Genomic DNA, 55,482 nt, shown 5'->3' on the forward strand with positions numbered 1-55,482 from the left:
ACTGCCATTAAACCAACCACTGAGCTCCCGTTCTTGGTTTCCGTCTAATCTCCCTGTCTGTTTCGTCTTTTTTTCTGGAAAAAAAACTGCAAAATGGCCTTCGATCGGGCGCTTTCCTGAGCCCGGAAACAAAAAGGAGAAAGACAACTAGAATCACGTCCACCTTCCCGAGGGAACACGGCCGGCCATTTCTTTTCCCGGCCGGCCAGAGCGCCTGCAAACCCCGACGCGGAAGGCGGCCTTTCGTTCATGCTCCTGCCCGGTTTCCCCGTCAAAACGCTCTGCCGCAAGAGGCGGATTCGTGGCCCAATACACGGTTAAATACAGCTAAAATAGCACATAAAGGAAGTACCAGTGCACCATTGCATGTCTTGTGACCAGTTGCGAATTACGGACCTATTTAACTAATTAATTTTTTTCTTTTTTCTTTTCCTTTTCACTTTCTTTTATCATTTTACTATTATTTGTTTGAATATCTTGTTCGCGGAACTATTCATTTACTTCTTTTAATTTCTTTTCCTTCTTATTTCCTATTCTTGAACTTTATTATTTTATTTCCTCTCATTTTTCTTTTCTTGTTTCTTTCCTTTATTGTTTCGTTTTCTCGTCAGCTATTTTATCTCAAGTTCATCTCAAGTTCGTAGTACTTTTTGTTTTCTTTTTTTTAATTTTTACCTATTTTTCCTTGTAGATACTTCCATCTTCAATGATGATTAACCTATTAATTAATACTATAATTTTTCTTTTTTCCCTTTCATTTTTTTCTTTCTAGTTTTTATTTCAATATATTTTCGTAATCTTTTTTAAAATTCTTTTTATTTTATGTTTTTCTCTTATTTATTTATTTATTATATTTATATTTACTTTGTTTTAGTTTTCATCCTTATATTTATTGTTTATTTATATTTATATTTTCCTTTTATATTTCACTTTTATTTTTTATTATTGTATCAAAAATAATTTATTTGTACTGGGACATATTTGTTCTTCATATAAAATTATTTATTCATGTGTGTATGCATTTTGTTAACATGTATAAACTTATTTGTTCCTAATGTTATAATATTTGTTCATTTTATATACTGAATTGTTCAACAATAAAAAAAATTGTTCGTGATGTTCAATTATTCATGTAATAATTTGTTCGGTGCATACAATTATTTTGTTTTGTAATTTAATATAATTTATTTCATCTCTCAAATTTTGATAATTTATTCTACTATTGTATGTTGTTGTTATATAAGTTGTACAATTTGTTCGATATGTATAGTTGTTTTGGTGCATGAGTTCATATAATTTGTTCAACAATGTGTACATATTTGTTCGTGATATTCAGTTTCTCTTGTTTCGTACAAATTGTTCGTGACTTCAAATATTTTTGTTCGGAATGTATTATTATTTTGTTCGGAATGTATTATTTTTTTGTTTGGAATGTATTATTATTTTGTTCGACATGTTTAGTTATTTATTTGCAAAAAATAATCATTTGTTTATGATGTTCAATTATCTGTTTGCAATAGCCGAAATTAATTATTTTGTATTAAAAAATATTTTTGAAAATGATCTTCGAAAGATAGTTAAGTGGGGTCTTGTTTTGCAGATCTTGTTATAAGAAATATATTGGTGGAATCAGAATAATTTAGATGCACGGTTTAAGACCTATATATTTTTTTAGATTGAAACTTTTTTCATGTGAGTTGATGTTATCAATTTCGTCCTCTATTGCATGTGTGTACTTATTATCTTTTCTCAACGTTCAACCTAAAAGCGGTTCAATCACCGCATGTTGCTACAACATGTACGATCCAAGCGCGAATCTATCGCTACATATAACGGCACAGCTGCCGCACGCGCTTATCCCCCACGGCAGCCGCGCGTAGGGGTCGAACTGTTTGTCAACCGGCACGCAGTGGGCAGCTAGAGCCTATCGGTATCGGGCGTGGTTTGCTCTGTACCCTCGTGTTCGCTAAAGCGGGAGACAGGAGGACGATCGAGCTCCCGAAGGTTCGCCCAGGTTCGTGACCATTTTGGTCTGCCTCGCCTCCAAGTCTTCCCCGTTCCATGCACTTAGAAAATTTGAGAGCACTTTCAGCGTTAGTGCTCACCAGTCATGATTACTTTAACGGATAGATGTAGATTAGCGTTAAGCAACGATCTGCTGCCCAAGGAGAAGGGAATTGGAAGGAATCTCTTCGCCTCTAACTCCTTCGAAGAAACAAAAAAACATAAAAACTAATGTGCGCATTCCTTTTCCAAGACACAATTATACACAGGCAAACCGATAAACAGAAAAACTACGGTGGGTCAATTATAGACTAAAAACACAAAAAGAATTGCTCTTTTTGCGGAGAGATACTGTCAAGTTCTTGGACACATTGGGTTTGGCTGCTGCCACGCTGAGCGATGGACACACAGAATCCTACTCTAGCACGATAAGTGGACTAATAAAATTTGTTGACGATCAAAATTGGTAAAATTCTAAAGCTTTTCCATGGTCCCTTCTCTTTCTCAAAAAGGAGGATATTGCTGTCAAAGAAATGGTTGACTTCGAGCATTTGCAGATGCATTGTCACCTAAGCTTTTTGGCAGTCCAGGCATTTATGCGATTCCAAGAGCTTCGAAGCATCCTTAATTTAATGCCATTAATTTTACAGATGCAAGAGATACAGTTGGAGAAATGGATCATTCACTTCCGCAAAGGCCTACAGATCCTTAATTGGACAATGGCCAACACCACCAGTCTTATCGCCAGAAGAAGCACAAGGTCTTCATCTTCTCCGAGACCATCGGTTGAATTTCAAGGGAATACGTACACCTGTCATCTACGCATTTGGCAACACGAAGAGATACCTTTCCCTGAGGTGTAACTTCGCAGTGGTTTGCTGGGCAACAATTGGAATCAACCTAGCTACCTTTAATAATCTTAGACTGTTACATAAAGATGATGCAATTATATTAAGACCCATTTCAACTTTTGCACACACAGCCTGTAAAATTTGAAAGAAACAGAAGAAACAAACATGATAACATATATCATGCCAACGCCTGAATTGTGGGGAAAGTCTCTCCACAATCAACATCTCGAACAAAAAATAGACCATAGATTTGCACTCTATAAAAGCAAACTTTACGAACTCCAAACAATGCCTAAAAACTCTTATCTAGGATCGTGATCTTAAGACATTAGGATTCTACTTGGGTTTTGGTTCGTTTCAGCTCGGTGAAACCGTAGGATTCTGATATCATTGTCCTCTCTAAATAAAGAAAGGTTTTTCGGTTCCTATGGCTAAAACCAAGAGTGAAGAATAAAGTCTGTGATCAATCTCTCCTTTACACTAGTTGTTACTTGTATGTACCGCGCACATTAGTACGAAAATCGCTCACCCAATTTCGCATCTAAGAAAAGTTAAAGAGGAAAAAAGAGATCAATCAGAAACCTTTGCCGCCCAGAAGCATTTGGCGGCAATGCATGCATCTCGCTGGATCCTGAAACGCCATTGGCCGACAGTAAGTGGGGCGAATTATTTGTCGGCAGTAGAGATCCTCGGTTCGTTGAAGTTAACCGATGGGCGAGATGGCTTTGAACAGACAGCAGTGTCCGCGAGTCTTTTGACTGTTTCCCTGCTCGCTCCTCTCGCACGATATGCCGGGGCTAGGGGGTGTTTGATCCTCGAGCTAAATTTTAGTCCCTGTCACATCGAATGTTTAGATGCTAATTAGAGTATTAAATATAGATTATTTACAAAACCCATTGCATAGATGGAGGCTAAATGGCAAGACGAATCTATTAAGCCTAATTAGTCCATAATTTAACTATGTGCTGCTACAGTTTTTATTTGCTAATGATGGATTAATTAGGCTTAATAGATTCATCTTGCCGTTTAGCCTCCGCCTGTGTAATTAATTTTATAATTAACTTATATTTAATTCTTCTAATTAGCGTCCGAATATTCGATGTGACACAGACTAAACTTTAGTTGAGGATCAAACACCCCTAAACGCATCCGCGGATGGCTGTCCATCAGCGTTGAAAATCAGCAGCATCCGCGTCATTCAATCAAATCAGCTCGATTTGCTTTAACCCATCAATTAGCCCCACACGGCCACACACGCACCGGCCGGATTCATCCAGCAGCTAATTGCCTTTTAGGAAACGGCACGCCCGTGGGGATTTGCCCAGGACGACGAAGATTTGTCCTTTGTCTCGCGCGTTAGTGGATGTACATGTACTCCTTGAGCGCAGGCCTGTAGGCCCTGCCCGCCTGTGTCGCAGCTCCGGGCCGAAGGCCGAAGCGGCCAAGGGCCTGTCCGCCTGTAGTACGTGTTGTCTGCTGCTTCTTCAGTTGGCCTAGCAGGGGTCGTCAAGGTCTCAAGGACCAGCCGGCCCCTTGCTTGCTTCATGCTTCCTTGCTGGTGGCTGGTGCTGGTACTTGATCGCCTGCCAGTCAATAACTGCTACTGTACCCGTGTTGAGCTGAGGAACAGTCAGAGTCAGGTACTACAAAGCTCCTGTAGCACAGATTCCCTTCCAATTGGCAATTGCAAATAGGACGGTTGGTGGTTACGCTACTGTTGAGCGAAGGGCAGCATTGTGCTTTTCTTGCTTCAATTTTTTCCTACAACTGCATGTTCCGAGACGGTGCCGCTCTCCACTCCTGTTCCCTTCCGCTGCGCACATCGTCTTCCGCGGAGGCGCGCGGGGGCAAAGAGAGGCACAGGGCCCGGCCGGCTGCACCGCCGTCCCTCTCCGCAACACGAGTTTGTGGACTGTGGTACAGCGTCACCGGTCACCTGGTGGTGCGTGGGTGTGGGTCTGTTCGCCGGCCAGAAAACACGCGGGCCATGGCCATCCGCGCTTGTCTTGTCGGCGGCATGGTAGCGCACGCGGCGTCCGGCGACATGGGTGGCCTTCGTCGGCATGTGTGGGAGCCGCGGATAAATATAGGTTTGGTGAAGGGCTACAGGCCTGTTTGGATGGGCCGGAATTTTGGTTCAAAACCCTGTAGGCCGCTTTGTATGTACTCTTCAGTGTTACTGGGCCTATATATTGCAGCCCGCTTTCTTTCTGGTCCAATTTAGCCCGTTCCCCGCGAGACCCCTTGGTTTAATGCAAGGTGGCCCACTGAGCACTACAGTACACCGGCTTTCTCTGCTCCTCTCATCTTCCTTTTTTTTTTGTCCGTCTTCTTTGCTGTGAGACGTCCTTTGAAGTTCGAACCTTTGCTATGTACTACAGTAACCTACAAAGTTACACCTGACAACACGGCATCCACCCCCTGAATTAACATTAACACGTCGCACTGGCAAACTCATTACTCATCCTTCTTCGCGAAGGTAGGTATTATTTGCCGGAAGCCCATGACAGGACAGGGCATCCACCTCCCTGAATCAGCATAGCTAGCTAGCTTAGAGGGTTTCTCCCAAAATAGCTTTATTGGTGAAGCTCCGGTGAAAAATAGTGGCTTCATCCGACTTCTAGCTCGACTTACAAAACGATTTTGTGCTATAGTACCTCGTTTTGCGCAAAACAGGTGAATCTGAAGCCAATATAAGCCCTACCAAACAGGGCATAAATGTTCTTTTTAGTACCGGTGAGGAAAGGTTTATCAAATACACTAACCTGGAGATGTTTCCCAATACAAAACGTTTGATCCACACACCATCTCAAACACATTGTATGAAGTGATAGAATAGCATGATGATGTGGCTCAATGTTTGCTTGCGAAAACCAACCTACCTTTGGTGTCCAAAATCTTGCGTTGTGGTTGCTACCCATTATGATTTAATGGTGTGTTTATATCATGTTTTGGTGATTAAATGAGCTTGTTTGAGTGCATTGAGATGTAATCTCATGGAGTTAGGAAGACCTAGCAATGCTAAAAGGAAAAACCGTACAAAGAAAGAAAATAAAGATATATGAACGGGATAAAATGGATGCTTTATCTTGGAATCATAAAGAAAAAAACTTTTCCATGTGCAAACTCAAGGGTGAACAAAAACATATTCTATGAAAGTTTGAAAAAAGGAAACCAAAAGGCACTATTGACCTCTTTAACTTAAGATTGAGGACAACTGAAAATAATTATTTAACGGTTGCTTCATGGCCATAAATTCAACAATATCGTCATAAGATAGATAGGCACCCTGAAAAATTGGAGGAAATGTTAGAATCTACAAAGTACTACGTTAGTTTCAAGGATTTCGCATATGTTTGTACAGGATTCAAGACCTACAAGATTCAAAATGAAATCACATGTTTCAGACTAACACACCACGGTCAATGTATGGTCCATCTCTCTCTCATGTCTGTGTAGACGTCTTCTGTTGCTCTATCCATTTCGTGCAGATCGCTTGATCGCTATACAATTCCTCCACTTCAAATCCAACTCATAAAAAAGTACCGTCCTGCAAAGCGGTGTCGATTTCGAGAACCAACCGCCCAACCCCCTGCTCCACAGCGCGCGGCACAGAAGCCAAATCCTCCCCCGATCCCGCGACGATCACCAGATCGAACCCGCGCAATGGCTTCTCCGGCAGAGGCAGCGGAGATGGTGGCATCCGCGGCTGCCGCGTCGGAGGCGAAGGGGAAGGAGGAGAAGGAGAAGAGGGATGGGCCCGGGATACTGGGGAGGATTTGGCGGGCGCTGTTCGGCGGGCGGGGCGAGGACTACGAGAAGCGGCTGCAGAACCTGTCCAAGGAGGAGGCCGCGTTGCTCGCCCGCATGCGCCGCCGGACGCAGTTCTCCCGCCGCGGCGTCCGCAACCTCATCGCCCTCTCCGTCCTCGGCGAGGTCCCGCAGTTTGCTTCTCTCTTCGCGTTATTTACTTCTGTAAAATCTGATACGCGGATGCGTCTGCTTGGGATACGTTGTTTCGACTTGCTTACTAGTGCCGGCCTGTTTGTTGCCTGCGTTTCGATTTGCATGCGCCTTGGCTTATGTTTCCTTTCGAGTGATCAATTTTTTTTTTTTTGAGGTAACGAGTGATCAATTTTTCTTTATCTGTAGCTTCGAATCTTAAGGATCAGACTGAGATCATGGCCTGAAGATTGTTTATGATGTCTGAACTGACACGTGAATGCATAGTAAATACTATCGTGGTAGCAATTTGGGGATTAAACTATCAACAAAAGTGCTACCAGGGAAGAGTGACTAACTGTTGCAGGTTCATTTGTAGACTGATGATCGAGAAGTTTGGTTAGGGCCAATGGTCATACATCTTGGTTAAATCACATTACTGTTATCATGAACTGAATAGATTCATTTGCATTTGTTTCGTCAGTGACTAGTTGCTGGTTTCGTGTAAATCCAGAATTGTGACGAACAGTTACTGGATTTAATCTCAGTGACTAATTGCTGGTTGCGAGTACTATTAGCACTAGAGGATCCTGAGCCCTTTAGAGTCCTCAACTCTAGCCGGTGCTAGTTTGTTCATGAAATAGTAGTTCATGTTCAAAATAGGGTGGCCAGTAGCTCTCGACATTTTTGCATTCTTACCATCAGTTTTAAGTAGGATCAACAGCTTGGAGAATTATGTTGTGCGACGAAGTGTATGTAGTCCCGTTTTGGATTATTTTCAATTGGTATTGTTTTGGAAGCTCAAAACCAATGAAATGGAGCAACAGCTTTCTATTTATTCTTTAATTTTCAACTTTTGAGCAAGTTTGACTGAAAATAAGGGCATGTCGTTCGTCTTTTATATTTAATAGATTGTTCATACATGCCAGTTATTTAAAGCATGATTATTTAAAGCATCAGAAGCATGAACATCTATAACAGGAATTTCAGCTAAATCTGTCATTGCCAGTTATCACGTTTGATGAATAACTTAATTTAAGTATGGAGCATTTGATTAATCTAAGTTGTGAATTCATGAATGTATAATCAGATGAGCTACTTAGTACATAATTATTCAGTCAAACTAGACGTGAGTCCTTCATCTCTGCCATGAAAATTAATCGGCTTCAAAATAGCGTTTGAATGTGTGCTTTATATCATCATGCAGCTTAAATTCTTTTTAATTTATTATCATTTTGTAGCAGTTAAAGGTTCATTATTGCCTTATAGAAGATGCGTAGAAACAAACCATATGTTTGAAGGATACTGGAGTCCTATCTTTGCCATTGTCATGAAATAGGCTACATAATTTACTAACTTGTAAATGGTTGTAGCTATCTCCTATTGAATCATCTTCTCTACTGAATGAGTGTCTGCGTGTCTTCGTATACTAACTACTCATATTTATCTAATGGGCGTGTCTCTATGTTTTGGCTCATTCATTTGTAATAGACTGATTATATTGTGATATGTTCTTAAACAGAGTCAGTTTCTTTCTTTTAAGCATTGCAACAACATCTTCTGACTGTTGCATAATCAATGGTTTCTCAGGTTGGAGCTGTAGTTTACGCAATCATCATGACAAAATCAGAGGATCTAGATTGGCAGATGAGAGCTATTAGAGTGCTGCCTATGTTTCTTTTGCCTGCTTTATCGTCAATGATATATTCGATACTCGTAAGCTTCACAAGGATGTGTAAATATCTCAGAACTCTTGTCGGAACTTTTCATATTTATCCAGAACTATTTCAGATTTGTTATTCTCAGTCTTTGAACTGCAATACATTTGATGACTTCCATTTACATAAAGTTGTTAGGAATTGAGAACAGTACACCAAGCCTTTTTCAGTTACTTTGGTCACTAGTCCTACTGTTTGCTTTTTAAAAAATTAATGGGCTTTGTTGTTCTTGTATTAGCTGCAGCTGAAAGCCTGAAACTCATGAACCATTCTGATTGTTTGGTCTCTAACCAATGAAAGGATCTTTTTAGTTATGTTCAGGAATCAGGACAGTCATAATCTAATTAGATGTCTGGCTAATCAAATTTCCTAATGATTGATTAATTTGAAATTATATATTCTTTTCTGGAGCATGGACTATGATTTTTTGTGAACAAAAGACTTCTCTGCAACTAGCAGTTCTTTTTTAGTGTTATAATAGAATGATAAGAAAAGAACTATAAAAACATTGAAATGATGTCAAGCATAGTGCCCTGAAACACCACCGTATAGATTTTGGATACAAGTTTAAAATATAAACTAAAACTTAGTTTCGATCTATCAAACAATAAAGTATAATGACAGTCCTTTTTATTTCCCTGTGGCCTGTGTACAGTGGAGCGGAAGGATAAGGATACACTTGAAAGATTGAGAGCTGAGAGGAAAGCAAAGATCGATGAGCTAAAGGATAGAACAAACTATTACCTGACCCAGGAGCTTATTCAGGTAAGCAGCAGTTAATACCTCTGTACACGAACTCTGATGTGCATGTACTTGACATTTAAGTTTTGTTGTGTTCCTTGCCACAACTTGAAAACAAATTCACACAATGTTTAAGTGTCGATCAACCTGACAATGTGCAGAAATACGACCTTGATCCTGCAGCAAAGGCAGCAGCAGCTTCAGTTCTGGCCTCTAAAATGGGTGCAGAAACCGGCCTTAAGTTACATATGGGAGATGAAGCAAAGTCTGGTTCAACACAAGCTAGAAGCAACGAGGTTGAGGTAGTTCCCAAAGATGGTCTGCGAAACAGGAGGGAAACAAAGGCAAAAGGCAGCAGCTACAGCAGCACCGCAGCTGCTCATACAGGTGGTGGCATGGAAGCTATGCCACCTTCAAAAGTCGTGGGGCATTATGAAGGCTCAGGAACAAGTGATGGTGGCTGGATTGCGAAGATTGCTGCTCTGCTTGTTGGGGAGGACCCATCGCAGTCATATGCGCTGATATGTGGCAATTGTCATATGCATAATGGTACGTATATCACCAAATGTCCTCATGGAAACTGTAAATGCTCTTTTTCATTTTTTTCCCGCACATTTTGAACCTACAGAATTGGATACATTGCATCATACGTGAACTTGCAGGATTGGCCAGGAAAGAAGATTTTCCTCATGTAACCTACTACTGCCCGCACTGCCACGCACTCAACGTGTCCAATCAGTCTATAGGGCAATGCTCCGGCTCGGACTCAGGCCAGTTGAGCCCAGTTGCTCCTGCTGATGGGGTTTCCACTACACATCCTATCACAGAGACTGAACTGAGCAGCAAAAGTGAGGTGCAAGAGCTACCAGAGGAGACAAATGCCCAGCAACTAATGGAGCAGGCAAACTGAGGCTCATCGCTCGCGAAAGTACGTCGCTCTGCCCGCCGCCTCCCCCCCCCCCCCCCCCCCCCCCCCCCCACACACACACACACACCCACACCCACACACCCACACCCACACCCAAACGGAATTATGATCGTTCCCTGCTGCGCAAACAACAAGTGCATGAACTTGTCCTGTGAAGGCAAAACACTTGTTTTAGGCGTGTGTATATCCTGCACCTACTTTTGTTCAGAGGGCTGTGGTGTAGCGCCCTGCGAAATTGCAAATGCCTACGGCATGTGATCGATTGCGCTGTAATGTGGCTGACTGGCTAGTGCGCAGTATAGAGAACTGCTGTTTGCCGTTTCGAATGCACGGGAAACGCCTTTACCGTGAGATGAAGGTCGTACTCGTACAGAATGCTGTAAGATGAAGGTATTTGGTTCAGCATTCTGCGTGGTACTCTGCGTTGTAGAGACCTGTTCTGTTTATGCTTGCCGGCTGGAGGCCATGGCCATCGTCAGCAATGCATATTGTTCAGCATGAAAGCAGTCAGAGCTTGGGTTATTTCGTCCAACTCCAGGCACATCAGGTTGATGATGGTTAATTGGCTCTGGTCAGTAATTACCAGGTAGATGATGCGCGCGTTGATCGTCAAGTCGTCCACCATCATCATTGACTTGCTAGTCCGAATTGCATGTTCCCATTGAGCCCAAACTTAGCTGCTTCTGCTGCGGCAGATTCAGCGTCGCTATACAATGCAACAAGCAGAAAAAAGAAATAAGGCCTGACGAGAGAACGAATTTGCTGTGTCCATGCCCCAGGAAGATGGACAGATCGTTTCTGCTTATCCAAAGAGAGAGGTCGCCGTCAACGTCATCTTCGGTGCAGCCAACATCCGGGCGTCCTGGCCATGTGAACTAGTCGCCAGATGTCAGCAGTATATCCGTGGTCAGCACCATCTACGCTCTACGGGCCAGTAGATGCGCCTATCACCTCGAGTCTGAAAGCGAACTCAGTGCTTTCTCCCCTATGCTGCCTAAGGAAATAAATAAAGGCTCTACAGACCAGTAGATGCGTCTATCACCTCGTGAAAAAAAAAAAGAGGCTAATTTGTCGAATTTAACACTAATTTTTGTTGATGTTACGCTTTATGCACTCTGTGCCTCGATCATACATAGACGGTAGCCAAGACTACGTTTTTCTTCCCTTTACACTTGCTTAGTTGCTTGTAAGATTGTTTCCGCCCCCCCGGCCCTGGTGAAGGTTGATAATTTGTTTAATTACAACAAGCAAGCGCAACATTCTGGGACCACACGTTCTCGACGAAATAGGCAGCTATGGTTGTGAGGGGTGTTGGATACGGCAAGTTATGAAACGTCTGCACCCACCATGTTCAGTTCAAGAACCACCCCCTTCTCAAGAAAGTAAACGAAGTCGAAACTCCCTTGTCCCTTCAACAAGAGCACTCCTGCATACATGCTATAATTAAATACTAAACTGTCACATCGGATATTCGAATGCTAATTAGAAGGACTAAATATGAGTTAATTATAAAACTAATTGCAGAATCCCTATACTAATTCGCGAGACGAATCTAGTGAGCCTAATTAATCCATGATTAGCACATATTTATTGTAGCAGCACATTATCAAATCATGGACTAATTAGGCTTAATAGATTCGTCTCGCGAATTAGACTCCATCTATGCAATAAGTTTTTGTAAATAATCTATATTTAATACTTCTAATTAATATCCAAACATCCGATGTGACAGGTACTAAACTTTAGGAGGTATATGCAAGCACCCCCTAAGATGATAGATCAAGCTACACCTCCAAGATGGCGTGCAATCAGAAGCTGCTACTACTCGATGGCCTTGTCAGTTGTCAACGTGTGACCCAGCTTAGCCTGCTAGAGCATCTCCAAGAGAATGGTTATTCCACTCTTAAGTCAAAATTTAGCAAGTCAACTAGAAAAATATGCTCCAACAGAGTTGCTATCTGAGTGGCTATCCTATCCGGCTTGCTAAATACTCACCCACACTCTCCAAACTCGACAAGCGAGTTTGGCTTCCCAAATGTGGGTCCCACGCCCAAAAGGAGAGTGCAAAATGGAGAGTATGTTGTAGTACGAAATGGAGAGACGTTGAAATGGATGGAGAGTGTAGGTTTTTAGAGAGGAACTTAACTATTGGAATTTGAAGAGTGGAAATGAATAGTCTGTTGGAAAGAGTAACTCAATATGAAGAGGAATTTTTCTACCAACTTGGTTAGAAAGTTAAATGGAGAGTAAAAATAGATAGTTTGTTGGAGTTGCTCTTAGCCAAGCTCCGAACGGCGCAGGGTCACCATCATTAGAGACTGGGGTCATTAGCACAGTTACAGAACAAAGCACTAATCTCACTCTGCTTTTTTGGCAAATCATCGGGGGTCAGCTGACCCAACAAGGTACCCTGCCTCCGCCCCTAGAGGAGAGCGAGCAGTAATTATAATTAGCACCTGACTTGGTCGCTATTCGCCAAAGCGACGACGTTTTGGTATCACTGAGCCGAAATCTCCTTCCAACAAAAGCACACTAGCACAAGGACTTAAATTACATGCTGTTTACGGTTTTACACCGCCAAATGAATGTATGAACAATCGTCCGGAGAAGAAGAAAAAAAAAACAAAATAACTGCCACGCCCACGCCGCCACGCATGTTTCCTAGTTCCATCCGACGTGGTGCGATCCCACGCGGATGCAGAAATCCTTTATTATATCAATCATCAGTACAGAAGATGGATCGCGTCCAGTTAAGCAAGGAGTCAACCAAAAGCAGCCCGTTAAACCAGCGGCTCAGAGAGATCCTCGCCCGGCGACGACTCCTACTCCTACTCCTACTCCTACTCCGGCTCCAGCCGCGGCGCAGGTGGGGAGGACCCCACCCGCAGCGGCGCAGGGAGGGCCCACGCACGATCAGCGCGGGGCGTGATCTACCCGATCTCTGTGCCCCCCACGCCCCAGCGTCTATATAACGACGGCACACCCCGGACATGGACGGCTACGCCGGGTAGCAGGACAGGAGGAGAGGGGGGTTCTGTGAATCGTCGTCGTATCCTTTCCTCTGTTCCGTAGGCGAGCGAGTGAAAAAAAAAAAAGGGAATCCGGCCCCCATCTCCGCTTTTACGGGCGCTGTCACACACGCACCACTGCGCAGGAGGTGGTGAACTGGTGGCGACTGGGCGAGAGGTACGGACGCCAGCCCTGCTCTGTTCCTCCCTCCTGCTTCCGCTTATCTCTTTTGTCCTCCGTGGTTAGCTACTACTCGCCAGTTTATTACTGGGAGTGTTAGCTTCGCTTAAGTTTGGATCGCAACCGCGGCCGGGCTCGGAGATCGTTAGGGTAAAAGGCCAGGCCGCCGAGAAGCGTGGGCAGGAACAGAACCTGGTACTGTTCGTTTTCTTGGGTTCTTAAACTAGTGAGCTGCTTCGGATGCATCGATCGGGTTTTCAATTTCAAACCAAAAGAAAAAAGTTTTTTTTTTCTTTTGGGGGGCTGGAGCGTCTCGTCTCTGGGAAGAAGAACAAGAGTGAAGTTATCTCATCTCATCGCCATCGTCGGTTAAATTCCCTTCCCCTCCTTTTGTTTTGGGGAGGGGGAGACGAGAGGGAGCATCGGATTTGAGTTGGGGCGGAGCTACCTGGGACTGGTAATGCAGGGGGGGAATCCGGGATTGCTCTGTTTTCTATCCCCCACCCACCATTTTCTATCTCTTCTTGATTCGTGAGTTGGGAGCGGTGGTTCGGATCGCATGCCTTTGGTGTTGATCGACGTTACATCTTCGAAAATGTTTCTCGTTGCCTTTTCTCTCCAGTTTGTTTCGCAAATCTTGCTCCGATTGTTTGATTCCGCCCGAAGCACAATGCGCGACTGCTTCATCTTCCTCTGTTCTTTTCTGTCCTGAAGAAAACCCCATCGCTGAAAAAGTCCCGTCCTTTTATGCTAAGGCCCGCACAGTTCTGGGATTGAAATATTCTTCACGAGGAAGAAAAGAGGGCCCCAAATGGGTTCTTTTCTCCGTGAATAAATTATCCCGGACGGATCGTTTAATTGCTCTTAAATTCCTCCTCGGATCAGCAGGTTTCTTTTTGTCTCTGCAAGTTGATGGGAGGAAACACCTGTCCTCCTTTCTTCACTTGTCCGGATTCTCTTGTTCCATTCCTAACCCAAACACCCTCAGTCCACAATGCCATCACTTTTTTCGGCAACCCCCTACTGAACATGATAACCCATATTTCCTGTAGATTCAACGAGGGGCTTGTTCAGTGCCTCCATTCGGTGATCTTAATTCTTACACGGCAACTTCACAAAGCTTTCTCTCTTTCGGTTTAGAGATTCGCCAGTGAAATCTTTGTAGGTGTGATGTGTGAAGTCCATGTGTGTAGGGCTGTAGGCAAAGGGGGAAACAGAGAAGAAGAGGACCATATATTTTTTTCTGAAACGAGTCTATTTTTGAAACGAGCCAGCAGGAGAGCTGTTGATATATTAAAAAAAAAAAGTCTGGCAGGTTAAGTAAAAAATACTGTACACCCTCATTAAAAGAATGCCACTAGAACTCCGTAAGGTAGACTACAAGTGTTGCGCCGCGTAAACGAAAGACGACCATATTTGGGATTGGGCCCTGAGCCCCCTCCTGCTATTCCTTGTTTCCGGAAGCTGTTGCAATCAGCTGCTATCCTTGTCTGCCCCCATCCTCCCACTATTCTCCAAACTGGAACAGCGACCCAGGAAAATCGAATTAAAATGGAAAGTAGGCCCCACATCTCAGCTACTCAATGAACATGCATGTCTTAGAATTTTCTTGAAAGGCACGAGGAAGTGGATAGGAAGCAAAACAAAGCTTGAGTTGGTCATTGATGGCGTTGAGCCAATTTTGAGGTCAAAATAGAGGCAGGTATCACCAGTGTTTTGTTTGGCATAATTTCTTGGGCTTTCAGAGATCAGAAACATGGTTTTCAACTGAGAAAGCTGAAAGCTTTGACATCCCACCTTGTAGGAATAGCAGTGGAGATAGCCTATCCAGAATGTCCGTGCACATGCTGGGATATCTCATAGAAGTTTCATATTGGAGCTTACTAGAAACATTTCGAGAGATGGGGCTTGAGTTTATCTAAGAAGCCTCTATATAGCATGGCGTCTGGGAGAGTTTATCTTATGCTAATTTTAAACTTTAGACCTCTGAAGTCTGAAACAGAAGTACTGCACTTCGTTTGATTAGGAAAGGAAAAGTTTAAGTAGCATAGTTATTTACATATTGAAATTCTCACTAACTATAGCTTTCAGGAATAAAAATGGTCTCTGTATAATGCATTGGTTCATATATTGATAGATTCATACGCAAAGTTTATGGGGTTGTGGGGTAATTCCTCCACTCCTGAGATCGTGACCTCTGAATTCCTATGGTTGCAACTTTCTAGTATAGGACCACCTCACAAAATTGTCCTCTGAGCAGTTTCTTCCTTCCTCCTCCTTTCCTTTTTTTTTTTTGCAAGTACCTGAGCGGTTTTTCCATTGATTTCTTTCTTGATCTCCAAGCCCAAACGTATCTCCCTTTTTATTTTTCTGTGTTTCAAGAGCGTCATCGCTGACCAATCTGTGCCTTTTCATTGACCACTTTGCCCCTTGATACGTGGCTTCCTTTTCCTCATGCACTTGGTGATATCTGTTGCTTCTAAACATGGTCCAAGCATCGGGCTTTCTTTTCACTTTGCTTCTCCGCTGTGCCCTCATCCTATAATTACATGTGACAGGTCTTGATCTTCCCCATACAAAAAGCGGGATAGAGCCATGGATCATGAGATGGAGCTCAAGGGGTGTTTTCGCCGGATCAAGAACTGCGCTGTTGAACTCTTCTCGACAATGGAGGAGGACCTGGAGATCGACGACGAGGACTCATGGGACCTTGTGGGGAGGGACATCCGGCTGAAGGCCACCTTCCTGTACATTGACCTCAGCCGTGTGATCGCCTGCTGCGAGGGCGAAGAGCACAAGAAGGCACTCAACGTCCTCGCCAACCGGTTCTTCTACTCCATGGATGAGGTGAGGATCCCCTTCCCCCTGTTTGGCATAGTTCTTGGCAAATTCAGATTACAACTTGTGTATATACCAATTGACACTTGAGTTTATGGATGGATGCCTCGATTTGTTGAGTTTAAATGCTATATATGGTACTGTAAAGGCAATTAGGTACTTGCAGCAGTTTATATTGACTATTTGGGTCATCCTGATATTTGACGACATCTTCATGATATTTCAATTCCTTTGCCACCTTAAGCAAGTCGTCTATGTCTTTCCTTTTCGTTTTTGTCTTGTTGTTCCCGTGGAAGCTGTAGTGGTTACTGACTGGGCCTTAGCCAATAGAATGCCTGTTCTCTTTTGGAATGTACAGTTTTTTGGTCAACCTTATCAAATCAATGTTTGGTGTTCTTTATACATGTACTCAGTAGCAATCTGACGAGTAGGCAATCAGCACACGCTTGGTTTTGTTGATAAATGTTGGGTGCCTTTGTGATTAACGAGATTCCCTTGCACAAAATGGGCAGCTGGGCGACGCGGTGGAGAGCAGGAGCCTCCCCCTGACGCAGGTGCGCTACAGCGACACGGCCGACGCGCTCCGCGAGGTGGTCGCCGTCCTCGCGCCGTCCCTGCAGCTCGGCCCCTGCGGCGATCCGGAGGAATAGAGAAACCATGTCAGGTGCGAACGCGTTGCCGCGTCGTGACGCGGGCGAGGCGCTGGATCAGCGGATCTTCATTCCAATGATAGGATAGCTTGGCATCTTCTCTAGAACGAAAGGAAGGATGGGATGAGAGCCAGCCAGGAGCCCAGTGCGGCTTTGATATGTGGCATGCGATCACCTGTGTGGCTGTGTACATATCTTTGGATTGGGCTGTTAGCGTCTTCTCGCTTCCGTTTCGCGTGCTGCTGATGCTCTCTTCTCTGATCCCTGCGTGAGCGTGCAACGCGCTCTAGACAGGCAGCCAATTAGGGATGTCCTGAATCCTGATGCTGCTGCTGATTAGATCAGAAGGCGCCACATTAACCCTGCTAGTGGGGGGTGTACCCGCCCCTCACCCACCCCTAACCGCAACAGCTAAGGATACTCACCCGCCCCAACCCCATCCAAAAAATAAATTAATCACCCCGCCCCACCCGCCCCATAAAAATGGGTACCCATGGCAGCTGCATGCCATTAATTTATTTTTCCAGAGCTACAGCTAAAAAAACAAGTGTCTTAAGCCAAGTGTCTTAAGCTACAGTTAAAAAAATAAAACAAGGCTCTTGATCTACATAATAGACACTTCAGAAGCCCTGTCTTCTAGCTGCTCGTCCTGGTTTCTTTAACTTCTTCCCAATGGTCTCTTGATAATCAAAATGGTAAACAGCTTGCCCGACCAAACTAAAATGGGCCATGCACTCATTTACTCATTTTTTTTCTATCAATTCTCACTGTCTGTGTGTCAAGGAGATGTAGGTCACTAAAACATGTAGAATGAGACCCCCCATCAAATATCAGAAGATATCGCTCTGCAAAGCAAGCAGCAGCATGCTCTGATCTTGGAGAAGGGGGAGTGCCTCTGAAGAGCAACAACATAGTTTTAAAACAGTCAGATATTGATCCTGCACATCAAAGCAAAGCAAGTATAATACAAGTTTCATCGCATGTCCTAGACCAAGTGTAATTACCAACTGCAAGCTAAATATGCATCATTCTCATGTCACATTCAAGTTTGGATCTCCACAGTTATATAAGAAACCAGTTCAACATTAACAGGAAGGAGGACCATTCCTATCCAGTAGGGACCCAGACCCAGAACATAAAAATACAATCATTTGTACCAAAAAAATTACTAATGTCAGTTAGCCAACTGAACAAATTTTCTTCATAGAACTTACGTGGTCTCAAATTCATCCCAAGTCATGGTCTCAAGATCAAGAATGTGCAGATCATTCAGAAGTGATCTCCCATGACCTTCCCCGCCAAACACAACCAAAGTGTCGCCAACAAGAGTCACTGATTGACCACCACGTGAGCTCTAAAGTAAATAGAAAAATGTCAGCACAGATTTGGAAAATAAATCAAGCAAATTTCAGGTAAGGTAAAATGTGTAAATACTGTAGAAGCTTTTCTGATGATAAAATACAAACAGAATAATCATACCGGTGAACTTCCATAAGTACGCAGGGAAGACCAAGTGCAGGTTTATGGATCAAACTCTTTAACTGTCACAAATACATTGCATAAGCAATATTGAAATAGGAACTTTTACACTGAGAAATGAGTAGTTAGAAAAGAAACATATTATCCTAACCACTGAGACTTTCTGTAGGTTCCCTGCTATGTCCTGCAAGACATAAGATCTTATTTCCCCATGGAATCTGGAAGATAGCAAAGCCAGATGCAAATACACTATACAGTTATAAGCTAACCAATAGGGAAAAAATGGCCAATTTCACTCAATTCACGTGTAAAGAGCATTTGGTGGTTACCAGTGAATGACCAGCACATGCAGCAAATGAGACTGCTTCAGCTGATTCTGATTTAGCTTCCAGCATTGACCATGACAAACTTTTCAAATCCAGAACCTATGATCATACAAGGGTTCCAGTATGAAGACCAATGCCGTTGTAAGTAAGATTGATACCAATGACATTGTTTGGGTACCTTTAAGATTCATTTGAGCTTCTTCGAACTCAAAGAGGCATCATTATCTCAGGTGGTTGCAGATACAAAGAGGCATACTAGAGACATCAGTACATGTATATGCAGTAACAAGTTGCAAAGATATAACTATCTTAGTAACATACTAATATGCAGTAAAAATTACCTTCATTGGTGGGATACTTGTACAGCCAATCTTTGCAACAGACCAAAGCTTCAAGAGTTTCTGGTGTCATTGAGCTTCGATTGTCACTAAGAATCCGACCACTCAAGCTGAATGCTGATTCAGAAGAAACGGTGCTGAGTGGAATTGCTAAGAAATCGCGTGCCATCGCTGACAGCACAGGGTACTTGTTGGAGTTTGTCTTCCACCAAGTCAGAATTTCAAAATTTTCATCTGTTCTCACTGGTGGTTCATCTAGATATGCATCAAGTTCTGATTTTTCAATCCAAGTCCCTCTCCTCTGATGCCTATATTCAGCAAATTCTTGTTCTAGTCTTCTTTTTCCAAGAACTAGCACTGGAGAACGGTTCACCATGCTCCTGGACGCACCAGTTTGTGATACTACATTTGTATCATTTTGTCTAATAACCTCTTCATACTTCCTAAAATATAGGCAAAGCCACTCTTTAGCCTGATTTTTGCTCAAGTCAATGTCAATAAAGTTCCTGCACACCTTCTCATAAAAGAAGTCTAAGAAGTCAACTTTTGTTCTTGGATCAAGTATGCTGCAAATAACAAGGACCATATTGTAATTTCCATTCCAATACTTATCAAATTTCCTCTCCATTGCTTTTGCCAAATCTGCGATAACCTCATCCTTGTACCATTCTGGACTATTTAGAGTTTGATGGATACAAAGCACATTATCCAGGAACATGTGGGAAGTAGCGTATCTATCAGCTGAGAACGCCCTGGTAGTTTCTTCAAAAACTCCAAGAAACTCACCAATATACTCAACTTTGCTAAACTCATCTTCAGTTGGAAATGGTTGCTGATTTGCTTGGGCATATCGCTTCAAGACGATCTTGTACTTTACTGCCTCCATAATCATGGCATGGGTTGAGTTCCAACGGTTGGGAACATCAAGGACTAAACCAGCCTTTGCAGCAAGATATTCCCTTTGAGCTATCTCATTGAAATCCTGGATACGCGATGGTGATGAGTTAATGTGCCTAATCAGGTCTCTTATCAACTCTATCATAGCACTAACAATGTTCATACCATCTTGGACAAGAATGTTGAGTATATGAGCACAACATCTAACAAGAAGATGCTCACCACCAAATAACATGTCAGACTTTCCGCTTTCTTGCAAAAGATCACAAACTGCCTTGTTATTTGCTGCATTATCGAGTGTGATGGTAAACATCTTCTCTTTGATACCATAATCTGTTAGAACAGTTGTAATGGCTTCCTCAATAGCTACACCCGTATGTGGATACTTCAGATCCTTAAATGCAATTATCTTTTTCTTCAAAACAAAATCAGGGCCAATATAGTGAGCTGTCACACAAATATATCCCAACTTTTGGTTTGATGTCCAAAGATCAGATGTGAAGCAAATGCGAGAGTTAAGACTCTGAAGTTCACTTCGCAATTCTATCTTTGCTCTCTCAAACTTAGCAACACATTCATTACGAATCATTTGTCGCCCTATGCATCTAAATGCAGGTTGCAATGATTCCATCCAAGGCTCAAACCCTTCATCATCAAAATTATTGAATGCTACATCAGCTCTAACACACCATGCAATCATCAAGTCACGACTTCTCTGTTGATTAAAGGTGAATGAACTATCTACAGGCTTTTTCTTCATTGTAGCGACAAATTTGTTCCTATCATCACTAGGGATTGTGGGGCAATGCTCTGCAATGTGAGTTCGAAGGCTGTTTGTACCTGATTTTCTGTTCGCAGTCAACTTTGTTCCACAGTACTTGCAAATTGCTTTTAGGACACCATCTATCTCGACCAAATCCGGCTCATAATATTCCCAGACTGGTGCCCTTCTGTTTGGTGTTTGCGAGGAATTGTTGTTGGTGCTCTCACTAGTACCAGAGGCCTCTAACCGATAAGAAGACATCTGTTTCAAAAAATATAAAGTATAAAGTAGAAGCAACGTTGTGTAAAAGTAGAGTGACATCTGCCAAATTAACAAACTGATAAGATTTCGTAATGAAACAGATGAACTGATAATAGCACAAAGTAGAAGCAACGCTCTCTATTTAACAAACTGACAAGGTTTCAGCTTAACTAGTAGCACTAGCAGAGAAGCACCAAAGGCCCTCCATGTAGTTTCTGTAGCACTAGCTGGGCTCATTCATGGTGTGAAAATAAAGGTAGAGTAGCAGAGAAGCTTAGACGAACCAATAAACTTTTGTCCTAGACCTTTTCTTTATTGCTATACATACTGACATCATTGGTCGTTGCTTATTTGTTAATCAAAGAGTTAAAAATCACTTTGTTATACCGGTACAATAGAGTGGTATAAACCATTTCCCCTTTGGATGCAGAGCAATTGGATGCAGAGCATTTCCCCTTTTTACTAGTCAAACACATAAAGTTGTGAAAAAATTGTACTGCCTAATTTTCCCTGTACAATAGATGTTTGTAACCCTTCATAAAACTGTCAAACTGACCCAGGTCGTGAACTAACTAACAATAATCGAAATGGAAGAATCAATTTGGTCGGTTAACTATGCATTCCTCCCAATCATGTCGCTTGTGCAGAGGTTCTTTGCTGGACAAAGATAGCGCACCTGTGTGTGGGTACTGTGGCTGGCGATTTAGCCTAACCTGCTAATGGGAGGAGGACGGCGCGAGGGGCCTGGATCTAGCGCCTCCCTGCAGATCAAGCAAGAAGAAGGGTTGAAGGCCGACAGCTCCGTCTCCTCGGTACCACCCCTGCAGATCGGGATGAGTTGATGAGGAGAAGAAGGGGAGGGGTAATCTGGAGGGGATGGAAGGTGGGAGGTGCAAGAAGAGTACCTGGATCTGCCGCCGTTGTTGGAGGAGAGCGGCGGGAGCGGGGGTTGCGGCAGACGGTGCTGGCACCGGCGGCGTCGCCGGAGCAAAGGCACAAGGGGCTCCGGACTCGGCGGTAGATGGAAGAGCGGCGGATCCACGGACTTGGTGGCGTATCCAGAGAGGGCAATCGGCAGGGACGCAGGGTGGGGCGGCTCGCGACTCGGCGACTCGCGTGCGGGGTGCTGGCCGCATGATGTGGGAGGCCAACCCGCCCCCGACCCGCATTTCAGTACACCCAACCCACCCCAACCCATTAACCTCTGGTACCCATTCCTACCCATCCTAACAAAACCCGCGCGTGGACCCGCCCCACTAGCAGGGATACGCCACATGGATTTGACAGGTCTTAATGACGAGCCCATGCTGCGTTTCGCCTTTCGGCACCCATCACCAGCAGATGAAGCTCCCGGGTTTTCTTTTGAAGCGGTTGTTGGTAGAGCCAGGGCTTTAGGCTTTGCCGAGCCGGGAGCGATCGCAGCAGGTGCGTCGTCCCCGCGCAAGCAAGCAGTCAAAGTGAGGCGTCCCATCATCGGGCGCGTTAGCTGGCGGTGTGTGCTAGCCTGAAACCTGTGCTAATGTAAAGCCCGGACCGGACACGTATCGGGAGCAGAGTAGCCTGAATGCCTCTGATCCGGGGGCGCTTGTTTGTGTGGAAGTCACGAAACCATGTAGCGAGACGACAACGTTGCCTGGTGCTGCTACGGTGCCAGCGTATCATGTGCGTGTCTGTCTGTTCCAACATCCAATTCCAAGTGGACGTCACGGCCACCCCCCACGTCAAAAGCGAACCGCGCTGCCACGCTGGTGCGCAGGCGCCCCGCGCCCAGCGGGCGGGCGGCGGGCGCTGGCCGCTGGGCGCCGCCGGCCGGGGGGAGCCGAGCCGTTTCCTTCCCCCGTTGTGCCGCGAAACATGGGGCCTCGCGGGCCGAGGGCCTGGGAGGGCACGACGACGACGAGCCTGCTGGACTGGATTGGGCTTTCAAAATTCAAATGCAGCCGGTCTAGTGACTGACTGTGCATCTAACGGGCTGATCCGCCGCGGGGCCCTGCCGGTCCGGCCTTGTCCAGCAAAGGTCCAATTTTGATCCACGAACATTCTTTGAACATTCCCTCTTCGAGTCCTGAATGCGGCTGACAAAGCTCTGCGGGGGATCACGCGTGCGACCGTAAGCAGTCTAGTCGTAGAAATCACTTCCGGCGACGGGGGCTCTCCCCGCCTTGCCCTTTGGCCATCGGTGTCGCCAGAGTACCCGCCACCGCCAGTCCGCCTCAGCCAGTCGAAGGCGCGATAAGTCGTTAACTCCGTCGTTGCAGGCCGGGGCTCCCCCGTCGTACCCCTGATCCGCCTGTGTGTTTTTTTGGCGCAGTTGTCTTACCGGCGCTGTAAAATCGCATGCTAATCTAGCACAACATCGCACAATACTGGCAATTACCTGTATTTGGGTCCTTCTAAAAGACAATACCTGTATCTGCGGGGATACGAAAACTCGCTAGAGTATCCAGTGAGTTTTGGTCATCCTCATGATGGAAGGAAGTAAGAAAACTTTCTGCCCCGCGGTCTGATCATTCCCTCGAACAAGCTACGTAGTTCTAAAGAAGCTGTCGAATTTTAAAGCGAAAGACCATCTAGGTAGAGGAATATCGTAACGGCGATATAGGTAGAGTAGAGGGCCGACCCAGCCGAATCTCCTTTTTCTTCCATCACACAAGGTGTCAGCAACATCAATCAGAAAAGGTCTATCAAGTAATCTTTCAGAACCACCGCGTCTGATGTGGTGCAGAGCAACTGGTAACGTTCAGGCAGGAACATCACCATGTCGACCATTACACTTGTCCGCTGCGTTATCCGAAATACCTGGCCGAGCACACCTTACCCCGTCGAGAACCCAAAGCAGGGCTACGCTGCACCACGGTCCCGAGCACGGCAATGGCATCGCGGCTCGCCGTCCGGGCGCCCTCCGCGACCCTGTCACGGGCCGAAAACACGTCCCCGGGCCCCAAGCCACCGAGCAACAGCGGGCAGAAGCACAAGAGATCAGCCACCACCAGCCGGAGGCTTGCAACGACGGCGGCGGCGCTCCTGGCGTCCCGGCTGCTGGCGCCCGCGGCGAGCATCGCCGCCGGCGCGTTCGACCTGCGGCTCACGCTGCCGGAGCAGTCCAGCGAGGAGGCCGAGGCCGTGGTGCGGACCCACGCGCGGAACCTGCTGCAGGTGAAGCAGTTCGTCGACGCCGGGGCGTGGCGGGAGCTGCAGGCGGCGCTGCGCGCCAGCGCGTCCAACCTCAAGCAGGACCTGTACGCCATCATCCAGGCCAGGCCAGGGGACCAGCGCCCCGAGCTCCGCAGGCTCTACTCCGACCTCTTCAACAGCGTCACCAGCGTCAGTAAACCACATCGCCATCAAGATTTGAGGTGACCAACTGAACTGACCATGGCAATACGGCATTGCTCATCTTGTTCTGCTGTTTGTGTACGCAGCTGGACTACGCGGCCAGAGACAAGGACGAGGTCCAGGTGCGGCAATACTACGGCAACATCGTCTCCGCCCTCGACGAGATTTTCGCCAAGATCATGTAGTTGCTCATACCTTTATCTAGGATAGATGGAGAATGGATTTTTTTTTTTAAAAAAGGAAAACTTGGAACTTGTACTGGAAGTACATTCACACGCAGAGAGCAACAAATGGCGACCAGCAAAAAGGGCTTTCATTCTTGCTAATTGCTATGTAGCTAGTTCTTCTGAAGGAACTGTTTAGCTAGTTCTTGTGAACTTCCTCTGCTACATCTATTTACCCTACCATCTTAAGGAGGAACACAAAAGAATCGAAGTTATTTACAGGTGCAGCAATGCCAGAAAAACTGCAGTTCCTGAAACCCACGTCTGTTCAGCCACCAATGTTTAAGGCATGTTGCAGAGGGCAGTTTGGAGGCCGGGGCAGCAGAATGGTTTCAGTGACCTCTCCTTTTGCTTCCAGATAGAGAAAGCAGGGATCCTGGCTGAATGACGGCCCTATCGATCGCCATTTGGTGAGCAAAATGAAGCAGTACTTCTCCATATGGTCCATCGATCTACTGATAAAAGTCTGCCTAAACTGAAACTTGCTGGCAGTGACCTACCATCCTCTTGGCTCCTCCTTCAAATGGTTGCTTCCAAGAACTTGGTCCTAAGAAGGAATCATAAATTGGGTAGTCCGTCAACAACAGCACAAGTGTATTTTGACGTTTGAAACAATTAATGAAAGAACCTGATATCACAACTTCACAAGGCCAAAGGTGCTTCAAATTCTCACCATTGAAATGCCAGGAAGCACGAAGCTAGCAAGACTTTCATTCACTGAGACGCGAAGCGGAGGCATCTTGGTACTCATTCCAGGCAGTTGGGTAGTGCTGTTTATAGAAAAGGCATCATTAGCAGCAGGAGCAGCAGCTGTATCACAAAAGCAAACCTTTCCAAGCATTACTTAATCTTCTTGCAACTGAACTGCAAAGGCATTTGAGATCGATAATGCTTACATATGTTGAAGATCATTAATGTTCCTCTTTGCCCGATGGAAGAGATCAATGTTGTTCTGAGCCTGCAAGGGAGAACAAAAGATATAACTATAAATAATGCTAGGGATATATTATATGGGGGAAAATGCTCCAGATGCAGTCTAACTAAAATTGAGGGGGTTATGCTATACTAAAAAAATTATGCTTTTCTAATCAGATGTGCATTTCATCCTAATATAGAAGAATAGGAATGATGAACTGTAAATGGAGTAAAGTAGCAAAGAACCATACAAACCTGAAATGTCAGAATATTTGTTTCTATTTGATTAAGAAGCCAATTATTTTCCTCCAGTAGATGCTGCACTGGACGGTCTATCTCAGAGGCTACATGAAGGAAAATATGGCATGGTCATATTATATTACAAACAAGCATCGTCTAAATCTTGCCAAACTTCAGGACATGAATCTGCTATAGCGCACTACTGAAAATTACAAGGATCTCAAGTGCAATTTATATGATAAAACTCTGCAGATCACATGAAATCAATTGATTTACAGTATGTTAAGCCAGGGCGAAATGGCACGTTACACGTTGGAATGTAATTTCAAGTGAATTCAGGGAAGTCCACTGAACATTATGACAGGATCAATATGTGCAGTTATCTTTGCAGTTTAATGGAAAAATGGTTCTTAGTACTAGAAAGCTGTGTAGTCCCAAATTTGTTCTAATAAGTTTCACATATCCCAATCTACTCTCATGCATGTTCTTGAAACAGTAAATATCCGAAGTGTCAAGTTTTTTATCCCTTTCTGTCACTTGACACAAGAAACTGCTACAATATATACGACAATATGCATCCAAGACTTACAGGCAAAAAGATATGCATTCAACATTATATTAAATATCAAGCTCCAATGGAGTTCCTACCTGCGATAAACTTAGCAATGGAGTCAATAAGAAGTCAAATAGTTCAGTCACTCTAGTATTTAGGAGTAGTATTTACCCTCAAAGTGAAAATTTTAAACACCAGAGTATAATACTGATAATGGCACGTGGCCATTAACAGAAGATAACAACGAGATAAATGGAAGCAATCAATTAGACTTGATACTCAAGTGACCTACCAACCTCCAGATACAAACAGATTGTTTTGAACATTATGCGGCACAAATGAATTGGCTCTCATGCCAGTTTGAAGAGGACGATTTGCTCCCCATAGTGCAGGCTCTACAAATTTATCCTGATAAACAACAATAACTGGCACCAGTTAAAAATATACGAACACAGGTAGTATATGAATAGAACCGATAAATAACTGAAATCGTGTATATTAACATTTCTTATACTTTCAATCCCCTCAAAAATTGTTTTTTGAAAAGCACCTTAACTTCTCAAAGTGAATTATTGTATTCTTTTATCTAATCATTGGCGGTAAATAAAAGGAGCACAATAAGGAACAAAGTTCATCAAACAGAAAAGGATAATGGTACCTTTCTTTCTTTTATATTTCTGCCTGTATGGTGTTCTTGAGGCTTCCTTCGCCTTGTATTTACTTTCTTCTACAAGATTTCCAAATTATTGATATTAAATAAAATAAGGAAAATAATTAAGTCAGATACAAAGTGCACATTTAAGAAAATACATATTGGTCCAGAAATGCATCTGTCTTTGTTGTTTAGCTACCGATGTTTCTGATGGAACTTAAAGATTAAAACTGATTTTAGTTCAATGCAAAATATACATTGAACGAACAAGTTATCCTACCTTAGTTTTGGGATCTGAATTGTACAATATCCATTATATCAATCAAAAGGAATATGTAAGTTAGGGGCCTGTTTATGTTAGGAATAGAGCTATTGCAACTAATATAGAACCAAAAAGACGGAATACTGCCAACTAAGAGATGCATGCTTTATCATGAAATAAGGACATCCTGTCTCCTGATAGCTCGTCTTTTTTCTTCAAAAATACAAATCAACAGCAATTTAATAATAGATCAAAATGATACAGTGATTGCCAACTCAGGTCTCACTATGATCATGGTCCAAAACGCACAAATCCTATTGTTTATATATAGATTGAGAATAAGTTTGTCTATCATTCATACTAGTATATGCACACATGATTATTGGAATTCTATTCAGATCAATCTTCAGATGTAGTGTAAGTTTTGGCATGCTAACTCAAAAAACAGATCAAGGAAGAAAGGAACGATGCATGTTTATACCCACGAAAGTGATTGATTATTTATGAACTTTTTGCACAGGTTGCATATATTCAGTGTTCAGGCAGATAGCATACTTATAATCAGAAAAGAAAAGAAAAGGGTAGCATCTTTATAATCAACAACAACAACATAGCCTTTTAGTCCCAAGCAAGTTGGGGTAGGCTAGAGTTGAAACCCAACAAGAGCCACAAACCAGGGTTCGAGCACATTAATAGCTATTTTCCAAGCACTCCTATCTAGGGCTAAATCTTTGGGTAGCATATTTATAATCAGAAGAAAGAAAGAAAAAAGACATTTTTCAGTACAAGGAATAACATTGTACAAAAATCTGTAGAGATTAGAGGCTGCTTACCCCTACCCACTGGCACCTCATTGCAACGTCTCTTACTGTCTTGTTTGGTAATGATGCTGCTATCTTTATATACTTCATGATGCCTTGTTCATGAACATATCTGAGAGTTTTTCATGGTTGTACACCCAGAAAAAAACAAAGGGATAGCAATGAATCAATGGTCCCAAACTCCAAAAAAATATTTAAAAAAATCTGTGGAAGCATTGTTCGGATCATCTGAATCCATTGGACACAGCAGTAAGATAAAATTAAACAATAGAGGCCACAAGTTATGAAAGGAACAGAGTTGTAAAACAGTAGATATGCATGTGATAGTTGAGAAAGCTTACTTCTCCAGGCCATCTCTCAGAATTTGAAGCTCAAGATGTGTCCAATCCGCAGCCAGCGGCGCTCCGTATTTGAGGTTGGGTCCGGGATCAGCTGGCAAATTAGATGAACCAGTAGAAACAACCACTGAAGGTGTGCTGCTCAACATCCCCACGCTGGCATCCATTCCAGTGGAACAATCCAGGTACGCTGGCATGCTTCCTGACCCACTAGTGGTTGGGCTTGGCTGAAATGAAACTACATGCTGGTTGCAGAGTGATTGGGAAAACGCCCCAAAATTCATATTAGGATCGTCTGCCATTTGCAAGCAGAGCAAATTTTCCAGAACAGATTTAGGAATTTCCAGCCTATAAGAAAGCTCTCTGAGCTCCAAACAACTTATGAAATGGCAGTATCAGATGAGAGGTCAGTTTAACTAGCTACAGGTTGCACTGCATTTTCACACAATCTGAACGAGTTTTGGCTAGTGCACCAAGAACCTGCAGATGACATTAAATATGTTAAAAGAAAGTTAGCCTTCCAAACAAATAGATTAGAATTAAGAAGAAGAAACTAAAAATTTCTCTGCTGAGACTGCCAGGGAATAAAGAGGCTCAGAAACAGATCTTTCACTTTGCAAATACCCAATTGAAAACTGCAACCCTCTGTCAGTTTTGTAACCAAAGGAATTCTCATAACGTACGAGGAACACAACATTAGAACATGGAAGAATCAAACCGGTAGGGAAAATCAGGCATAAATGAGTAGCCTGCATGCAAATCCTCGAAACAACAAAGGTAAGACCATCAAAGAAACAAATCAAAAAAGGAAATTGTGGACAGGGACCTGGCCAACCTACCCCCCTGCAGTTCGTAAGTACTAGAAAATGACCTAGAAAATCCAAATCTAGAAGCGATAATGATTAGTTGTACATAAAGTCGGACCCCGCCAATCAACTGCGGCCGTACAATATCCATGCAAAACCCTGTCAACGAACTGAATTTTCACGCCGAGAGTTCATGCCAAACCCAAAACTTTTTAACCGCGCACGATTCCGGCGAGGGTACCAATCCAAGAAAAACGACGGCGGCCCCGATCCTACGGGAACCAGATCAAGCAGCAGGAAGCACAGGCGCAGCAAGAATCCGGGTCGACAAACTTACCCAGGCCAAATCCGATCTACTATCTGCTCTCGCGCGGCAGCAGGCAGGGACCCCCACCGGAGAAGCCAAGCTCCAGCCGGTTTGATCCTCGCCTGCCTCCCTCACCAGGTGCGCGTTGGATCGTGTGGTGCGGCGGTGTGCTTGGTGGCGATGGTGGTGGTGGTGGTGGAATGCAGTTTGCTTCTTTAAATGGTGCCGCCCAGCTTTGCGCGCTCCAATGGGAGGGACGGGGAGAGGCCACAGCCGAAAAAGCGGCGGCCCCGCCGCACCAGTAAACCGTATATGCCTCTCACTCTGGCCTCTCCAAAAGCAGAGGTCGTGTGCCAATTTAACAACTTGCGCACGCAAAAAGAATCTGAGATCGAGGGAAGGAAGCGGTCTCTCTGTTGGGATGGAATTCACCAGAGCAGCTGCCTGGTGCTCTGCTAGTACGGGGAAGGGGGCGGCACCGGCAATGGCCTCCGAACAATAATTGCCACTATTGGGTTGTAGCCTAGGTTCCCCCCTCGTCTTCCCCCTTTCCTCTCTCGGTTAGTTCCAGCTCTCTCGTGCCAGGAAAGCAACACGCCCATCCTATTTAAAAACCCAAGCTTTTCCCATTAAAAAAAAACAAGCTTTTTCTCAGTTTTGCACTTCCAACTCAGCCTGATAAAGTTGCATTGCGGTTGTTATGTGTTTGTTTTCATCCGCCTTCCGTCCAAACCAAGAGCATAAAAGGTGAAGGCAAAACAAAGAAGCAAAAATATACATCATTTTTATTATTTTTTTTAAAAAGATCATTTTTATTAATTAGACTTCCCTTTTATCAATATACGAATTTCAACTAGAATTATGCCCCCTGCGGCTTGGTAGCTCCAAGCTTTTATGAAAGGCGAGTTGCAAGAGGGCGTTTATTCCATTAAAATTCATGAAGTCTTATTTTGTAGTTTGTTTATTACATGAATGGAATTTTCTCTCTTTCGAAGAGCAAATTCAACTGAATGATATAACTCCTATGGTTTGGTACCGCTAAAATATGTAGGAAACTTCCTAGTCAATTTGTGGTTTTTTAGTTACGGGACAAAACTTTCAAATGCATGACAACAAACTAGAAAAGCCAAAAAATTCTACTATAAAATTCAAATGTCAACTAAACTTTTAAAATTGTACCACTGCTGCCCTCCCTCCTCCCTTGCAAGGAAAAATTTGACAAAAAAGGATTTGTGGCCAGGTGTCTTTAAATCTTCAATCGGGGGAAGAGTAGACGTGCTTATGTCAAATGGGTTGTATGGATTCTACTAGGAAGAGAGAGGGATAGCCCAATGATGAAAAAAAAGACATGAGCTCCAATGAAATCTGGATGATCGGCGTTTTGATATAAGAGATCGTTTTGGTTGTTGCTTCATTTTTCCGGACTTTTATCAGGCAATCACGGTAAATGTTGGATACGGAGTACATTGGTCTGGCACACCCTCTAGAATCCAATTCTCTCAGCTTGGTCCAAAGATATCAGTGACTATATTTTTCTTCAAAAAAATATGATAATAGTGTAATACCTGCATGGTATCATATCAGATACCTTGGGAGTGGAAGATGGACCCATATCTCCAAAAAGACTTTTAACTATCAGCTAAAAGTAGTTTTTATTTTAATATAGTCACAAGGGTGAAGCCTTTGAGCCCTCTCTTCCTCTTCCTAAATTTGCATGTCCTTTCTTCTCCAGTGACCCAACCTAAAATCTGCAAGCCCCTCTTTTAAAAATCCCCTTTTGTTGTTTTTTCTAGTGCAACCTGAGACTGAGTGGCCGTTCCATTCCCCCGCAGAACCTCGCCTTTTGATCTGAATGTGGACTTGGAATCGGATCCTACTAATTTTCTGAGAACCAAAACTAAGATCGCGTTCGCTATTTGGGCGTGACTCAGCGACTCCAATTACCATTGAGCAGGCGGAATCTGCCCCCGGGCCCCATCTGCCACGCACGAAGATTCACTGCGATCGATCGCGGCCGTGCGAAAGCCGAGCCCCCAGTGATCCCACGGACGGGGGCCTCCGAAAGTTGAGACAAACTGGCTCTAGGCGATACCACCCACAGTAACCAAAAGTTTTAGCCGCGTCATGTCAGGCAAAGGCCTGGGCCATGTGACCGTGTGTGTATGGAATCAGTTCGGTGGAGCAATCGAGTGCATCAGGGAGTAAGTGGCCCGTGTTATTGGCTAGTCGTATTGTAGCTGGAATATATGGGATGTGAATCGATCGACAGCCTCCTTCAGATTTTTGCTGGGAGGGAGGGAGGGATCTGGTTCGCGCTCCGTCGGCACGTGTCAAAGCTCGGACCTGTGGCTCCGGAATCCGGGCAGCTCGTTCGTCCGTCCCCCGCAACCCGCCGGTGTGGCGTCCGGCGCGTTTCCGTCTGGAATTCGCGTGGGCATCGTTCGTCGACGGTCCTCGCCCACCTCAAAAGCTTCGGAGCAGGGGCGGGGCGGCGCCCGCGGGCAGGGAACCCAGCGGCCGGGCGACGCGCGTGACCGTTGGTGCCGCGCGCACGCGTGCATTTCCCCTCAAGGAGCGGGGCGCGGGCACGGGATCACGCGGCCACCCTCGCCCCGGGTCCCTGGACGAGGCGATCGAGCCGGGGGTTGGTTTCTGGCAATAATTGGTCGCGAGCGCGCCGGCGGGCGGCGGCTGGAGAAAACGGCGAGGGGGGATCCACCACCCCACTCCACCTCGTTTCGGGCGGGTGGTGGCATGTATAAATTTGGATCGCCGGGCCAGCACACCAACCCCGCGCGCTCCGGTCCGGCGGCGCGCGCGCGACCGCAAGCGACAGCGGGGGGGCGTTCACACACACGCCGCCACGGGCGCGTGCAGCGCACACGGCAAGTGGCCCGTGCCCGCGCGCGATGGGAGAGCGCGGAAAGCGGCCGGCCGTTCCATTCCGTGCCATGACCTCTTTTTTTTGGAGAGAGATGTTGGATGTGCAATGCGTCTGGTCGCGCGCATTATTGTGAGGAGACCGGAGAGCCTGGCCGGGCCGGGCGGTCCCAGCTTGGCGTGGCGGTGGCGGTGGCCGGTAAAGAATTATTAGCGTTCGTCGTCCTTGGCTGGCACTGGCAGAGGGTGCGCCGTGGATCGATGGATAAGGCTCGACAGGAGGAGGAGGAGGCTGCTGCTGCACAGTGCACGCTGGCTTTTTAAGTGGCAAACCTGGCCGTTTTGGCGGCTGCAGATCTCCGGTGATGAGGCCAACGTGTTAAACGTTGGCGCATGGCTCGTGACGCATGGCGTGCTGCACCGTCACGTGTCGCCGAGATCTGGTCTCTCCAGCCTTTTTTCTCTGTATGGTCTGGGCTGGAACACGTCGTGTTTTGTCCCAGGAGTTGTACCGTACAGCAGATTCGTGCAACGAAGTCATGTTGCTCTCTGCCTCTCTGGTCACCCTGGATTTGAGAATTGAATTTCAGATGCTCGACCCGGAACGCAAATATTGCTCGTGCTAATTCGTACTAGCTGTAGCTGACTAGCTGAGTGCCAACTTCCTTGCAGAATCTTCAGTTCCAGCTGAAAGGGCTTGGACTACTTTACAGATCTGCCCATACTTCCCCTTTATTTTCCTTCTCGGAGAGGCCACGATGTGTGTGCGTGCGTGTTTTCTTTCTTTCTTTACTACTAGTATACTTCCTTTTGCTCTACCGGAAATTCGACCTCTCTTTCCCCACAAAAGAAAATCTGGGCGATCGTGGGAAACGTACGGGCGCATATTAAACTGCGGCGGGCCCCAACTCAACTCGCCGGAATTGCAATGCAGCGCTGGTTGTCACTAACCAAGCAGCAGCTGCTGCTGCACAGGCACAACACTCGCCAGTGACTGAAAGAAAGGTGCAGTGCGGTAGACTACTACTACTGGTAAGTAGCCCTGGCCCAGCATTGTTTCGGCCTGCCTTTTTTCTGGGTGGTCCCTCCGAGGTGGGAGCTCGGGCCCACCAACCCGTCCTCTTCCCCCCGAAATGGCGAGGCGGCCCATCAGCCCATCGCACCCACTAGCACTAAGCAAGCAGCAGTCACGCGCATGTGTGCTGCTGTTCCTTCCCCCACAGCCACATCCACTTCGTCGCAAGGCACCGTCCCCAGTTCACCACCCTCTCGTCTCGACCGAAGAACAACACGGCTCGGGCAACGGCAACGACGTTTCCATATTCGACCTGCGCCGTCTTCCTCGGCAACGCATCATCAGATGACGACGACGATCCACGCGAGCCCGCAGGAGGCACCACTGCAGCCAGCGATGTAGTTGCAGACTCAGCGATCAGCGTCACCGCCCCTGTGGCACCGAGCCGGGGCAGGGCAGGACGGCGACCGAACGAGCGAGCCACGAGTCAAGTCGCCGGCGACAGGCCGGACCCGATCGACGCACACTATGCCTTACGCGCAAAGCAAAGCACATCACTAACCATAGGCCGTAGCCAACGCAACAGAGGGAAAAGAACAGGAAAAAGATTAGAGAAGAAAAAATCGCTTTTGCACATCGAGGCCACCTGAGAGGCCGGCGGCCGGCGCCGATATTATACTTGGCGCCTCGCTGGCTTTATCCAACCGGGACGAACGGGGGGAGCAGTCGAGCAGATAGAGGGGGAGCGAGTGAAAACTGAAAAGAGGGAGCAGGAGCCACCAGTCCACCACCGATCCGACGCCTGAAGCTGGCCAGGATCCGGCGGCTTTATTCGGTCCGGCCCACCGCCAAAAAGACGCGGAGCAAATCTTATATTCCGGCAACACGAGGCTGAACCCCAACTTGCCGCGGAATCTAACGGCTCCTTCCTCCCCTTTCAGATCCCTCCAAGAGTCAAAACCACGCAAAAGCCGCGGGGATGGATGGATGGATGGATGCACAGGCGCGCGATCGGCCGAGGAGGAGCACATCAGATTCCTTGGAGGAGGACGGGAAAAGGAGAGGAAAAGGCTCTGGCCTGCGGGGGTTGGGCGCGAGTGACACCGTGACAGAATCCACTCCGGGGCGCGGAGATTCCAGAGGCCACCCAGATACTATTCGCTTCCTCCCTTTACCGGCAGTGGCCCTGGTGCTCCCGCAACTATGGATGGCAGGCCTTCCTCCCTGCCCCGGCAACTTGCTCGCCGTCGCTGTGCCAGTCCCTGGATCCCTTGCCCCTGCAGCTATGGATGATGATGCGGGTGAGGGGCGTTGCCGCCGGCATGGATCCGATCCGCCGAGCCGGGAGCTCTGGCGATTCCTCCATATCCGGGTAAAGGAGGCGTCGAGATCGATTCCGTTGGGGTGTTTCTCCATCCGGGGGCGGGGTCGGCATTGTATTCGCTTCTTCTTGAACCAACGACAGGGCTCTTGCACTTATCCGGAAACACAGAGAGGCTGATTCTCCTTAGGATCTAGGCGCTGAGGCCACTTGGTGCTCGTGCAGGTCCGAAGAACAGGGGCCACGAGCTCACGAAGCGCGGTGGATTCCAGGCGGCAATCATGGGATGGGCGCGTCGCGAGATGCCCTTTCATGTGCTTCCACAGGCGCCGGACGTAACGTCCGGCACGGGCGCACGGCGCAGCGGGTTCGTGCGCGCTGCGGTGGGCGACGCCCGGGCAATTGGGGCACTGCCGCGCGACCCCATTGGGCGAGACCGGCTGGCATCGGGCTCGTCTCTCCCGGTCAGCCGGGTGCCCTCGCTTTGCAATTGCTGGGCGCGCGCAGAGGAGCTCGAGCTCATGGCAGACATGCACGGATTGCAGTATACAGGGAAAAGCCAATCATGGAGCGGGAGAAAGGGTAGGGGAATAAACGAGCTGGAATGATAGGAGGCACCGGGAGCATGTGCAGCGTAAATGGGTAAAAGGGCACTGAGAAGCGACCGGAGTTGAAAATGTACTAGGATTCTCGCGCTCAGATCTTGCGCCCATAAACCATCCTGACACCTGACATCGAGAGCAAACATACAAGTCAACTGTTCAAGGTGCAAGGTCACGTTCTAAAAGCTCACCACTCGCCAGGTCCAGGTTTCCATTGCCAGGTAGCAGTTGAGCGCCTGGATACGCACTTACCAGATCTCAGGTAGTGAAAACGTCTTATGTACATGCAAAGCTAACCCTTTGTTACGGAGATAACACTGACTTAACATACCACCACCATCCTGAAGGGTGCAACTACTAAGGCAATCATTTTCGCGTCATCGACTAAATACTATACACCGTCTTAGGTTAGAGGTGGAGAGCTTGGATCGATCGAGCAGTTCCACATTCATGGGATGGTATTGCGGCAACAAACTATGAACGATGAATGCAGTGCCATGCTCACCTTCTTCCATAGCCACGGTAGAACCCACCAGCAACCCAGTAGTGCCGCCGAACGCCTCCAACTCTGTTTGGACCAACCCAGCTAACACGCCCCGGCCATCCAGCAAGAGGCATGTTGCCGCTTCCTCCTTGGTCCCAGTCCCCGCCTTGCAGCGACCCTGCGTCCAGCTCTTCCTCCCTTTCGTTGTACTCAAGAATTTTCCGCTTGATGTTCTGCATCTCCTCGAGCTCAGCAGCACTCTGCTGCTTCGTGCTCTGCACGAGTGGGCAGTCCCCGGGGATGAGCATTTGCTTCGTCTGCTGCTTATGCCCTCTCTTCACAAGCACCTTGACGCGCACGTCGCCGAGATCACCAGGTTTGCCAATCTCACCGTCACCACACACATTTTCTTTGTCCGTTGCTTCAATGGCCATCAAGTCCTTTGACCCCTCAAAGGCATTCATTGGTATCGTCATGTTCACAGTGGGCCTAGCCAGCTCCAACTTACGTGACTCCAAGCTTTCCTGAAGAATGGCTTTCAGTTCTCTGTCAAAGTCTTCTTGTTCCTTAGCATCAACTTGCACCACCTTCCGTCGAACCTCAACAGTTCCTTCTTCATCTGAACCAACAGGTGCATCAATGTCCTCACTGTGGTCTTCATTTTCCAACCTGTCATCTAATGTTTCCTCGTACGGAAAACTTTCCCCGTCTTCATGTCCACTACGGTATCTGCTTCTGCTATCTGAAGAGCTCTCACTATCTCCTATGTCTTCATGGCCCTTAACATTTTTCTTAGGTCTATTTGCTACCCTCTTGCCATTTGTATCAAAAGCAGCATTTTCAGATTGTTTCAACCGCGATTCACTGTCCAAGTGCCTTTTGTCTCCACCTTTCTCAACTGCCATCACACGCTCATTTTCTTCAAGCTCAACAAGCGCATCATTTAATCCTTCTATGGATGAATGCCTCGTCATTTTGGGTCGTAACTCAGCAAACATATCCTGCAGCACATATAAATAATTTTAGAAGTCATGCCTGACTTTTCAGTGAGTCAAGACAAAACTATTGTGGAGCCTAGACCCTACTTATCATGCCTTGGATTTGCAACCTTAACAAGTTCCTGACGTTTATAATTAGAACTAACCTGAACATCAAATTCTACATCAAGTGGTAACGGCCCTTTTCTGAGAGCATATCTTTGAAAAAGTAGCAAAAATCTGTCAAGCCTTCTTTTTGAAGAGCCTCTAGAAAAATGGTGACCACAAGTCTGTAGAAGTGTAACGATCAGCCTGATCCTGAAACAATCTTCCGGGGGATCCAGCAGATCTTGCTGCACAAGATACAAACGAAGTACATTTTTATACAAATAAATAATAAATGAGGATGTATAGATTTTATTTTAAAACATATACACCCATAAAGCCTTAGAGATGAGGAACGAGAAATAAAATTCAGCACCATTTTTTAACTACGCAAAATGCAAAACCAGAATTCTAGACATCAAGCATGCAAAGGAAAAATGTGTGTCTTATATACAGTTTTGGGAGAAAACAAAAAAATATGCATATAAAGTGCTTAAGAATGCCACAACCAAAATTCAATTTTTTCAATAATTGTATCTTAACAAGTGTGTGCAGTTTTTTTCTTAAAAAATATTAAATCAGGTAAAATGCTGGCACTTCCAAACTTCATAAGCAAATCTCCAAATTATTGAAAGAGTGATACCAATGGCAAGTTGTATAGGGTTTTATTAAGTATTATTTACCTCAGGTGTTCCATGACCAAATATAGTAAGAAGGTTTAGTGTCTCAAATATAACTGATGAATCAATATACTCATAGTTATATAGATCCCCAAGAAACCGCATATGGGCAAGGCGTTGCTGCTGCATCGCATAGTCGTTTAGCTCAAGTCCAACTCTAATCTCCTCTAGAACCTGCATCGGGATAAAAAGGTAGTAAATCTTGAGTAAGTTTGCAAATGAATTAAATGAAGTTCACATCATGTTTCAAGTTGTTGCATATGCAGATACCAGATTATTTAAGAGAGACTAGACTATCAATATGCTTTTAAGCTCGAATATAGATGATAACTAATGCTGAATCAGGACATGGATGAAGAAAGTGTACATCTACTAAGATTTGTTTTGAGACAGATTACACACAATGAAGCAATAAATAAGTCAAGCGCCAAACTCAGAGAGTACAAATAAAGAGATTTTGTAACAGTAGAAACGTGCATGATTCCCTTCCACTACTACTTTCTACTGGATGTTTGGAAGAGTTTGCCATTTCAACTAAAGTAACTCACCTCATCTACCACTGTCACAGCAAAGTCATGATGATAGTGACTAAGACTAGCAGTGAGTAAAGCAATCAGGTGAACATGGCTATACTTTCCCTTGTGAACCTTTAGAAAACACTTCACAAGGTACTGTTCACAGTCTGCCCAAGACAACTTGAGCAATTGAAGAAGAACATGTTGAACAGTAGATTTGTCAAGATCGGAGAAAAGTAACCTCCTTATGTACTGCATGCATTGAAAATAATTAGTATATTATGCATCGAAGTTTATGTACAAGTAGCCAGAATTTAAAGACTCTGGAGGAAAACAAATCAGATAAGAAATGATAATCTTACTTGATGTAGAGGTGGCCGAAGTTTAGAGACTCTGGAAGATCTTTCTGGAGGTTTACATAGGTAATAGGCATTTTCTACAAGTGTGCTATGGTGTGCATCCAAATTCTTGACATTTTTCAATCTCTTCAGTATCTCCAACATGTTTGACATGCGAATTGTAGTTTCTGGCAAGCGATAAAGAAAGCGTCCACAGGTCTCAAGAAGATTGCAGGCCACATCAATGTTATGATGTGTGAAATCATCTAAGCAAGCCTGAAGATACAGAAGGATTGCAAGACTAAGTTAAGTTCATAGTAATTCAACATAATAAAAACATAAAACAGTTAGCTTATGTGAAGTAAAACATAAACAAAACCACAAGAAAATTTAAGAATTCCAGTGAAGTAAACAGGCAAATACTAATTCCATATTGATCTATATGTAGATGTGTATACCTTCAAACAGCCAAAAACAAGGCATGAAGGCGCAATTTTGAATTTGCACAACTCCCCAATAAATCGAATGTTTCTAATTTTAGTTTCAATTTTGATCTGATCCTGAAAAGGAAACACAGACGATAAGCAAAGTTATTCTTGACTCTAGAACTGTAAGATGTATTATCATGGACCAAAGCAAGCTATATCATGGTATCAAATGATAGTGTGCTATTAATATGAACAAACCTTCTTATTTATCAAAAAATTAAACTCCTCTTCAAGCATTGACAATAGCATACTCGGAAGATTCTTCATAAATGGCGACAAGGTGGCAACTAATCGGGAATAGTAAGGTAGCAGTTCCAAAGAAGTCCTTGGAACACTGAATAAGGCCCGCACAAGTTTCTTCCTGTTTGCTTTAGAATTCAGGTAGCAAAACTCTACCTGGAAAAAGGTAAACGAGTTTAAGAATAAGGGGGGCATAATTGTCTCATGTGTGCAGACATACAAAACAAAGCATCTGTTCTTACTGCCAATTGATCAACTAGATCACGGCTACCACATCTTGGCAACTTCTGCAGCAGGCTATCCAAGCTTGCACCATCTACGCCTCGTACTTTCTCTCTTTCAGTATCTCCTTTCCTGCCAACAATCATTTCTTCAGATGTTTCTTTATCCACTCTTTCTTTTTCAGTGTTCACTCTATTCTTGTGCTCCACATTTGTTTTTCCACCGGATTGATGTTCAGTATCTTGTACTTCAGTCTCTGACTGCATGGTACACTCCTAATGAAACAAAATCAGTAAGCTTAGTAGTTAGTAAAGACAAAAACTGGGTAAAAACAAGTTGGGGGTGGTGTCAAATAATAGAAATATTCACCCCCTCTTCAAACAAAAATGTTGAAAGAGGGAACATAATTACAAAACATGGTAGTTATAAAAGTGAATGGAAATACCCCCAAAAAGATCATGCAGTGGAGGAGTGTGCGAGGGCCTAGAAAATAGTATTAAGGAAGTAAGGGAAAGAACTGAAAGACAAAGGACTGTCTGTGCTACCAAAGAGGCAAAACCTAAAATGGGGGGAAAAAGGAAAAGGTGAGAAGAAAGAAGATCGATAGCAGCAAAATGAGAAGTCACCATGACAATGTTTGAAAGTTCAGCTTATCAAGCCAAAATCAAACCTTGAATTAATTCCTGAAAATAGATACAAGTGCAAAGTATGAGAGATTTACATTAGATTGCTGGTGAACCTTTCCATGCTGCTCTGCCAATGTTGGTTCAGCTTGTCCCAGTAGTACAGCAGGCACAAATGATCTGCTCAAAATATATGGGTTACGCAGGTGAAAATTAAAATCACATGATGGAATTACTAACAATTCTGTACCCTGTAGAGGGATGTAAAATATGATTTAGTCCAAGGAAAAACCTGAGATCAGGTAAAGATTCATAGAAAGCCTTGGTGTCCTCATCATCCCATATATGTTGTACCACAGAGGATTCTTTCTCAGAAGTGGTTAAGTCAGTGCCTGTGGTAATCCTTGTTGTATGTCCATCTTCCGGCATAACAGGAGGCTGCATACCAAGAGCTTCAGCTAAGCTACAAGACAGTATATTCAAAATATTTGTCAGCAATATGCACAGGGATGTATATGATCCTACCACTGACTATTCTAGCAATGAGTGAAAGATATAGTTTGTTTCTTTCTTTACTTCATGTAATAACTAGAAATAATATTCTTTAAGAGAATATGAACTAAGATGACCCCCAAAAGCTGCTATCATATGTAGACTACCATGGTGGCAACTATGCTGATCTCCCAAAAATGCAAGTAGTTCAGAAATCCAGATTTTTGTTTTCTTAATACTTGCAGACTGAAAAGTATGATAATTATTTTTCAATTCAGTGAACTAAATAAAGGGATACTTGTGAAAATACATAACCAATTATTATTAATTAATAAAGGAATGAAACAAGCTGCTGTTGCTCAGGAGGATAACTCACGAGGAAACACAGTGCAATAACTGATCAAAAGATCTTCGCAGATTCTCATATGAGGCAGTATTCTCATCGCTGAGTTCTCCTTTGGCATTCAAAATTTTTGCATTTTCCAATTCCATCACACGAAGAGACTGTAGAATTGAGTTGGTTGTTAATGTAATGAGATGGTAGAGTAACACATGCACTGAAAAATACAGTAGGTTCCCCCTGCTGTATTTCTCTAAAACTACCAAGTTAACAAAGAAAATGTAATTACCGCATGTTCTGACAAGAGAAGTTCGCTTGCTGCATCATAGTAAGAGCAAAAGGCTTTCTTAAAGAATATCTTCTGATCAAAAGTAATATTGAGGCCGGTAAAGAACTGCAGCGAACAAAATAAATGTAATCAGTAGCCATAACTCAAAAGAACTGTTCCAGGTGGTAGTAATAAACCTAAGATATGGAAAGCATGGTGCCTTGATGGTATTCAGGCACAATACTTCAGTATATCACTTTGCATACATCATTGTGCCACAAATAAAAGTCTAGGTGAATGAATGAGAATTTTTTTCCATGACTACGGACATAGAGAGACATTAATCAAATTATCTTCCAGTATAATTTCATGGAATTCCCCAAAACTCGGCATGTTAGCATTTTCCCTCCTGGCCTCCAGAATATTACTAGAAAATACGCTGCTAAGTTGCTACAGGTAGAGATCTCCTGTGCCATCTTTTTGTATGATCAGCAAACAGATGATAGTGAAACACGGGGGCCTCCCGCGCTGTATAGTTTTTTTTAAAAAAAAGACAATAGTGAAACTACAATTTCCAAACCTCATCATAAGCATCTTGCTCATGTTGTTGCAGTCCAAGAAAAGATTTTCCTTGACGAGCAAAACTAGCAAGGAGAGACAAATTTGTCTGCGTTGTTTCCCGATCCTTCAAATGCTCCAGTGATGTAAGACCCTTTATAATGGTTGTGAAAGTACTAACATCTTCAAAAATTCCAACAAAATACAGTTCCATTAGAAGTTTAAGAGTGCTTCTCTTCTTCATGGCTCTTGCATTCTTGTCTAAATCTGGTTCTCCAGACATCTCAGGATAGAAGGTCTTCAAGAGTCCTTGAATAAGGCAAGGAGAGAAGTCCATGTATCTTTGATGGAGTAGCGAGCAAATCTACATTACATGAGATTCACTATAAGATTAATAGTATGCAGATAAGTACAATATCGCTAAGGAATTAAAGTATATAACAAAATGTGTAATGCTGCACACTGCACAAGCACAGTGCAGCAACATGCTTCACTTATACAGAACAAATAGCTAATCCATGTATGGAAATAAACCTTATGCAGGAATATATGATGAGCAGGGCTGAAAGCCTGAACTAAGTGTATATTTTGAGAATTGGTATTGACTAAGTAAATCAGATATTCATACTGGAGTACTGTACATACCTGAACTGCAGCTTGTATGTCAGTAGAACGGAGCTTGGCAGTACAAATGTAAGAAACTGCTTCACCGACAAATTTGCTCAAGTTTACAGTTTTCAGTTCTTCCATTAACCCGTCCTTTACTTCATCATTTATCACTTTGAGTTTCTTGATAATTGTTGTATTGCGTTTAATACTGGAATCAAGAGTCCTTATGTGATTTGCATCTGAAATGAAAAATTAGTTCACATCATCATCCATGTATGTCAGATGTCAAGATTGATTAATCAAAACAGTAACCATCATCTCTGGTACAAAAAAAAAGAGTTTTAGAATAGATAAACAAGCAAGCATGCAACTATCAGGCCAAGTTCCAATAGCAATACACTGGGGAGTTGTTTGGTTGCTGAAATAGAGGTGGGAATGGGAAATGTTGACTGAGGTTAACTAAATCCATTGTTTGGTTGAAGGTTTAGTCATATCAAGTTCTTTGTTACCAAAAAAATTAAAAAAAAGAAATGAAATAAAGGGTGCTGTTGGATAGTAGACTAGCATTTTTGTGTCTATCCTCAGGCAAAGTGATTAACATAGCAATCTAGTGTGCCAAAGCAAGAAATATGTTTTAGAATTTTTCTCCCCTGACAAAAGAGCAAAGAAACCAACCAAGAAGCTAGGTTCCCTGGTCTACAGTCCAAATGTCCAATTTTCCCCTAAGAAATGCTGGAGAAAGATTTAAGCAGATCCTATTTAACTACACAAGTGAAGCAGCTGCTTTGATGTGATTAGATGAGCAAGGGCAGCCTCTTTTATCAATGTGGCTAGCACTTCTAGTCCTTTAAAATTTACAGGGAACATAGAGCTTCTTTACGGTCCTTGGAAAGGTACCTAGAGGTCCAAAAGTATAGCTTGAGATTGGTACCTCAGATACCAAAAGTTGTATGGTACCTAAGGTGCCAAATTATGGTACATCATAAGTTACAATTAGCAGTACCTCTTCGTAGTTGGTACTTGGGACCTCTACAAGGATAGTAAAAAAAAAAGCTCAGGTACATGTGAAACAAACAATACAAATATTGCCTTATATACCCTCAGTAAGGACTCTGCTTAGTTCCTTTAGGTACCAGCTCAACATTTTCACAGATATGCATCGATGTACTGCACATAAAAAGGACTATGATACCAATTAGGCCTTGAAAAGATTCATGTGTCAAGCAAAGGTGAACATTTTAGAGCTGCACATAATGTAGACTTCTTAGGAAGACAAAGGAATGCGTGCATGAAACATGTTTGTTCTGAAAAGACATCCAAGTGCACCTTAAGCTTGAGAGTAATTGGCTAATTGCAAGTCTAAGCCAAAAGAATAGTTTGAAGCAAACAGATCTCCATAGACAGAAAATGATTAAAACCTAGACTTATAAAGAAACAGCCAGATGGCGCTAGAAGATGACAGAAGGAGCAAGTGGCCCAGACGACCTGCACCAGATAGTGTTGTATTAATGAAGAAAGGTATGATGTAGGGAAATTAAATCCATAACTATGAGATAAACGTGCACTGACAGTTGTACAAGCAAAAAAAAAAATACATTGGCAGTTCATTTAAGTGGTATTTGGTGAATGACTTAAACAAGGACTTGCTTAGTTGCATATCAGTTTGGCCTTGTTGAAAACTATTAGAGACATAAACACACATTGCAGCAATTTCCATAAAATGAGTCACTGCTCAAAGAAAACGGATAATACCAGGCCTTTCAGGGTTTAGGTTACTCTGGCGAAGAGCAGCCTTTAAATCAATAAGCCTTTTGTATTCTTCAAGACGGGCCTTCTGCAGACAATCAGTTATTACTTATTAGGATAAATAGAACATCTTGATCCAAGGCACACAGTAGAATGGTAAAGTATCATGAACTTTTCGATAAATTTAAAACCAGTCAATTCATGTTGCCACTTGAGATATATCAGAGTCACCTCATCCTCTTGATTACTGCGATGCTCCTCTTCATCTTGCTTGCTTCCCGTGCAGCTCTCCTCTTCTGTATTCTCCATTTATTCCACCAGCCAAACGTCAACAATCATGCAAAGCTGCCAACCAAACACATTAACACCCCAGTACTTCTCCTGAAGTTATCGATTACGCAATCGGTACGTAGAGCTCTGTTATAAATAAGGTAACTATGGACACTAAAAAATGCCACAAATGAAAACAAAATCCCCTGTGTTAAAGCAAACAGAAGCATTTCAAAACTATAAGAACTGCCAAGTGTTCGAATATTTATGAATCCTCCCAACAGTACAGCACATGTCACCCGACTAATCGAACTGGAACGAGGAAACTGGAGCAAAGGATCAACTGCCTGCACTCGTGCATATTACAGTTTACAGTAGCGCCGCACAATTCTGAACTGTGAGAGGCGAAGGATTCGCTAGGTTTAGGTAAGCCCAGTTTAAACCACCGCGAATCAAAATAACACGCGCTGGTTTAAGCGGCGTCGCCGCGACCTAAAATTTTTTCGCAAAACCGCGCAAAAAATCCGAAGGGGAAAGGTGATCATAGCAAGTGGGAGCGCCTGAACCTAGCGGGGAAAAGCTGTCAGAATGGCGCTACATTCCGAGGCCAGCCGATGCGTCGAACCCGACGCCGGAGTTCGAGCGATTAGCCCGAGAAACAAGGAGGGGGCGGATGCTTACCGTCGGGGTGGCGGTTGCCGGCGACGAGCGCGACGCTGCGAGGGCTCGGCCGGGTCGGAGTCGGACAGTAGGAGGAAAGGGGAGAACTGTAGAACCGCGGAGCGGTGCCTTTTTTATTTTTTAGCCATTTTTCGAAAGATTCTCACGGATACGTCTATGGCGGAATCAATTCTAAAAATGGATCCTTAGCTTGACGTCATCCACACTGGCACCAAGCTTACACGTCTCGGCGCCAGCCACGCCAAGATCCATGCGCAGCTGATGACGCGGATGCCGACATGACGAGGGCTTGGCACCATCCATGATGGTGCCAAGCCTTAGCGCCGTGGATCTTGGCGCCAAGCTTGGCGCCATCATGAATGGTGCTGAGCAATTTTGCCTCCTGACGTTTTGACTTAGGACATGAACTTCTTGTCACAAAGATCCGAGTTCAAACCCTAAGTAGCATTTAGTTAACCTCAATATCAGATATCCCAACAACAGAACGGCAAGAACTATGCTATGCGGAGTTCAGTTCAGAACTTGCTTTGGACAAAAAGAAAAGGAAATGCTCAATTCAGAAGGAGAAGTCATAAAATTCACGAAAAATGAGAATACTTGCGTAGGTTTGAACGGGCCTCAATCTCAAGGATCTGCAGCCCAATCAGCAGCCGAGAAGATCAGCAGTACGTAACGTGGTGGCTGGTTTCTTCACTACGTTTGTTTGGACCTGCTTGGACCATGATTGATTACATCGTAGTCCGTCGAAGCCCTTTCACCACTAATTTCACGGCAAATTAATGTGGTGTTTGGTTCTTTAGTCCGAACTAAAATTCATTTCATGTCATATCAAATATTTGGACATTAATTAGGAGGACTAAATATGAACTAATTATAAAACTAATTACATAGAAGGAAGCAGGAGAAAAAAAAATGTAGGAAAAAAGATTCAACACAAGGGTTTGAACTTAGATCTTTAGGATAAGAAGCCCATATCCTAACCAGTTGAACTAAAGTGTAGTTTGTTGCACACTCCTCGGAATAATTATACTTGTTTCTCGTTCGAAACACCAGGAGGTAAAATTGCTCGGCACCATCCATGGCGCCGAGATCTACGGCGCCAAGCCCCCGCCATGTCGACATCCGCGTCAGCAGCTGCGCATGGACCTTAGCGCCAAGATGGCTAGCGCCGAGACGTATAAGCTTGGCGCCAAGCTAAGGGTCCATTTTTGGAATTGGTTCCGTCAGGAGCGTATTTGTGAGAATTTTTCGAAAAAGACTAAAAAAACAAAAAAAAAGTCAGCCGCGGAGCGTAGTAGTGGAATGAGACTAATGGGCCTTGGTAGGCTTCGATTTATCTGACTGGAAACTCTTGGGCTTATGCTTAACACATCAAGGGGCCCAGTCTTTTCATGCTTCGTCCGGCTGCCCGCGCGACGTCGTTAGCATTCTCGCGGGCCGTGCGGCCCAGCATGGCGATGGTGCGTGTTACTCCCTTCGTTTCAAATTGGAGAGGTCGTTTTGGTTCTTCAGGTTCATATAAGTATATATAAATATCTATGCACCTAGAAAAGTCAAACGACCTGCAATTTGGAACAGAGGGAGTAGCATATTTAAAGCTCCCCCGATAGTTAAAAATTGGCGCCACGGTATCGAATACCACTTCTCAGTTCTCACCCAGAAATGGACTTCTTGTCGTCTTATTTTCTTCATTGGATCTGACACAGAATTTGTTTAACTCCAAGGTGAAAAAGTTCGTTCATTCTTAAAGATCGAGTTAAAGTTGCAAGTGGTTGGCTTGAGCTCAAGGTGTTTAGCCGCCGGTCTTTACTTGAAAGCGCTAATCTCCACTTGAAACTGCAGAATTCTCTAGTTGAAAGTGACCCAAAGTTGGTGAGAGCTTGGAGCACCCTGAGCTCACCAATTATATTGAAGTCCTCTAAATAAAGGGCTTCTTTTGGGCTGATTAAGTGTACCTATCAGACTGGATATGCAATTGTCAGTTACAAATAACTATTAGATACGGTGATGTCATCACAGGCGCAGGTGACAATAGCATCAATATCACATTATGGCTCTGCTCTATTGACATCTAAAAGGATGTCGCAGCCCTGTCCACATTGTTAGGGAGCTCATTTAGGCTACTACTCGTTCGCAAACGCTTGCAATTGCAATCACTTTTCTTTGGTATAATATCCCCTCTCTCTCTCTCTCTCTCTCTCTCTCTCTCTCTCTCTCTCTCTCTCTCTCTCTCTCTCTCTCCCTCTCCCTCCCTCCCTCCCTCCCTTGAGACACTACCGTTCTCTCTTGAGTTTATGCAATTTTTTCCCTCTAACCTGATATCTTCTCAATTATACAATGAGAAAGCCTTTGTTTTGGAATTAAGTGTAGGTCATTAGTTGGACAATTATTGTTGGTCCCCGAATGAGGCAGAATTGGACTAGTGACCTAACAAGATCTGTCATCTGGAATTATAAGAAGTATATGGCGCATCAATACGCAAGCATGCAAATCTAGTACAAGATCCGCTGAAAAAGGATCATTACCGCTAACGTTCATAAACGACAATTGCATCCGAATTATGCTGACCAGTATCGATCAGCCACCATGGACATCATGCGTTACTTTATGTAGATGGATGAAGTAAACTCCAGAGCTGGTGAAAGTTTTCATGGCTAAGTGACCAAATAATTACATAACAGTGTGTCAAACTTGAGGACGCATGAATTCCTAATACAAATTCAGTTCCTCACACTACCTTGGATCGAGTGATCTAGAACAAATTTTTATCTGTCTGGGCAAAACTGTTGTCAGAGATGGTTTAACGACCACGAATCGTTTCGACCTCTTTCCCAATTCTCATAGATAGTCTTCTCTATGGTGGTACTGTGGCGTCTTTATTCAGTAGCTCCAGTAGAACATCTAGATTCATACCTCCTTAATTGGAACACATGAGCAGCAAGTAGAAAATTGAAATTGTAAAGCAAAGCCGATTTCAATATGAATGCATGCATCAACAGATGGTACATGTCATCCAAAGCGATCGCACTCGGTTGAAGGCTTGAAGGTATAGTGATACAAGAACTCTACTTGGTGTCTGATGTGCTAATCTTTCATACTTTATTTTTCACTTTTTGAGCAAAGAAGGTCTGCATATACGACGCAGGCTCTCTCTTTTGCAAGTCAATCTAAGCAAGTAACCGCGAGCATATACCAAGAATATTGCTCTTAGGCTTACGCTAGGATAAGGCTGGGATACAAATATTTCTATGTTGGCACTAACATGACAAGCTAGAAAAGATCGTGATTCAACTACCATCTGATCGATGAAGGACCAGCATGTTTTGTCTGCAATCATCAGAGATTCAGAGATCAAAACAATGACGCTGATGAACATCAGGGTGACGATACGCAGCGCTATCAACCTTCCAGCATACCATGAGCTCATCAGCATATAAACACTGTACGCACGCGAGAGAGACGTATAGAGAGATGGGCCAATGCGGCGGCATGAACATGGGCGCCTTTGCTTTACACAGAACACAGCTGCATATATATACAGCTGAATTCGGCGGCTTCTACCTACTCGTGGGCCCAGGCTCCCGAGGCAAGGGCGCCGGCCCAATCCCTGCGCAAAGATCGCGAGCCCCCATGGGCGCATGTCTCCTAGCTCGCGGTCCAGTCCAGAGGTTCATGGAATCCTGCGGTTGTCCAGCGGGGAAGCAAGGCGAGGCGACAGCCTGCGACGACGACAGATATCATCGCCAGCGAACGCGGTCGTCGTCAGCGAGATCATTGGCCAGGGCCGGCCTTATGCCAACCAGAGTACCAGACCAAGAAATCTAGCAGCCATACTGTGCTGGTCACCACTCACCAGTTTGCTTTGTACTGCATGTCACGTAAAACTAAGACAGTGGCAGAGAGTACTGGCACGAGTGAAGAGACATGCATGTGTGGTGAGGTGTGGGTGTGGCCGTGGTCCGTGGGGGGCCTGCTGACCGGGTGGATGAACTGGAACCTCTGCAGAAGCAGAATTGCTCGTGTGAACGAACACAGAACAACAATGTTCTGTTGAACGCGTACCGCCGAGCAGGGAGGACGGGAGGGGGCAGCCGTAATGCCAGCGGCACATGCATGGAAAGCGTCGATTTGGAGCGGGTGTGCCCCGGCGGAGGTGTTGAAAACTGTCCAGCTGTTCTGATGGATTTGAGGATATGGCGCCACGTAGTAGAAAGAGAAAATGCAATGGACATTGCTGTCAGGTGCTACAGAAACCTATTGCAGAGAGAAAAAAGGACGCAATTTGATTAATAAAGAGGACTGGGGTGAGTAGTATTTTTTTAATAAGAAGGACCACGGAACATTCACAACATTTTCTTTTCACCATTCTTATTTCTTTTTTTGACGGAAACCATTCTTATTTCTTACCAATCTTATTTCTTACCAACAGAAATTTCAAAAATCATCACAAACTTTTACATACTTTTTCATTTATTCACATGACATGTACAACATGTAAGACATAGATTCTCTCATCTAAAAAATCGAACAAATTACCCTCAAAGCATGAGCATACACAAAACCAAAAAAAGGATCGGTTCCTTTTTTGTACATTGCAAAAAAAAATGTCCACATGTAAACAGCACTTTAATTCCAAATCCGCGCAAATTCAATCCTTCCCGCACATCCAAATTGAACACAACAAGCATCGCAAATATTTTTTCACCAGCCATGGTTCTCATTCTGCATAAATAGCTATTTACTCTGAGATCCCCCCGCACGGGCAAACACGGCCCGGCACGAGCGCCTGTCCTTGCGAGTTCCTGCGTCTTCCCGGTAGATTTCCTGTGATCCTGCCGGATCTTGACTACATTGCACGGGCGGAGAGGTGCCTGCCCAAACTGGGGCGCCTGATCCGACGCGAAGGGGTTGCTTCGCCGCGCGTGCGTGCACGGTGTACGTACAGGGGCTCGGTCGGCACTGTGCCGCCATGCATTGCCTGATCGATCGAGCCTGTTTGACACGATGAGCACTGTTTGTGCTCGGATCTTGATCTGAGCCGTGCATTGCTGATCTACCTCGGGCTACTACACAGGATCGGCTACAACAGTGTTGCTGTTTGCTCGTGAAACGGTGTCAGCAAAAAAGTTCCTGGGAAGTACGCAAGCAGTGATAGTCGAGCCACACGGTGCGTCAGTCTCAGTCAGCGAGTACAGCGCAGCGACACCAGTGGCGGACACCGGACACGAACTAGTGGTTCACAGGAGCAATGCCAAAGGCTAAAACCGTAAAACCCATGGCGTCGAGGACGTGTGCCATCTTGAACGAAGCAGGCGATATCCGGACAAGAGAGACAGTGTGGCTTGTGGATTCCGAAGGGATTTCCACGTCCATACAACGCCATCTGCTACAAGATCCGGCCTTTGCTCTGCCTGTATGTATGCACGCCTGCATGCATCGTGCTCGTGGCCGGCTAGATTGAGGGGGCGCCATCACGACAGTCAAACTTGACGTACGCTAGCTTGAGCCGACTACCGATCGAGAGAGTACAGCCGCTCATGCTGCGAAGCGGATCGCCGTGCATGACCCGCTGCTAGACCGTTCGTCTCGAGGTTCACTACCGATTGTACCGGACCTAGTTTCCGATGAGGCACCCATGAACCTCTTTAGTACCGGGTGGAGATTTCACCCGATACTAAAGGTTGCACATTAGTACCGGTTGAAGCTTGCACCCGATACTAATTTGGACTTCACTGGATTGAAGTCCACCGCACGCATCCGCTCCTCACCATCTTATCCGCGCACCTCCCTCTCTATCCCGAACGGCCCTCCTCTCTCTCTTCTCCCCCCACGGCGGCCTCGCTTCTCTTCCTTCCATTCTTCCAAGCGCGCCACTCCCCTCCCCTCACGGTTGCCCCTCTCCTCTCTGTGACGACCGACCCCTAAGCCTTCCCAGTTAGGCTTGATCTCAGCCCTTAACCTTAGTCAGCTGTTTTGCTTGACCGCACCTAAGTGCTCAGTTTTCCGCCGGTCCCGACCCCTGAGATCCGACCCCCTTCCCGCTTCGCTCCTCTCCCGACCCCGGCGAGTTCAGCCTACCGTTGGATCCTGCTGTTTTTCCTCACCCGTCCGATCTATCCACTGGTGGACCCGTGAGATCTTTTCCAGATCCCCCGCGACAGCCGCACTCGAGTTGCATGGCCGCCTCAGAGTCTTCCTGCCGCGTGGCTCGTCTTCTCCGACGCCATCGCCCAGTTTTGTCTCTGGCAAGCAACAGAGTGGTTTCCCGCGCCCCTTTTCCCCAATAGCAGCGGAAGCCCTCTGCACCCCTTTCTGCAGAACCTCGCCTCCCGCGCCCATCATCACGCCACCAGATCCCGGCCCCAGAGCCAATGTCGCCCGTCTTTTCCGTCCCTTCAGCCACAGTTGCGCCGCCCGGTCGCTGCTACACGACGATTCCTCCACCGCCAACCCCGACCGCGGCCGCGACAGTTCCTTTCCCCCGCTCCGTCAGAAGCCGCCCGACAATCTGTTGTTCCGCGCTCTCCCCCGCGTCCGCGTCCGTCTGTCTTCTCGCCTGTGCGCCCTCGATTCTAGCGTCGTTTAACCGGTCGCTTCTATCACCTCTTCCGCGCGACGACGCCCGCTTTCCGCCAAATCTCAACCACCAGTCTACCCGCCCCTACGCCGCCCTGACGGCAGAACGCCATGATCGCTAGCGTCACCCCCGGAGTTCTGCACCACCGCCCTCTTCGCTCAATCGCCGCCCCGGCAGAGCACTCCATTGTTTCTCCCCGGCCTTCGCGCCACTTCCCTTCTCTCTCTCCGCGCCGTTTCCGTTTCTCTGCTCCAGCAGCTATAAAAGGGATGCCCCCGTCACCGGAGTTTTCCTCCGCTCTTGTTGCCCTTAGCCTTCTCTAGCTCCCTGCTCAAGTTCCTAGCGCCATCCACCCAGTTCTTGAGGAGTTCTTCTCCCAGTTCCCTCTCCGTTCCTCCAAGTCACCCAACAGCTTGCTCCTCCGTGCTGCATACCAGCTCTCTTGTGATCCGCAAGGAGCAGCGCCGCCGCCGGAGCATTGCTAGTCTTGGTCCTTGTTCGAAGCTTTAGTCCCTCCGCCCAAGTCTGCTTCTTCCCGACCCCAAGCTTTCCTTTCAGGAAGAAGGTGAGTTGCCGACCCCAGTCCGCCTCGCCCGACCCCTCCTATCCGCCCGACCCCGGTTCCGTCTCGTCCGACCCTGTCTGTTCTGCCGACCCTTATCCGCCTCGCCCGAGGGCTTGGCTGTGATCTTTTTCTTCAACTCGAGGGGGGTATGTGTAAAACTTGGGAACCCTTCAGCGCTTGCGTCTAAGGACCCCTAGTTTCTCACCTCCTCTAGTTCAAGGATCAGACCACTAGTTCCTTCTTACCCTTACCTTTTGGTCATCATCAGCTCTCGAACCACCGTCACCTCCTGCTCTTTGTCGCGAGTTTCTGGGCTCAGGCGAGCCAGGATTGCTGTTGAAATAACCGTCTAAGCTAACCCTTGCATTGCATTCGTGTAGAGCTGCACCTCGCCGACGGTTTCTACAAGCTTCACCCGGCGCCAGAAGAAGAAGCTGTAGCCGAGCTCCTGCCCTCAGAAGCCGAAGTCGCCCCTGAAGCCGAGCAGTTCCCGTCCTCCTTGCTTGAAGGCAAGCCCCGGTTGCATGAAAGTCCTATGTGTTTTACCAGACTTGCGCATGCCTTCTGTAACATGCTTGTGCATTTACGTATAGGAGTTGTGTGAAACCCTAGATGCATGACTTAGTTATCCCAATGATCTGAACACTAGCTGTTGAACCGAGTAGCTGCATTGCTTAACTAGGAGGCGGTAAAAGTCGAGTGATTTCCTGTCATTCGCGAGTTGTAGGAGTTGCATGTTTACTCTCCTGTTATAATGATAAGGACGATGGACGGGGCAGGGTTTTGGGTAACTCTTTGGTGGTCGGATGGTCGCCCCGTCTGTCTATGAAATCTTGCTAAGGCCCGACATTGGTGGTGTTCGTGATCAAGTGTTTGAAAGTACTAGCCTCATACTTAGTATGGGATGAGGAAGCCTAGTACCGGATTGAACCTAGACGTGAGCGATCGCCCCATTGTTCTTGGAACGGAGTTTCCCCTGCTGGTTGTCGCACGTGGTGGCAATGAGTGGTCACAGGACGGCAGAGGCCGGGTCTGTGGAACCTTGCACCAAAGGAAATGAGCCCGACACGGGTTAGGGGACTGATGGGGAAAGGCCGACACAGGAAGTGACCTCCGGGTGCGCGGATGTCGTGAGGCTAGGTTCACCATGCATGGTTAAAGAACTCGAATCGATTCGTCTGCCTCTCACAGCCTGAGATTGCTTGATCGCTATGTCACCCTGAGTAATTGATGAAATTTGATGATGGCAATGTTGTTGTTATATCTAAACATCTTGTTTGGCCCTATGGTTGCCTAGAATAGGTTGCACAACCTAGACTGGTAAATGAACATAGAATCTGAGCTAAAACTGAAATAGGGTTTTACTTAGTGCTTTTGGCAACAAACCCCTCAGCCAAGAAGCCTTGCATGTCTAGAAGGAGGAGTAGTCCTTACTCCTATCGGTTAAGTCTTGTTGAGCTTAGTAGCTCAGCCTTGTTGTGGCTTCTGTTTTCAGGTGAAGTTGCTGCGTCCGACCCCTCTCTGGTTGGTGCTTGGCCGCCCCAGCTCCCGTCAGGCTGGACGGTCGAGTGGGATCCCTCCTCGGACGGCGAGGAGAGGACTCAGTGATGTTCTGGCTGGCCTCGCCCGGACATCCGACCCCGACGAAGTCTTCCGCTAGCGTTTTCTCTGTTGTTCTTTGAATCTTGTAAAACTCTGATGTTGGATTTTACAACTGAACTAAAAGGGTAAACCTTGTTTAACTCAGTGGACTCATTGTATTCTCTGTAACCGCTCACCTTTGTGTGGGTTTGCTGAACTCGATCCTGTTAAGTGGTTAAATCGCATGAAATCCGACGGCACCTTGTATTAACTCGGGTTAGGCAGGAGTGTCGCATGTTAGGCGGCTTAACCCTGCTTACTCAAGCTAATCCGAGGTGGTTCCGCCACACTCTCCCTTCCACGTGCCCCTCACTGCGACACCGATGAGGAGCGGCGATGGGGCGAGGTGAGGCGACAGCACGGTGGTGGGGGAGCGCAGAGGCGGAGTGGCGGGCAATGGCACGGGGAGCTGCAACGGGCGACGACGCGTGGAGCAGTAGCGGGCGATGGCGCGTGGAGTAGCGGGATTTGCAGGCCGGCACGGTGGGAGGGCGTTAAGACGCGGTAGGGGCAGCGGGATCTAAGGGGTGGCGGCGCGGCAGGATGAGGTGTGTGACCTCACCTCTCTCTCTTTCTCTCTCTGGGCGAGGGCGGCTGGCGCGCGAGGGGGCTAGCGGATGCCTGAACTATCCAACTGGACTCCGGCTATGCGGATTGCTTTCTTCATTTAAGTTGGGTAATTCGACCGTCCACCTTCCATACAACTTAAGTTGGCTTTGATTGATTGCTTGGTGTCACGCTATTTACTACTACGGTTAGCGAAATTCGTTTATGACACCGATTTCATTTCTAGTTGATCCATTTTGTAAGGTCGTTCAGAAGCAAAGGCCTACTACTCTACTATACAAGTAAGCTGGTCAAGTCAAAAGAAGGTTCCTGACTATCTAGTAAATGGGTGCACGAAGAAAGGGAATGGCATGTTCACAAATTGGTACTTTTATCCCGGTAGGTATGTTTTACAAAAGGCATATGCCTTGAAGCAAGAAAAGGAAACATGTAGATAATGTTCTAACGTGCCGCTATTTACGACGAGAATGGATCCAAGAAAGAGAAAATGCAAATGCTGTTGTCACCCTACACTGGAGAATAGAAAGGCAAGATAGACTATATGTATGCGGTTGGCTATGTCCCTTCTAGAACTGCTGTTTTTAGCAATTTCAAGTTGGGGAAATCGCTCAGTTAGCTCAGTTCGAGGGAGGGTGGAAAATACATTCTTACTTGTTCTAACAAATTGAATTGAGGGGATAAACTATCTTAGAGTTGAGTTATCATGCCTATAAAATCCCGCTACCCTACCTATAATATAAGAGTAGTTAGAGCCGCCTCTCACCCATCGGGAGTAGATCAAGCAGTTCAGGAAGTCGTTTTTAATAGTATAGGAAATGGAAAAATCTTGTAGAATGGTGATGGAGATCAGTTGAGTGAGGAAAATTGTCTTTTTCGGGGAATAGGCTGATTATTCAGCACCGGACAGGAGAAAGGGCAATTAAAGGAAAGGAAAGTTGGGAACCAACGGAAAATCAAGTCTCATCTCATGTTGCTCCTCTGAAAATGCGTATAGAAATGGTGTGGTGGAGAATACGCGTTAGCGCAACGACTTTCGCGCTAGTTGCTCAAAAATCGTATAAAAATCAAGCAAGAAAATGGTTCTTGCAGGGCAGTGGGCGTGGGACTGTAAATCCTCTTTCGTTCACTGGGCCTGGGCCCTTTGGACTGTAAATACAAACGAAGTAAGTTGTTCGATTCCACTCATGAACGAGAGCGAGACTGAACGAAAGAAAATGCAAGTGAAACGAGACGAGAATCAAAGATTGGGAACATGCATTTGAACCTTCCGAAACCGGTATTGGACAGTGTTCAGTGATC

The 55,482-nt window shown here is 45.4% G+C and overlaps 6 protein-coding genes and 1 pseudogene across 17 annotated transcripts; 3 read left to right on the plus strand and 4 right to left on the minus strand.

Moving 5' to 3' along the window:
• The first annotated feature begins 6,313 nt into the window (after nt 1-6,313).
• Nucleotides 6,314-12,357, plus strand: LOC117862870 (uncharacterized protein At2g24330). 2 transcript variants are annotated; one of them, XM_034746408.2, is made up of 6 exons: nt 6,314-6,791; nt 8,388-8,532; nt 9,171-9,280; nt 9,418-9,805; nt 9,919-10,184; nt 11,917-12,357. In XM_034746408.2, exons 1-5 carry the CDS (start codon nt 6,522-6,524, stop codon nt 10,164-10,166), a joined length of 1,161 nt encoding a protein of 386 aa, XP_034602299.1. In that variant the 5' UTR covers nt 6,314-6,521; the 3' UTR covers nt 10,167-10,184; nt 11,917-12,357. The 2 variants fall into 2 exon arrangements, with proteins under 2 accessions (XP_034602299.1, XP_072151315.1); XM_072295214.1 differs by lacking the exon at nt 11,917-12,357 and having other exon boundaries at nt 6,315-6,791; nt 9,919-10,586.
• Nucleotides 12,358-13,176: 819 nt separating this feature from the next.
• On the plus strand, nt 13,177-17,089 carry LOC117862893 (photosynthetic NDH subunit of lumenal location 3, chloroplastic). Of its 3 annotated transcripts, none has more exons than XM_034746441.2 (3): nt 13,177-13,370; nt 15,932-16,220; nt 16,724-17,089. In XM_034746441.2, the coding sequence occupies exons 2-3, from the start codon at nt 15,969-15,971 to the stop codon at nt 16,859-16,861; spliced, it is 390 nt and encodes a 129-aa protein (XP_034602332.1). In that variant the 5' UTR covers nt 13,177-13,370; nt 15,932-15,968; the 3' UTR covers nt 16,862-17,089. The 3 variants fall into 3 exon arrangements, with proteins under 3 accessions (XP_034602332.1, XP_034602334.1, XP_072151204.1); XM_034746443.2 differs by lacking the exon at nt 13,177-13,370 and adding an exon at nt 15,419-15,861; XM_072295103.1 differs by lacking the exon at nt 13,177-13,370 and having other exon boundaries at nt 15,868-16,220.
• Nucleotides 17,090-17,596: 507 nt separating this feature from the next.
• On the minus strand, nt 17,597-18,833 carry LOC117864785 (acyl-CoA-binding domain-containing protein 4-like; annotated as a pseudogene).
• Nucleotides 18,834-18,884: 51 nt separating this feature from the next.
• LOC140220084 (zinc finger BED domain-containing protein RICESLEEPER 2-like) lies at nt 18,885-20,925 on the minus strand. The gene has a single exon (XM_072295326.1). It carries the CDS (start codon nt 20,923-20,925, stop codon nt 18,976-18,978), a length of 1,950 nt encoding a protein of 649 aa, XP_072151427.1. The 3' UTR covers nt 18,885-18,975.
• Nucleotides 20,926-22,658: 1,733 nt separating this feature from the next.
• On the plus strand, nt 22,659-24,587 carry LOC117863773 (psbQ-like protein 3, chloroplastic). Its single transcript, XM_034747615.2, has 2 exons — nt 22,659-24,249; nt 24,348-24,587. The coding sequence occupies exons 1-2, from the start codon at nt 23,797-23,799 to the stop codon at nt 24,444-24,446; spliced, it is 552 nt and encodes a 183-aa protein (XP_034603506.1). The 5' UTR covers nt 22,659-23,796; the 3' UTR covers nt 24,447-24,587.
• LOC117863772 (uncharacterized) lies at nt 24,553-29,930 on the minus strand. 2 transcript variants are annotated; one of them, XM_034747612.2, is made up of 9 exons: nt 29,410-29,923; nt 28,270-28,746; nt 27,941-28,040; nt 26,852-26,920; nt 26,490-26,601; nt 25,656-25,744; nt 25,382-25,443; nt 25,159-25,255; nt 24,553-25,032 (listed from the first exon to the last, which is right to left on the minus strand). In XM_034747612.2, the coding sequence occupies exons 2-9, from the start codon at nt 28,566-28,568 to the stop codon at nt 24,982-24,984; spliced, it is 879 nt and encodes a 292-aa protein (XP_034603503.1). In that variant the 5' UTR covers nt 28,569-28,746; nt 29,410-29,923; the 3' UTR covers nt 24,553-24,981. The 2 variants fall into 2 exon arrangements, with proteins under 2 accessions (XP_034603503.1, XP_034603504.1); XM_034747613.2 differs by lacking the exon at nt 24,553-25,032 and having other exon boundaries at nt 25,156-25,295; nt 29,410-29,930.
• A 5,331-nt stretch (nt 29,931-35,261) lies between these two features.
• On the minus strand, nt 35,262-44,975 carry LOC117865205 (regulator of nonsense transcripts UPF2). Of its 8 annotated transcripts, none has more exons than XM_034749347.2 (18): nt 44,834-44,975; nt 44,114-44,227; nt 43,889-43,967; nt 43,235-43,303; nt 42,173-42,375; nt 41,550-41,891; nt 40,991-41,095; nt 40,738-40,865; nt 40,162-40,332; nt 39,968-40,049; nt 39,267-39,521; nt 38,983-39,180; nt 38,755-38,856; nt 38,321-38,572; nt 37,992-38,210; nt 37,447-37,617; nt 36,826-37,011; nt 35,262-36,682 (listed from the first exon to the last, which is right to left on the minus strand). In XM_034749347.2, the coding sequence occupies exons 2-18, from the start codon at nt 44,189-44,191 to the stop codon at nt 35,699-35,701; spliced, it is 3,624 nt and encodes a 1,207-aa protein (XP_034605238.1). In that variant the 5' UTR covers nt 44,192-44,227; nt 44,834-44,975; the 3' UTR covers nt 35,262-35,698. The 8 variants fall into 8 exon arrangements, with proteins under 8 accessions (XP_034605238.1, XP_034605239.1, XP_034605237.1 ...); XM_034749348.2 differs by having other exon boundaries at nt 39,267-39,518; nt 43,889-43,970; XM_034749346.2 differs by having other exon boundaries at nt 43,889-43,970.
• Nucleotides 44,976-55,482: the final 10,507 nt, after the last annotated feature.

Source organism: Setaria viridis, chromosome 7, assembly GCF_005286985.2.
Source record: "Setaria viridis chromosome 7, Setaria_viridis_v4.0, whole genome shotgun sequence".
Taxonomy (NCBI): domain Eukaryota; kingdom Viridiplantae; phylum Streptophyta; class Magnoliopsida; order Poales; family Poaceae; genus Setaria; species Setaria viridis.

Coding starts and splice junctions, on each gene's coding strand:
- LOC140220084 (XM_072295326.1), bottom strand. CDS start 20,925: ATGTCTTCTTATCGGTTAGAGGCCTCTGGTACTAGTGAGAGCACCAAC.
- LOC117865205 (XM_034749346.2), bottom strand. CDS start 44,191: ATGGAGAATACAGAAGAGGAGAGCTGCACGGGAAGCAAGCAAGATGAA. Junction 43,971..44,113: donor GCAGTAATCAAGAGGATGAG/GTGACTCTGATA, acceptor GATTGTCTGCAG/AAGGCCCGTCTTGAAGAATA. Junction 40,050..40,161: donor GAATCTTTACCTGATCTCAG/GTTTTTCCTTGG, acceptor TATTTTGAGCAG/ATCATTTGTGCCTGCTGTAC.
- LOC117863772 (XM_034747612.2), bottom strand. CDS start 28,568: ATGGCAGACGATCCTAATATGAATTTTGGGGCGTTTTCCCAATCACTC. Junction 26,602..26,851: donor GAAATATAAAAGAAAGAAAG/GTACCATTATCC, acceptor GTTGTTTATCAG/GATAAATTTGTAGAGCCTGC. Junction 25,033..25,158: donor TGCTTCCTGGCATTTCAATG/GTGAGAATTTGA, acceptor ATTCCTTCTTAG/GACCAAGTTCTTGGAAGCAA.
- LOC117862893 (XM_034746441.2), top strand. CDS start 15,969: ATGGATCATGAGATGGAGCTCAAGGGGTGTTTTCGCCGGATCAAGAAC. Junction 16,221..16,723: donor TCTTCTACTCCATGGATGAG/GTGAGGATCCCC, acceptor CAAAATGGGCAG/CTGGGCGACGCGGTGGAGAG.
- LOC117863773 (XM_034747615.2), top strand. CDS start 23,797: ATGGCATCGCGGCTCGCCGTCCGGGCGCCCTCCGCGACCCTGTCACGG. Junction 24,250..24,347: donor TCTTCAACAGCGTCACCAGC/GTCAGTAAACCA, acceptor TTGTGTACGCAG/CTGGACTACGCGGCCAGAGA.
- LOC117862870 (XM_034746408.2), top strand. CDS start 6,522: ATGGCTTCTCCGGCAGAGGCAGCGGAGATGGTGGCATCCGCGGCTGCC. Junction 8,533..9,170: donor CGTAAGCTTCACAAGGATGT/GTAAATATCTCA, acceptor GCCTGTGTACAG/TGGAGCGGAAGGATAAGGAT. Junction 9,806..9,918: donor CAATTGTCATATGCATAATG/GTACGTATATCA, acceptor GTGAACTTGCAG/GATTGGCCAGGAAAGAAGAT.